Raw genomic sequence first — 72089 nt, 5'->3', positions numbered from 1 at the left:
GGATGGTCTGGTCACTAACTTATTTACCAGTAGCCTGGTATAGTCAGTTGTAATACTTATATAGTCCTGGCAGTTGAAATGCTCTCCCTACGCACTGATAATAATCAAAATATACCGATCTTTTATGAGCGTTATCTACTGCGTGTCCACACGTTACGGATAGATCGTAGTAACACACCGAAACGCTTGGTCACTGATCTCAGGGTGCTTAATCTTGCAGCAAAACTACCGTTACAGAGTTACCGTTAAAGAGACATTTCGATTTCAAAAATCGAAATGTCTCTTTTACTTAAAAAGATCTACTCCACTAGAAACTGTCGTTTTAAGTTAGAAAAACCACATTTTACCAATAACTCCAGGCCCTATTTTATTTTGACGTAATGCATCAAGATGTCTCGTCCCGCGAGTCTGTGACATAATGTACTAAGATCACGCAAGAACATGTGGACGGAATGTACGGAACTCTAGCCGTGGTATCCAACCAAACGCGTCATCCAGAGAAAATAGCTATTACTAGTACGTTGCTGCAATTGTCGTGTTCCGTCGTGTACATTTCAGAGGATAGATAAATGATACCAAATTAATGGGATATCCTAGTGGATTATTTTTATTAATCTATGACTAAGGGATCTTCTGCATTTTACAGAAAGAAATGCATAAGCAGGAAACTCAAAATTGGAAGATGAGTTATGATTAAAAATTGTCTAGGTTTTTTATGATAAAAAGAAAAGTAGTTCGCACACTTGATGACATAAAGCCATATCAATGCCTCTACCATGAGTTCACTGTGGCAGTTGCCGCTAGCGACCGCGAAAATTACTTCACAATTTTGTATGGCAAATTATATAGCGTCCTTAGAGATCACAAGAAAAAACAATTTTGTATACAAACATTTTACGCAGTCGCTAGCGATAACTGTCACTGTCGTCTCATGGTAGAGGCACTGGAAAATGATAACTTTTCAGCGGAGAAATTCTATGAACGAAATTAGTCGACAAATTTTTATATTTAAATAGGAGAGTTAGAGTGCCTTTCCACCAGGGATGTGCGAGGTAGCAAGGTGGTGCGAGGATGTGTAGCGGCGCTGTGAAACGGTGTGAGATTTTCCACCAAAGCTGTGCGAGGTAGCTAGGCGGTGTGAGAGTGTGCAGCGGCGCGGTATGAGAATGCGTTATGAACTCTTTTCGGCTAGCGCGGACGGGGTTCTGTGTAGTGGGGTGAGCGGTGGCGATGTATCAGTGTCAGTTAGTGTCATAATTTCAGTAGCTCTAGTTTCCCACACCGTTTTGCACACATTCCTTGCCCTCATCCCTCGCACAAATCTCTCGCTATTTTGCATGTACAAATACTTAACACTAACCCTTTTCCACCGGAGCTGCGTTAAGCGAGGCTAGGAAAATGATGTAATCCTATTGTGGAGTTTTTCCTCGCACACCGCCTCGCTCCGTCGCACATATCTGGTGGAAAGGCACCCTTATTAAATTATATAAATTCATCTTTTTCATACTATTATAATGACTTTCGTGTAATAAAAGCACATTTGATATTTGATCACTTGTGTTGTTGAATATACATATATAAGACGTGTTTTGTACAGAAACTTACGTTGTATTTTAATAAGCCATTTTTTTAAATATCTTAATTTTTCTCTTTTAACTTAATAGAAAGAAATAATAAAATATATTTGTGAAGGTATAACTAATTTAAATGTGACTCCTAATATTGATTTACAAAAAACTAAAACGCACAATTGAGGCTATCAGCGCAAAAGTGTCTGCACAACCAACATTTTTTTCTACAGAATTAGTTTAAATTAATACGAAAGTACATTTATATTTCATATTTGGATGCTAATTTCATATATAAAAAATAAATAAATGTGGGTTACACCACTTTTGCGCTGATAACCTCAATTATAGTCAGTTGTGCCTTTTTTGTATTATTTATGAAGTAATTTATTGTATTATGTGAATTTTAACTTTAATTAATATGAAATTTATTAACTTATAAAAAGCTTTTCTGTAAAGGAAAACATTGCGAGGAAATATGTACACATCTAAAATTCCAATACATATTGAGCCAGCGTGGGAACTAACAGCTCAAGCTCGCTCATTGTGAGAAGAGGTTTGTGCCCAAGAGTGGGACTACACATAGGCTAAAAATTATTATTATTATAGAATGTATTGTAATTGAACTACATAATAAGCACACAGTTCCGTACATTACTAAGTATAGTAGCAGTAGAGTTCCTTGTGAAAGAGTTCGTCCATCGAACTACTGCCACCTTACCTATTCCTGCCACAAAGTAGTAATGTCAGCATTAACTTTGTTCCGATTTTGAAGGGTAAGGGTGCTGGTGAAATTACAGGCACATGGAACACGTCAACTTATGTCTCAGGGTGACTGGTGCAGTGCTGTTACCCCTCAGATCTTTGCGATTTAAAGCTCTGAGTGACACTGCGACTGTTATGGACAGGCGTGTAGCTAACCATCAGGCGCACGACTTGCTCGTCCCGTCACTTAATATTATAAAAAAATATATTATAAAAAATGTCAAATATAACTTTTTATGGTTGACAATCTGATTATTGATGTCAGTTGTGCCTTGTAAGATTACTGTATATCCAATAATTTTTTGAAATAGATTACGACATTTGATGGGTCTTTTTCTTCATCTCAAATATGTACCTGACTAAACTTTGGTAGTAATGTTAGTTGTGCCTTTTTTAGTTCCGAGGGGAACGTTGAAAACGATCAGTTGTTTACAACCGATTCCTGTATTTTTTTTATCGCAAACACTCAAAGCCCTGCACTAGGACGACTCTGGTGACATGGACATACACATAGACAACCAAAATTTACACCCAAACTCACGAGAAAAACAATTGTAGGCCATACAAATATTTCTCCCGGCCCGGGAATCGAGCTCGGAACCTCTGTGTGGCAGACCAGCATGGTAAACATTCGGCTACCAAGGCAGTCAAAATATTACGCATTATAGTTCACTACGCACGCGCGTACTGCATCGACCTCTCCCCTTACGCACTTGTTTATTTAAGTAATAAAGTAAATAAAAATTAGGTGACAACTAATGCTAACAAAAATAACATACATCGGTATCGTGGGTTGTTGTGATCAACAACTAATATTGTTCACTGATAAGCAAAACTGATATGATTTAGTCTAGAATAGTAGTCTGTTGCTATCGACAACCGATAGTGACCTTGTCAAGGGCTTAATGAGTTATAGGAATATTTTCTAAGCAGTTTATTCTTTGTGGGGCTGTGTTCTATCTTCATGTCACTAATAATAATAAAGGAATGTTTACACAAGAAATATCACGGTAATAAAACATCATGATATTCAATAAATAACTATTAAAAATACAGGCCATTTTATATTTTATTTATTTAAAGACCAAAAAAAAGCCCAAAACATTACAATTTATTCAAGAAAAATACAAACAAAACTTTCTGTTTATTTCTGAAAGAAATTTCTGCCTACAAACCTAAAATACAGGACACAATAAGTAAAAGCACGGGCTTACGTGCACAACAAAACAAAAGAAAAAAAAAAAATACAATCTTTATGATAATATTAAATTATTATTATAATATTTTATAGTATAATACCTAAGATATGGGTGGAATAGTAGATAAATAATGCTCCTTAACTCTCATTTTAAAAATAACTAACGATTTACTTTCGTGAACAATAATAGGAAGTGCGTTCCAAAGCCTAAATGAGCGTTAGGTTAAAAGTCCTCATTAGTCCTCATTGATTTTTCTAACGCATTCAATGCTGTTGACCATGATATCCTTCTTGCTATTCTTATATATCTGTGAATCTCTAATCCGGAACTGGACTGGTTTTCTTCATATCTTCGAGGGCGCAAGCAAGCGGTTCGTGCTAAAGACTCCTTGTCTAATTGGTCAGACTTTGAGGCAGGTGTCCTCCAAGGTGGAATTATTTCTCCTCTATTGTTCTCCGTTTTCATCAATTTCTCCTATCCTGCACAATTCTCACCATCTGTAAAATGATCTGCAAATATATGCGCAGGTCAAGAATAACTGCCTGATGATGCGATACTAGCGCTTAATGAAGATCTGCGGCGTATCGCTGATTGGTCGAGTAAGTTTGGCATCAGTGTCAACTCAAATAAGTGCCAAGGTTTTGTCGTGGGTAGTTCTCATGATTTGACTAGGTTGGACATGAGCTCTGTTGCGCCTCTTTCTTATAATGATACACCCATTGCTTTTGCACCTCATGTCGTGAATCTGGGACTACACTTTGATAGTACTAAAAACTGGAAACCGCAGATTGACTGCATTAGTCAGAAGATCATTGGTACCTTAAGATCGTTCTACCAATTCAAACACTTTCTTCCCATCTCAACAAAAATCTTCTTAGTACAGACCACTATTTTTCCTAACCTTGATTATGCTGATGTGTATTATGCTGATTTCACCCAGGAACTTCTCAACAAATTGGATCGCTTGCTCAATAGTTGCATTCGCATTATTTATCGACTTCGAAAATTTGATCACGTGTCCGCATGTCGCAATGAGCTGAAGTGGCTTACGATTCACCAGGGTCGTGATTTGAGAATACTTTACTCTGTCATTAATGATAAATGTGCACCTGGATATTTGAAATGTAAATTTCAATATTTGGGTGCATCCCATAATCGCAATCTTCGCTCAAACAGCAAATTGACTCTTTTAATTCCTTCACACCGTACTGGTTTTCTTTCTAACTCATTTACTCTTCAGACAATACGACTCTGGAACGCTCTCCCGCCCCATATTCAAAAAGCACCAAATAAACTAGCTTTCAAGCAATTAGTCCACGATTTCATATTGGAGTCTCAATCTACATCCCATTAGTTTGACATTGTTATATGTAAATATGTATATTAAATATATATGTGTATGTATTATATATTTATGTGTATATAGGTTGCTTATATAAGTATATAGTTAGTCACATAATATTATGTGCTATATTTATATTGTGTTTAAACTATATATCATAATTATTTATAAACTTCTTCCTATCTATTTTAATTATCATGTTATGCACCACTGTTAATTATTTTAAGCCCACCTCTCCGGTTGACTAGTAGAGAATGCTTAATGGCATTAAGTCCGCCATTTGTACTATTTTGAGTGCAATTAAGTTTAAATAAATAAATAAAAGTATCTATAATGATACATTACACTCTCTTCTAATGAACCGAAGGAGGAATGGTGAAAGTGGAACTAAATTGAAAAGTTTCTGCACATTTTCTAAGACGCATCCAATAGAAAACCGACAAGGAAGTCACTTTTTTACGGTGATCGAGATTTTGAAGCTTCGACTCTATTAGAGAGTACTGCCTATAAGTATCTTTGTCCTTCGCTCCACCGAGTCCAAAGCAGCCAACTGGTATTGGGCAGATACCGAAAGCTACAAGTTCCGCAAGATAAATGCAGGGATCCCTTCAGGGCCGCTGAGTTTCCTGAAGTCAACCGTAACCGGTTTCAACAGCCGTTTTTGTCGCATAATGATCCCTATAATTTCGCAGTTACAAGGAGATAGTATTGGTGATGTCTACAACGTAGTGTCAAAAAAAAATTTGCTGTTAAAGTTGTACGTTACTTAAATAACCATCTTACTTACTACTTTGAATGAAAATTGAAACGGTGTCTACAGCAAAGACACTTACTTAAATAGCTTATAGACTTCACAAAATGTTAAAATGATAAAGTAGCTCTTATTGTATATACAATAAAGTTGAAATAGATTGTAACTAAGCTGGAGTGCGTAACGGCTATGAATCCCTATTAATTGCGTGTTCGACAAGCTTTTGGACGTTTTTTACGCATCGCTGGTCAAACAAGAGGAAGCAAGTTATTGCTTGATAGTTATTAATAATGAAGTAGCAGAAAAGCTCCTTGTTGAAGGGTTCATCCAGGGAAGTACTGCCTCACCTTACCTATTTCTGCCGCCAATAAGTAATCTGAGCATTACTGCATTGCGATTTTGAAGGATAAGGGCGCTAGTGAAATTACAGGCACATAGGACTTTTCAACTTATGTCTCAGGGAGACAGGCGCAGTGGCAGTGACATCAAATCTTTGCAATGTAAAGCTCTGACCGGCACAGCAACTGTTATGGAGAGGCGTGAGGCTTACCACCAAGCGCACGACTCAATCGTCCTATCACGTGATATCACAAATAAAATAAATATTATTAATAATAATAGAAAAGAACGTTTGTTGCCAGGAATCAACTTCGACGTACATTTTCTTATTACACCTCGCGTATTAAAAGAATCCTACTTTCTTTACTAACGGATCCTATTTTTCGGAAACCAATATTTGCAACTACTAATCGAAGCAAAAAAAATATAACCTGTACATGGATTAAAAATAATCAATTTGATGTCCAATATAATTATTAGGTATAATTCTAGTCAAGCTACATAGTAAACAAATATGTAGACAGACAGAAGTATATGAGAAAATATGTAGCACTTATACAACAAACAAGTTCTATCTACTGCCTCCGTGGCCGAACGGTCCCAGGTTGGGCCCGGGAATCGGGCCGGGAGAAATATTTGTATGGCCTAGATTTATTACTCCCGTGAGTTTGGATGTAATTTGTGTTTGTCTATGTGTGTGTCCATGGCACCCGCGACACAGGGTTTCCCTAGTGCGGGGCTATGTTGAGTGTACGTGTGCGTTATCATTATTACTTACTAAAGTTGACATAAGCAACTATTTGTTTCTCTAACTAATATCGGCGGTCGTACCCACAATCGCGTAAGGCGAAAACAGCATGGTAACATTGATAGTCGTTATTTCACAAATAAATATTAGAAACAGTAATTTAAACGACGCCACTAAATCGGAAAGACAGGCTGCCATCAGCCTATTCTATTCGTACTACGCGCTTAGCCCGTAACACGTGTGTTAGAGGTCGTCAACTCATGATGTAGAGCCGCAATATATTCACGGCGACATTCTCTCGCATGCACCCGCCAGATAACCGCTGTATATAATAAACGTCACAGGTGGTATGAGAAATTGCACGTTGTTAGACATCTTTGCGGAGACAGGTTAGCTGTTTGTTTACTCAAATCTTTGATAATGCTCTGTCGGAAGCACGAGATTGTTCCAGATCGTTTACCTTTATGTTTTTAACGCTGGCACTTAGTTTTGATCCAGAATTGGTGGCGCTTGTATTGGACTTATGATATCTAGTTCGTGTTTTCAGAAAGAAGAAATGTTTTTTTTACAAGTGGCGTGTTGAACAAGTCGTTGATAAGCGACACATCTATCCAGCAGTTGCAATTTCACCAGCACGCTTACCCTTCAAAAGCGGAACGCAGTAATGCTCCCATTACTGCTTGGTGGCAAAAACAGGTAAGGTGGCGGTACTTCCCTTGACGTACTCTTTCACAAGGAGCTTTACTGCTACTGAGTTTCGGGCCTTTTGCATTAACAGCTAACTTCAGTAATACGTTCATTTCCTATGTGTAACAATCGCGGAAACATAAGGAGTCGTTGATCGACTTCTTAGGTTTTCGTGATTGTTCCAATTTGTAGTTGTTTATTAAGTATGAAATCTTCAAATACAATCTCACTGCTAAACTCTCTTATAGGGACTTGCTTCTTATTTTTTTCATGTAGCATAAAACGACTGGAACCCAACAAAACACCATGTAGAAGTGTAACAAACAGTATTTAATATTTTAGCTAGTGGTTACTTATGATGCTGAAAAAGAATTTATTTTTTTAAATGGCGAGCCTATCTAACATAAAGCATTAATGTAAAAATTGGTATATAATATGTTGTGAATAAAAAGCTAATGTGCGCGTGATCTCTTTGAGTTTTCACGGCCTTTGACGGCCATCCATTAATGGAGTGAGCGAAATACGCGTCAATGCAACTCGTCCTCGAAAAGGGTCCGTGGGCATTTTAAAATTCTGAGAGTATAAATAGTAGATTGTACAACAAGTGCATAAAACGCGTCATTTTACCCTCGACTTAAGTCTAATTAATTAAATGGGTTTTATGAACGAGTTATACACTCTGCTTTTCACTTCGATTGCGAGGAAATTTAACAGCAATATTACAAATAAACGATTATTTAATTAAAACCGAATGTAGAATTACAACAATCACGCCAATATACTACTTTTTTTTCTACACGTGACTCAGGTCGGACTACATAATGCTCAGTTATATTTTACAAACTTTTATATTCTATGCATTTCTATTTCTTATAAACTTATTAGAATCTTATTAGAAAGTATTGGTTTTATTATTTATTTATAAATATATGTATATTTGTATTTATTTATTAATTTTTATCTGTTGATTTAGTAATTCTTCATACACCACCGTCTTTTTCCTATGAATTATATAATTACTTCCATCCAAAGGTTGTCTGGCAGAAATCGCTTAAAGCGATAAGACCGCCCATTGTACCACCGCTTATTTTTAATTTAATTGTATTGTATTTGTTTCCTTTTTTGGTGTACAATAAAGAATTTTTGTATTGTATTGTATTGTATTTGTAGAATCACTATTGCCTAATTTTTTAATTTTGTAATATAACACGGATTAAAAAATAAAAATACTTATATGCGTTAATTATATCGTCGTTACTTCCAACCAAAACAGATCACTTGAAACACTTGCAACTCGCATGTGTGGTATTCTCAAGTTTGTTTTAGCCTACAAAAATGTACGGTTTCTACATTTTAAGCATAGCGAAGTGACGGAAAAACACTGACAAATATAAATAAAACATTGTATCGAGTGAGATATGTAAATGGAAATTTCTATTCTCAGTATTAACTGATACGTTACACGAGTTCGACCTTTGATCTGGAAACCATTGGTTGATGTTATAAGATTTGATTTATTGTCAGCATTTCGTAATAGGTAAGTACTTTGGATCGAGTAAAAGATCCGACACGCGGGGATATATTTATATCTCATAATTATCAGCCCATTTATACGCCCTGCTGCTGGGTACGAATCTCCTCTCAGTTAGCCCAATGCGGGTTGGCATGAAAAGGTTGTAAACCACCAATAATAATAGATGCCTCGGTCCACATAAATTTATTGTATAAAGTAACTGTAATTATAAATATAGTATAAAAAACAGGTATAATATTAAAAAACACTCACTACTTAAATACTATGAAACGTGAGAGACAGTAAAGAACTTACCCCGAAAGGGCCGTATTTTCTACAAATATTAGTTAGGTTACTTGATTTTAAAGATATTTGATAGGTTACATGATTTAAATCGGAAACTGGTAAATGGATCAAAATTAGTGGTGACGACGAGCAGGAGCGCTCGATTCAGACATTAAGTAGAGAGTGACGACAGAATGAAACAAAGTGAGAATGTGGAGGCAAAGGTATTAAAAACCATTCGAAATTTGAAAACAAATGGCCAGGAACCAGAGAAAAGGTGATAAAAGGCGGGATGACGGTGGGGGAGGTCGCATCGTCATAGGTAACACAGTTAAACTACACACGTTTTCCGAGGGTAGTGAACTTTCTTCGACGTGCAGGTTTCCTCACGATGTTATCCTTTACCGAAAAGATCATGGTAAAATTTCGTACGTAAGTTTCGAGAAACTAAGAAGTGCGAGCCCGGTTTCGAACCCAAGGCTTCTGCTTCCGATGCGGTGAGTCAAACCGTTAGGCGACCACGGCTTATATCTGATGATATTTATATGCGAACAATGTTGATTCTCTCAGTATGTATACCACCTCATATCCTTTGTCTTCTTCTCTATTTTCTTTTTTGTTGCAGAAAGCAACTTAAAACAAAATCAAGCAGTTTCTCCCGGTGACAAAAAAAGAAAGATTTTGATGACCTCGGCGGCTCAGCTCTCACTGCGCAGAAGATGGAGAAGGTCTCCGAAGGACAAATTTAGGAAAGGCATTTTTCTAAGTTGGTTCTCATCTGCAGCACAAAAAATTCCCTATTTTCAGACTTAAAAACATTAAGTAAGTAAAAATTAAGCTCAAAAATTTAACTATTCATAAATATCGAGTTCTTAGGTTTTCGCGATTGTTACACATAGGAAATGAAACTATTTTTCCGGATTTAAATCGCGTATATTTGTTTTTTCAAAGGAACCAACGTTAAGGGCCCTTTACAGCTCCCATGGTCACGATTGAATTCCATAAATATATTTTACTAAAAGTAGTCGCTACGAGTATAATGTCACATTTTTTATGTCATTTGACCTAATAAGAATTAAGTCACGTTAATTTTCACCAGCTAAGGAAGATGTTATGACCTAACCACGATTTTTCTTCTTCTTCAGCCTTTGGTAACGCACTGCTGAGTGTAAGCCTCCTCATTTGCACGCCATTCTCTTCGGTCTTGGGCCATTTGCATCCAGGTCTTTTTGCTTACTTTGACTACATCGTCCATCCATCTAGCCTTCTGGCGACAGACGGTTCTGGTGCCGGTCCTCGGTCTCCACTCCAGCACTCTTCTCCTCTAATCGTCACTTTCTTTGCGCAGTGATACGCATCACGTCAGATAGCTTTTATTCTGTCACTCAGATAGATACCCAACAAACAAATATCAATTAAGCAGTTTTAATTATAAAAGAAAACCCTCTAAATAGTAAAGTAGGTCGCGTTGGTAAAAATTTAACGATAATTCTCGAAACGAAAACGAATTAAAACAGTCGCTTTTTCGCCAGTGGTGGTAGCGTGTTGTTTTTGCAGAAACAAATGAACTTGCTCAAGTCAACAAAAATTTCAAGCGTATTAAGAAGACGCTTATATACAGTCAGTTCTAAATTACGAACAATATTTTTAAAGTCAGTTTACTATACAAACTCGAAGACTTAGAAAAAATTCCTTCGATCCGGCTGAATTCGAAACAACGTCTTCTAGCAAACCAAGCCAGACGCTGTGCCATTTAAGCCACGGAACGAACGAATTTTTCTTTGTGCTTGTTGCACATCTTTGTTTTGGTTTTTCAACGAACTTTTTACCGTAGCGGCATCTGTGAGAATCTATTTCTTCGAAAAAATAGTTAATAATAATAATAACGCACACACTCAACATAGCCCCGCCCTAGGGAAACCCTGGGTCGCGGGTGCCATGGACACACACATAGACAACCACAAATTACACCCAAACTCACGAGATAAATAAATGTAGGCCACACAAATATTTATCCCGGCCCGGGAATTGAACCTGCGACCTCTGCGTAGTAGTCCGGCATGGTAACCGTTCGGCCACGGAGTCATTTAAATATCAAAATGGTGAAATATCCTAACATTCATTCAACTTAATTAAACTCATTTCGTTGATTTTTTTAACGAGGTCCCTTTCATTTCAAAGTTGAATTATTTATTATTGTCGTCATCCTATTTCATGGCATCCGGCACTAACGCAAATAGACCAAAGTGTGAAGAGTAGAGAAACTTTTCTTTTGTCTACCGACTATAAGCACTGGTATGTATAATGGCGTGACATGCTCGCGCCTTGTATAGATAGTCATGTAACGAATTTTTTTTATGATGCCAAATGACACATTGACACGCCTGTCCGTAACAGTTACAGTGCCACTCAGAGCTTTCAAATACAAAGACCTGAGGGGCACTGCTGCTGCGCCCATCACCTTGAGACATAAGTTGATAAGTCCCATGTGACTGTAATCAGCACCAACAATATATATAATGGAGCTAAAATAATGGAGCAAAAATCTAAAAACTAAATTGATTACATTAAGATTAAATAACAATTAAGCAAATTACAAAATAAAGTATATATCTTCAGTTTAAAAAAAAAATCTTAATGTATGATTTATAGTGTTTGCTGTTTTGATAATTACATATAAATTCTTCACTCATTTATTCATTAATGCAGGTAACAAATATTTCCAATTTCTTTTTCCATAATAGTATTTGAATTTAGACAGTATAAATATCTTTTCACGAACTATTTTTCTTAATAAAGTGTGACGAGAGTGTTCTTTGTGAAGTTATGATATTCATCTATTAAAGGTAAGGTAGCAGAACTTCCCTGGATGAACTCTTTCACAAGGAGCTCTACTGCTACAGAAAGGTCATTTGTAAGAGTAAATTGGCAGCTCGGAGAAGACACACCTTTTGTCTTTGTGCTTATGCTAAACCTGCAGGTTTCCCGCGATCGCCAACCCGCCTGACAAAAGTTCCTCTTGGTGGATTCTCGGAAAACTCACTTATCTGTTAAACGGGATCTAATGAATCCTTAAATTCTATTCAATACACTTTATTGCAACCACTAAGGGCACAGGATGTTTTGTAAAGATTTAATCAGCTAAATCAACGATACGACATTTGAATCATATGTAGTCTGTAAAATAGTAAATATTTAGTAGGAATTATTCATAATAAAAAAATTAAAATTGTTTTTTATGCATCGTTTGTACGTGAAATGCAACAATATCTCGGAATACAAAATGAGAAATAGCAAGTTGTTAGACATCAAAGAACAGACCGTAACGGCTTTTGTTTGAGAGTGACAATGGAAATGCAAGGCTTTCAAGATATTTTCGTATTCGAATATGCATTATTACAATACACAGCGAAATTAAAATTCCGTTTTTTATGAGTAAAATCAAAGGAAATCTTATAACAATTTGTCGTATTCTTATAGACTCCCGATACTTAAATACGTCTTGAAATTTAAATTCAGTGTATACAAATCAGTGCACGAGACTGTACCTACTGTTTATTCCACAGAAATATTAATACATAAATAACACATATATTTACAGAAGGGAGCCAAGTAGATAAATTCTAATATATTTCTTTGATATTCCTTACAATGTAATACATAAATTAAACTAGTTCTTACAAAGTTGAAATATCTGTTTTGAAATTGTTACTATATTTCAAAAGTAGCATCAGTAAAACTAAGTCGTTTCGTCGTAACACCTGCATATCAAATAAAACTTCTCGCGAGGGGAACAATGTCAGTCAAAATGTTGCCATTTTATAAATATAGCGATCATATCAAAACTTGGGGGACATTTTACGATATATGAAATGCTTTTTTCCAGCCCAATTTCTGAAAATTCAATGCACCCTATATTCACTCTTGGCTTCGTTTTAAAAATTTAGAATTTATTACTTTTTTAAAGTAAGTTTTTTCCTACTTATTATTGAGATAAATATTTGATTTAAATTCAAAAATATTTAAGTTAAAATCTAACACGATATCTTGATCAGTATTCTTAATTTTACTGCATCCAATTCCGTAATTTCATTCTATTCTTTCCAGATATTTGTTATTTTTCCCGAGTTGATTGCATTTCTTCCCAGGCAAAATAATTAATTAAATTTCTAGAAGAGTGGGAAGTCTAATTATATTTGTTTCGCCAAGCGCATCTCTGTTTAACTATCAAAACTCTAATAGACAGGACTTTGGCATTAGCAAAGAAGGAGTCAATATTTAGTCCCACTGGCATTCTATTAAATGATACTCACAAACAAGGATTTAAAATATATCTCCATTTTAGCTCCTTGCTCCGATATGAATGACAATATAAATAACGTGGTGGTATATCACGGTTTTATTTCATAATTTTGCGTTTTTTTATGTTGTTTTGTTTTATTCATTAGATGTACAAAACAGTCTACATTCAATGGTGGCACCCCAATCGATGTTACAATTTTTGGTTTTAATCTAGGATGTAAACACGCTGCCTCCCTGGAAGAACGGCTACCATGCTGGGCTGCCGCGCAGAGATCTCGGGTTCGATTCCCGGGCCGGGAGAAATATTTGTATGACCTACAATTATTTCTCTCGTGAGTGTAGGTGTAATTTGTGGTTGTCTATATGTGTGTCCATGGCACCCAATCTTTATTAGTGCAGGGCCATGAGTATGTGCGTTATTTATTAAAAAAAAATGTAACTAGCAGATCTATATTACTAACATCTTATCCAACAACTTTTGTTTCGTGACTCAGATTTTACTTTTTACAGAAGATGTGCAAGTAGTTTGGGAAGACCATAGCATATTTGAACTTATATTTTTTACCACCAAATACAGATCTAAAATTGGCCAAACTTAAGTTTTGATATTATTATGTCTTGTAAAAGTCACGGAACAAAAGTTGTCATTTATAATATAGTAATACCTGAGATTGTTAGTATTTTAGAAATAACCCTTTATATACTAAAAAGTAACCAGAAGTTTCTTCATAAATTTGACTTTTACGTAAATACTTAATATGACATGATCAACTAAAACAAAAGCATATTTGTGGATCGTGCAAATGATCAACGAATGTTTCATTTATTTATGGACTTTTATAGATATAATATAAGATAATTTCATCATATCCTAATTAATACCTTACACGACTGGACGGCGCTGGTAGAGAGCCGATTCAACAAATAAAAACAGTATTTTTGCCTGTTTTTGCAAGTATATAATTTTAAGCACCTACAACGCTTCGGTTAATCTGCACATTTTTTATGAATGCCGCTCTCTGTTCCCAGGATAGTATATAAATGGATATATTTACTATATAAATGGATATATATACTTGTTCTTTCTTGACGTCCGCGAATAAAGATTTTTTCTAAATTTGTTCAGCATATGGGATACATAAGCCATTTAATAAAATTATTTCATTTCCATTGTATAGCTATCATAAAAGCTTAAAAACTCTTGTACTCCAGTGTTTATTGGAGTGTGCATCATTTCAGAAAAAAAAACAATATTTTAGCAAAATAACACTTTTATGTTTCTTTACTCTCTCAAAAATAAATGGTTTCTTGATCTCACTTGTATTGTTTTAACTAATATAAAAGTATACTTACAATGTTGATTGTAATGAATATTATGATGTTTTACTACCATGACATGATCATGATATTCATTTATTTTCTGTCAAATACTCCACTAGTTTGGTATAAATAATTATATACTTTGTACTAATAATAGTACAAAGATCGAACAAAGAATAACTCCTTTCGATCTGGCAGAACTCGAATGCACGTCCGCACCTTACCAAGGCGACATTCTACCAACTGGGATACAGATCGAATCAGCAGAACTTATAAATTTTTATATGCGTTTGTTACAGATCTTTGTTTTTTATTTAAATGGATTATTTGCCGTAGCGCCATCTGTGATAAAGCTATGAAAGTTTTTCTTCACTCAACCGAAAAGTTGAATTGGTATGTGATTTTTCGTAATAATCCATGAAAATAGGTTATTTATAAAAATAAATAAAAGGAATTGTTTACGATTTTTGACAATATAAGACACCATTTAGTTAATATAATGTGAATTACAAGAAAAACATTAATTTGATATAAAATAGATAAGTCTCGTTTATGTAACAAAAAAACTGAAAATTCGTCATCTGAAAAAAAAAACAATAAGAGTTGCCAGTTCATAATCCGCAGTATTAACGAACGGATTAAAACTTTTCAATGTCCGAAGCGGTGGACTACAGAGTGCGAGATTATAGAGTTAGTACATTTTTAAAGCGCTTGAAAATGATCTATATTATTCTTTTCCTATTCTACTACTGGGTACGAGTGTCATTTCAAGGACAAGATTATAGATATGTCGTAAACCAACATGCTTGCCCATAATCTACAAAAATGTAACACACATGTGCAAATAAACATGTTGGTGTGCGATCAAATACATACATGCGCTGCTAATAGGAATATATTTGAAAGTTTTTTCGCTAAAGTTGTTTGTAAACACGAGTGCGAGAACCAACTGATCGCACCATTTCTTTACATCCACCAAACGAAATATTCTTATTTATTACTTACTCATTTTAGTAATTTCTTGTAACTTAGTAGTTCGAAAAATTCTTCCAACCTATCACATTTTAGGAAAAGAAACTATTTTTCGATCCAAGTCACGTATATTTGTTTTTTCAAACAAACCAACGTTTTGGGCCCTTTAATAGGTCCCTTTGTCACGACTGACTGAGATGGTAAAGTCATATGACTGTTAAACATAACTGGTTGATGACTTTAGTCTAGTTTCATTTCCTATATTTAACAATCACGAAAACCTAAGAACTCGCTATCACATTTTAACAAACAAACAAACATATCAGTATCTAACAATAAACGTAATAGTGCCATTATTGTCACTGAAATCGTGTCATGCCTTTATCGTTTGTCACACTCAAGTAGACAGCGTACTAATGTATTCGTAAGTGGCATACATCATGACCCAGCAGCACTCCTACGTCCCAGAACGCATTTAGGCAAAGGGTCTGAATGGAAGGACGATGAATTATGGAGGTCTCAACGAGGTACGTCTATATAATTCTTTGAAAATCTGACAGGTGCGGTGACACATACAGGTCGTACGCATATTCCACTTATAGCTTTTCAAGTTCAAGACAATTCTAAATAACAAGTTAAATAAGACGTTTATTAAATTAGAGACAAGACTAATATCAAAGGATTTTATTTAATAACGGACCTGTGCCCTTATTATTTACTTTAATTACAATGAATTAAATTAAAACAATAACAATAATTGTAATTATGAAGTTACTGAATGTAACAATGTTTTAATACCATAATATTCAATTATTCTTTTGTGAAATTACTCCACTAGTTTGTTATAATTATTAACAAAGATAAATACTTAGTAGCAGCAGAGCTCCTTGTGAAAGAGTTCGTCCAGGGAAGTACTGCCACCTTACCTATTTCTGCCGCCAAGCAGAAATGTCAGCATTACTGTGTTCCGGTTTTGAAGGATAAGGGTGCTGGTGAAATTACAGGCAATTGTCAACTTAAGTCTCAGGTGACGCGCGCAATGGCAGTGTCCCTCAAATTTTTGCGATTTAAAGCTCTTAGGGACGTTGCGACTGTTATGCATATAGGCGTGTAGCTTATCATCAGGCGCACGACTTGTTCCTCTCGTCACTTGATATTATATTAAAAAAAATCCTTCGATCCGGGTGGATTCAAACCAACGCCTTCAGTATATGGTGCCTGAGCTCTACCAACTAAGCTATGGCAAGAACCAGCGGACCTTATGAACATTTCTAAGTGATTATTCTTGTATGCTAAATATTCTAATACACTTAAGGATACCTAAACTGCGTCAAAGTACAGAGTCACAAAAATATTAATGGAATATACACACTTTTTAGATTTATATCCCAATATAACGATAAAGCAATTTCTATACTGATGTTAAAAATAATAACAGTACTGATGTATCTGAAGCTATGTATATAAAAAGCTACCAACCAAGGTCACATTTTATAATGCTTGTGATTAGTTGTTTAGTTGTGGTTGATAGCTTAATTTAGTAAAGTTAAAAATGAATTTAAGTAGAAAACCAAAGTTAGACAAATGTGAAGCAAAATTAAGAAGAAAAAGAAAGACCTCGGAGAAGATTTTTATATATCTATTATAGTAAGCAATTAATTAAACCACCAGCAATATTCATTACACTTTCAAATATCCCGAATTTTATAATTGCCAGCAATTCGAGACAAGTTATTAAAACTTGTTAACGACATTGTCCAAAAATAAATTTATACAACTTCAGTTTAGACATTACGAAAACGAAAAACTTGCAAACAAACTGGGAAAGGCATTACGCAGTGAACAAAGGAGACGTCAACTTTCTAAAGGAACGTTCTCGCAATTTGCAATTTCGGGGAAAAAACTTGAAGCTCCGTGAAGTACAGGTATAATAAGTTAAGAAATATTTACACAATTGCTGAGAAACTTTTGGGGAATCTCCGTTAAGACAACCGAATAATAAGGCCGAATAAACGAATAAAATATGCAAAGGATGTTAGCTAACAAAACGTATCAAGAAGGAGTGCCGCTACATTTCACATGGGTACCTAGCTTTAACCATCAAAGCCGCTTTAACGAACCTATAAAAGATTCAAATCCGCCTGCGAGTAGCAAAAAATTATTTTCCGATCTCGCTAAAAGCTACGTGGGGTTTACTTTTTTTATGATTTTGTCTCTTCAAACTGGCATTTTAATGAGGACTGAAGAATGTCAATGATTTATTATCACCCTTAAAATCCCTCTGATGCATTTTGGTGATTTCATGGACTCTCTTCCCCTTTGTCGCATTACAGTTTTATTTTTTTTCTTTCAAATTTATGACTTTCAATTTTAATGTTAGAAGCATGTTTAAAGGACGTGACTTTAGAAGTTTTGAATTATTATACATGTGGGAAAATCCCTATTTTATCCTTTCTTTTTGCTTCACTTTCAGAATGTTCTTTTTGTCTGTATTCTGTAGATTCTTAGTAAGTACGTTTTCCTTATTCACTTAAGCGGTTATGTACAAGCACATAATCGCTTTTACATAGAGTGGTACCCAAATTTGTTTTGGAGAGTACCTGTGACTTTTTTTGTATTATTAGTTCCACCTCTCTTCCTAATTATCTATCCTATTGTTGACGTTGCTTTAACAACTAGTAGGTCTTCAAGATGTACTCTATATTGTATGACTTAGTAACACTTAAGTTATTTATAGTTAGTACAATAAAAGTAAATAAAGTCGAAAAGAACATCGCTAATAGCTCTTATCTGTGTATTCTATTGTCACAAATTTGTTTATGTGTGAAACTAAATGTAATATATTTTATTTTGTTACATAAATATTCAATAACTCAGTTAACTTTGTTGGTCTTTTCCACGTTATTACAAGAGCATTTCTAACAACATATTCCGAGTATATTATTCGAAAATGCTCGTCTTCCTTTTTAGAATTCTCTACAACTAACACGATAAGGAAGCACGTTTGAGGTAAGTAGGATTTTAAAATACAAAAAGGTTTATGTTTCTTTCTTATGCCTTATTTCAGCTCAATCGAGTGTGTAATGTATCATATAAATATTTTTAACCTAACGCTCATTTAGTATCATTTTATTTAACATAAACATTTTCATACAACAATTCACTTAATATACGAACGTTTAATATAGAGTTACATTCCATAATTTCATTTTTGATAACAATTATTAACTCTGACACTCGTCAAAATAACAATTATACTGAATAATATACATTTGACCTAAAATATGTTAGGAAATGCATACAAATTAGGTTTTGGCACTCGCCGGTGCGGATGCCTCGTAAAAATTTAAATGATTGTTATTCAAAAAGAGCTTTATACAAAATATTCTTGTAAAATGTGAATATTATTACAAACGGGAATTATATATTATATTATATATTGTATTATTATTATATTATATAATGTTAAAGATGGGTTAAAGCAAGTCTATTTATTCCAAGTGTAAATTATATTAAATGAGTGTTTATACCTTTTAAAATTAGTTTACCCAAATGAGGCGCACCTTTATTGTTATATTATCACATAAGTATTCCCTTTTAGACCTATTTTGGGTTATTTAACTCAGAAAAATGACTTTTTGTGGGTTGCATTACTACTTTGTAGTTACATCCAAATGTCTTTAGGCAAGCACGTTTTAAGTAGTTACCATCTTTCCGACTCGGAATCGCATTAAGCCAGATGTTTGTTTTTTATTTGCGGCGTATTTTGCATTGCTCAACTCTGAAACATTATCTGTTGTGAGTTGCATTGCTATTTCGTAACTATGTCCAAATTGATTTAAATAAACACGTTTAGGTCATCAACACAATTATCGACTCAGAATTGCATTAAGCGGATTGGGAAAAGCTTTATATCATATAGTGCTTTATATCATAGAGACCCTTAACCGACAACCACATATTGATAATTTTCCAGTCTTTTAAAATATTTCAGTAAAATCCGGTAAAGAAAAACATAGAAATAGCCATGAAATGTTCAGGAATGACCACTGAAATACTTTACGTGAAACATAAAACAGGTTTGCAATTCTATCCGCATTTGGTTAGACTGATCCATAGTCCCAGTGGAATGCTATTGATTCATCCGACGCTAACAATTTTCTGCTATGTCCGACAAATACAACTGTATTTTTAGAATTCCTAGTCGTCATAGTGAATACATAATATAAATAATAAAGTTATTAGGCCGTAGCGTTGTTTCAATGATTTCGAATACTTTCGATTCATCGGCACGTTTTGGCAATAGATTTTAATAAATTCAGTATCATTTTGCAATCTGTAACTAAAAGGCGAGACCGTATCGTCTTCTTAGTAGTCCAGAATCGTTGCCTTAGACTTCGCATACGCATTTTTACATACTCTGTTTTTACTTATTTTTATTGAACCAGAACTTATAAGCAAGCAAGTGGCTTAAATATTATTATTAAAGTAATATTGCATCTGATAGAGTATATCTAGAAATACACATCGATACCTTCCACGTAAGTTGTTGTAAGCCACAACTGTAAGTAAAACGCCGCGCCGCCCGTTTCCCCGTCAATCGCCATAGGCCGCTTGTCGACGTCGGACCTGTGTCAAATTTTCTCCGTCTGTTTATTATCTTATTTTATTAACCGACTTCAAAGAATCATCGCGATAACCTTGTTTGTGAACTGATGTTGATAAATCATTTTTTTGTTGGAAAAAGGGTACCTCAGAAGTGGTCCCATTTAAATTTGAAGAAAATATTCCACCTCTAGGGGTGGCAAGCGATGGAATGAATGACTTTTGAGATCAGTTTTTTTTAGTACTCTGTATTTGTGTTATGCGTATTAATTTAGAGCGCGCGGATTGCAGAACGCCATTGGCGATCCCCCACACCTCACCTCCTAAAATGTAAGCTCGCGTTGAAACGCCTTGCCTTAACTTAAAATATCGTAGGTACATCACTGCCTTGGCGTAATAAGGCCATATCTGCAAAATTACAACTTTTATATTTTCAGAAGAGAGGCTTAAAGATTCTACGAACAAAATCAGTCGATAACTTTTTACGCTTATGTATTTAAGACTACACCCAATAGGAGACTCATAATATTTTACATAAGCATAATTTGTTTTACATCATGCTATTTTTATGACTTTGATGTAATAAAAGCACTCTTAACGTATGATAAAATATGGCATTTTTTTTTCTTTTATAATACCAAGTGACGCCTGGTAGTAAGCGATACGCCTACCTATAACAGTTGCAGTGTCACTCAGAGCTTTAAATCGCAAAGATCTTAGAGGCACTGTCACTGCGCCCGTCACCCTGAGACACAAGTTGACAAGTCCCTGTAATTTCGCCAGCCAGTTACATACCAAGGTTACGACTTTCACTTACTCACTTCATCACTGATGCCAACTTCGTTTACGAATACAAATTATTTCACCGTTTCACTTCGTAACAAACAATTGACAACCGAAGACAATAGTCAAGACAGCCGTATTGGAGTCAGAAACAACTTGACAGATTGTATCCCGTAGCAATAAATCCCCAGACTTGGTTGAACCCGAGAAATTAGCTAAGGCCGTTCCAATAAAGGCGAATGACTCGACAGTCGTAGATATCTGCCTCAATTAGAGCCGACCTTTTCTAGTGAGAAATTACAGGACTGATTGTAAGGTCTTCGATCAATAGTTTTAGTTTTGTTTTAACGTTGAACGCTTAAAGATATCTCGTGGTATATTCCAGTCTTGTTTTCAAAGGAAAGTGATTACAGAGCATGCAGAAATGATATTTTTTTAATAACTTACTGTAAGCTGCAAGAATCGGGTCAAGCGTTTTGTTTTACTTGTGTCACTAGTAAGATGTTTTCTAGGGTCTAATTGAGAACATAAAATAACCTATACGTAACGTATTTATGTAAAAATATGGTTGTTAGCAAACAAAACCCAAGTGTCTAATGTGACGTTTATTTCGAGTAAGAACAAATTTTAGCAATCTATAAGCATTTTGTAGGCAATAGTTGAAACTTTCTAATACTCAATTTTTTCATATGCATTAGGGTAAAAACCACACACTCAACGATATGCTGCCACTTGAATATTAATGTCATACCTATATAATATTGCCTGCCGTATTGTAATTTCGTATTGTTTTCGTATAACCTCGACAGTTGTGATGGGTAAGGTAGAGGACCTGCGAGATATAGGACTTGCGACAGAACACCTTTTTTTAGCAGCAGTAGAGCTCCTTTTGAAAGAGTTCATCCAGTGTAGTACTGCCACCTTATCTATTTCTGCCACCAAGCAGTAATGTTAGCATTACTGTGGTTTGAAGGGTAAGGGTGCTGGTGAAATTACAAAGCACATGGGACTTGTCAACTTATGTCTAAAGGTGACGGGCGCAGTGGTAGTGTCCCTCAGATCTTTGCGATTTAAAGTTCTGAGTGACACTGCAACTGTTATGGACAGGCGTGTTGCTTACCATCAGGACCACGACTTGTTCGTCCTGTCACTAAATATTATAAAAAAATCCTCGCCATTGGTGGGATCAAACAACTGTCCTCACTATGTCAACCGTCCTAAAACAAGGCCGAAAACAAAACGAACTGGAAACAGCTCGTACACTTTGCTACGAAAAACTATAAAGAACACGACTTAGAAGATGACCAACATGATTATGATACTAGCGTTTCATTCACGCAAAATATATAAAATGTGACATAATTTCATATGAATAAAATATGTGAACATGACGAAAAACTTGACCTACTTTGATTTAAAACTTTGTTGTCTATGTTGTGATAAAAAAAATCATGACTCATTTTCATTAAATTGTGTATTTTTGTAAATTGAATATTTTCGAGCTTAAAATTTTTTGTATTAGAAATTTTTAAAAGCTTTAATTTTCATAGCTGTTTTGGTAATAGGGATATTATCAGCGCGGAAACAATTTGTTTTATATACAACACTTTTATATTATATCAAATGAAACAGGGTTGGTCACCTATTGGTCCTGCAGAAACAGTAACGCTAGGCTAAAAAATGAAAAAAGTAATTGGCTGTTCTTGACAGTCAGGCTAAAAAGAAAGAAAAGTAATTGGCTGTCCTTGACAATCGTCTTCACAAACTCATCAATTAATTTAAGGGGTAATGTATAAGCTGCTATAATAATGTTCCGGTTGATATTTAAAATGTGCCATTCACGGTTTCAAACTACAGCGAAACAAAAACTTTATACTTAAAGATTAATACAGCTTCTGCATACTTGGAAGACAAAAAATCATGGTATTGACCCGTTTAGCTCTTTTCCGTTGTTTCAATCTATGACGTTTGAAACAAATATTGTAATGATAAATATGTACAAATAGGAAATGAAACTATTTTTCTTATTTAATTATTTTTTTTATTTTATTTTTTTTGTTTTTTCAAACAAACCGAGTTTCGGGCCCTTTACAGGTCCCATGGTCACGGTTGACTGAGGTGGTACAGTCTTCAACCAGTTATGTCTAATATTAATGCAAACCACCCTATTTTTTCACTATAGTTACAATAGTTATTAATTAAATACCTTAATTTTAAATTTACAAAGAAAACATTCTGGCCTCACTAGGGGATCAGGCAAGCAGCGAACTGCCTTCGCCTTCTCCCGGTACGTCTGCACCGAAGCGTGTGCGCGTCTGCCGTGTCCTCGCGCACCCGCTCCGCGGCCTCCTTTTGCGACATAACCTATGCGCAAAAGGAGGCCACCGCCTCCCAGGACTCCTCGCTACCGAGCATGGCGGCAACCACGCTCGGCAGCGACAGGTCCTGCCCTACAGTCCCCGTCAGAGTGCGGCGCTGCCCATCCCACCGGCTGCACACCTCTAGGGTGTGCTGCGCGGTGTCATCCGCAGCGCCGCACTCGTGGCACGACAGGGACGGTTCCCTCCTCGCCACCTTGTGCAGGTAGTGACCGAAACATCCGTGCCCAGTCAGCACCTGCACAAGGTGGTACGACAGTGGCCCGTTTACCCACTCTATGAGGACAGGGCAGATCGCCCCTATGGTACGAGCGCCATAGGATCCGCCAAGCCCTCTTTCCACCGGTCTCGCATGCGCTGTGCCGCGAGGCGGCGCTCCCGCTCGACCTCTTGGGGAGCGGGTCGCTCGCCTCGGTCCCTCATTCCCCGCCGGTAGGTGCGGACCTCCGCCAGGACCTCGGCTTCGAGGTCCCACGGCGGAGTACCGGCGAGGACGCATGCGGCAGCGCAGGCCACCGTCATGTACGCCCTGCACATTCGCAGGGCGACCACCCTCTGGGGCCTCCTCAGCAGCGACTTCGTCGCCGCTGATAAGGCCCCACTCCAAATGGCGGCCCCGTATAAGGCCATACTCCGGGTCACCCCGGCGTATAGCCTCCTGCACGGGGCTCCCGGCCTTCCGAGGTTGGGCAGGAGCCTGCCGAACTCTGATGCGGCGCCCACTATTCGGGGAGCAAGTTGCTGGAAATGCTCCCCGAAGTTCCATCGCCGGTCCAGGACAAGTCCCAGATATTTCATCTGGGACTTGACCGGGACCGATACTCCCGCGATGGAGATGTGGGCACCTGCCGGCACCGCCCATACCCCTCTCTCTCACTCTACCCCTCCCGCCGAAGACGGCCACATCCGTCTTCGGCACGGCGACCTCGAGCCCCAGCAGTTGTATTCGGCGGACCACCATGTCCGCCGCTACTGAGGCTCTTCGGGCCAACTCCTGGAAGGTGGTCCCCCGGACGGCCACCAGCTTGTCATCGGCGTACGCGATGACCGCCGTGCGGGAGAGCAGCGCTCCCCTCAGCACCCAATCGTACCCCAGGTTCCACAGTAGTGGTCCTAATACGGACCCGTGGGGTACTCCGCACCTCATTGGGCGCTCGGCGCGCCTCCCTTCCCTCGTCTGGTAGAGCACCACCCTGTCCTCCAAGTAGTGCTCTACCAGACGGCTGAGGTACCTGGGGACCTTATGGTACCTCAGCGCCTCCCTGTTAACGGCGAAGGGGAGAGTGCCAAAGGCGTTGGCTATGTCCAACGACACAGCCACCACGCCTTCCCCCTCGCCCTTACCCTCCTCCACGATGTGTCGCAGCGACTCCAGGGCGTCCAGGGTGGAGAGTCCAGCCCTAAACCCGTACTGCCGCTCCGACACATCGGGGCCTGTCCCCCTCAGGTGTTCGTTGATCCTGGAGGCGATGATTCGCTCCAGGATCAACGAACACCTGAGGGGGGACGAAGACTGTACCACCTCAGTCAACCGTGACCATGGGACCTGTAAAGGGCCCGAAACGTCGGTTTGTTTGAAAAAACAAATATACGCGATTTAAATCGTGTATATTTGAAAGAAAAATAAGGAAGAGAAAAATAATTTCATTTCCTATGTGTAACAATTGCGAAAACCTAAGAACTCGATATGTACAAATGTTTATTTACAAAAAGCAACTAGATAATGTTCAAGTTAGTTTTCTATATCGTTGCCTTGGATGAACAGGGTATCAATTCAAAAATTTGGTTTACTTTAAAATGCAGTCCTATTAAAAAAAAATCAAGATCTTTCTAAAGAACAAGGTCGTATAACCAACGGGCGCGAAATCACTCGAGAGGCAGGGTAGTATCTTGGAACTTTTTGCACGTTTTGGTCCTAAACAATGAGCAAAACAGTTGTATTCAGTATTACACACGAAGCTGTAGTCGTCAAGACGTCATCGTTCGTTGAACAGAGTATTAACACTAAAACACAGCATGTGTTAATTATAAGGTAAGTGTATCTTAAAATATTTATTTCTAACACGAAGACCATTATTTCAAGGATTACCTTAAAATAATGATATTTTTTCATTGGATTGTTATGGTAATCTATAGTATAGAGTAGTTGTTTGAGATACTACTATGTTCCCCAAAGTTTTATCGAATTCAATATTATTCCTCCTTTCATTTAAAAGTATTAAGCATGAATAATTTAGTTAAAACCCATAATCACAAATATTTTATGTTCTCTCTCTCTCTCTCTCTCTGAAAAATTTCAGGATTTTGTCAAAACTACGGAACTGAATAAGAATAAGAAGTATTCCAAAATGCTGTTAAATATGTATGCTTTAAATACATATAGGTGAAGAGAACCAAATAACAATAGCGGCTGAAATAATGCTAGAAGAAACTTTAAAGTTGCTCTCCTCTCTGTGTCTGTGTTTTTGAGATAATACCATAGTCATCCGGACCGACAAATTATCTAATTTCGGTGGCAATGTCTGTTATTTAAGTATTGCAGAGCACTACCATGAAATCTGAGATTCGAGTGCAGTAACCTGAAATATTATTTAATATTTCACGATAATTACTCGAATACTTACTTAATATTTCACGATAGTTTACTTGAATATTATACAGATTCTTGCTCATTCTTCGCAGGGGAATCTGCCTTACGAATGAGCAGAATTAGTAGAGTAAATTTAATCAATATGACGATTTGAAATGTAATTAGCTTACCTGTGAAATAATAGTTATTTGTTATGCAAGACTGCAAAGTTGCTATTTGACGCGAGTGCTTGTATTGAAACCTGAGCAAGCGAGGGAGCGTAACACCCAAATTAGAATCCTAAGCGTAGCGAGGGTTTCACGGCACGAGACGCAAAACAACTTTACTGCCGAGCGAAACACACAACTTTTTACCGTGAAGTAACGAGGAAAATTATAGATGAAAGAAAAACAGTTTAACTATAACAAATCAGTTTTATTCATTCATACATCAAAAACAATTTAATATTTAGTTTAGTTATCGGTATCAATTGAATGTCAACAATAATAAGAATAAAATATACCAACGGATTTATATTACCATGCTTTTTTTTCATCGAAAGAAAAAGTTAGGTGCACCACAGTCCATCGTCAAGTTCGAATTTTAAAAACTTTTTCCACTAGCTAGCGTGGAAAAAACGCTTTTGCGCGCAGATTTCTAATGAGAAAGAAAGTCTTTCCGAGCTAGTAAGGTAAAATATTATTCGACTTTGATTTTGGTTAAATTCACGCAAAAATTTTTGTATCAGTCACATATTCTAAATATAAGTTATTAATTCCGGTCACCATCAATATTCACATAATTATTTTATTAACGTAAAAAATCGATATTCCCTCTTAAATATTCTCTGTAGTGTCGAGTACATTTGCAAAAGCGACACATTCACTAGCGTAAATTTGCTTGTCGAACCGTGATGTAAACTGAGTTACAAATAACCGGGTGAGTAGAATAGACAATACATATTTTGCTATCTATTTTCCATCTAGTACAACAATAATAATATAATAGTAATAACTATATTCACTCACGCAAAGGCAATGGCAAATATATATATTATAATATAATATATTATAAATAAAAAACACATTTAGGAGCCTTTGCGAGAGTCTGGTGTTCGTACTAGGATTCCCTGTATGACGGACCACCAGACCCTGGAAAAATAAGAACATTGAGTCAGATACGTCAAATTAACAAAGTTACTATCGTGTCGTATCAGGAAATCAAAGTCAGCTGAACAAAGATTGTTAACGATAACGCCCGAAGAATGAAATAGTGAATCTTATCTTATGGGTTAATTAAAAAAAGAAAAATGACACCTTATTGCTAGCTGCACTGTAACTATTGAGTACAATATAGAAACAAATGTTTCTATTCTTAAACCGTTTAGAACACTGAACGTCACAGACTGTGTTATGCAACATTGAGAATATTATTAGATTTTCGTAATTTATGAATAAGGGCATTTACATTATAAATATTATATATTATATTATATATTATATTATATCTATATATATTATATATATATATTGATTTTGAGATTCATCATCATCATCAAACCATTTCAAAGTTCCACTGCTAGATACGGGTTTTTTTTGCTTTTTTTTATAATATCAAGTGACGGGACGAACAAGTCGTGTGCCTGATGGTAAGCTACACGTCTGTCCATAACAGTTGCAGTGCCACTCAGAGCTTTAAATTACGAAGATCTGAGGGGCACTTTCACTACGCCCGTCACCCTGAGACATAAGTTGACAAGTCTCATGTGCCTGTAATTTCACCAGCACCCTTACCCTCCTAAACCGGAACGCAGTAATGCTAACATTACTGCTTGGCGGCAGAAATAGGTAAAATGGCAGTACTTCCCTGGACGAACTCTTTCACAAGGAGCTTTACTGCTGTCTTTACGGAACACAATAAAAATGCACGTATCATAAAAATATGTTTTAGTAGGTTCAAGGAGTATTTAAAAAAAATTACTGTATCTTAATACTGTCCTATATAGCTACCGCATGGAAGCCGTTATGAAGTGTTACATATTTCTTGAAATTTATCACAATTTTCTTATTAAAATTTTGTTATGTAACGCTTTATTCTAAATCTTAAGATCACTACGCGACATATGAGAGCAATACTTTGATGTGCAGTTTGGCTTAGCTCGAGGTTACCCAGAAAATACATGTCGATGGTTTCAAAAACCAGAAAGATGGTTTAAAAAACCTGAGACGTTTCTGCTACGCAAAACTGACATATCATAAACCATCTCAACGTTGTCGTGTGATTGATTATATGAAAAGCTCGGTATCCCATTCGCAGTAAAATTCAGCATTTTGTGAACAAATGCCAGTAATACTAATAAGTCAAAAAATGAATGATTTTGGATTGGGTCATTATTCTTGACAAGCAGCTATATAAATTCTGCCTATGGAGATGTCTAAGCTCGAAAAAACCATTCTATGTATTTCCATGTACACATTTGAAGCAGTAATTTTGACATATTTAATAGAATAGTACACTGTTACCTGCTGATTACAATAATGATTAAGCACACAGGGTTGTGATTATAATTATCAGTGCATCAATCGATAAAATTATCAATTTTCACTGATAAGCAAAAACGATTTACGTAAATTCAATGCGCAATTTTGGAGTACCTTGTGATAAAAAGTTACATAATGAACGATGCCTACTTTACCGCAGAGTATAATAAGATAATAGAATAAATATATCCCAAACAAAACTAAATACTGTCCTAACTCAAAATTGTGGAATTGCGAGAGCACGATTTGAAAACAAAAATACTGAATGATACCAATATTACATTCTCATTTATAAATATATAATTAAATATATTTTTATGATACTAAGTGACTGGACGAACTAGTCGTGGGCCTGGTTTAGCGACACGCCTGTCCATAACAGTTGCAGTGCAACCCAGAGCTTTAAATCGCAAAGATCTGAGGGGCACTTCCACTGCGCCCGTCATCAGCCTGACGTAAGTTGATAAATCCCATATGCCTATAATTTCACAAGTATTATTTATGTATAAATAAAAATATTCACATTATTCACTATAAGAGCCATTCAGTACTTTAATTTACTTAAATTTTAATATTGTATTTTCTCAATTCCGTAATTTTGAGTTTGGTTTCATGTACGATAATAAATTATAGCGTCAGACGTTCAAACTAACTACTTAGCACATAAATAATAGATTCTTTAAGTTATGGGTACGAGAGTACTGAAATTAACTACGTAGTTACTACCCAGAAAACCCGAGTCGGATATTCTGGGTAGTGATTATAGTTTCGGTTACCAGAATCGAATTGGAGATTTCAGTATTTTGCATTCAACGTGCTTGCCAGAGGTCGTATTATAATTGTTAAAAGGCTTCCTTTCGAAGCGATATAACGTGCTTTCAAAAGCTGAATTTGCGTACACCAAGGAAATGAATGTGTCGAACTCATTTATTTGGAATTAGTTTCCCATCCACGAGGACAAAAAAGTTTTTTTTTTGGTAATAATAGAAAAACTTGTTTGAAGTTGAAGAACTTTTATTCAACTCCGAGAAATTAAGTATTCGACGTAAAGGTAAATAAATAAGTACAACAACTCCTCTTTTTAATTTTTTTTCTTTGTCTTTGCATCTACAATGCCATTACTAACAATATGATATCAATTCCTAATACCCACCCAATCAATTACCTATATCACCAATGATTGGCAAAACGATTAATCATATTTCCAAAAGGATGTTATGTCCTAGAAACGTAACAAACAAATGCTACACATAATTTTTTTGTTATGACATCTAGTGAAGGGATGAGCAAGTCATGCGTCTGGTGGTAAGCGACACACCTGTCCGTTGCAGAGATTTAACTCCCTATATCATGTAGCTACCGCACACAAGCCATTATATTGTGTAACATATTTATAGAAATTTAGAAAATTATAAAATTATTGGTTAATTATATTTTTTTGTGAAATTACTCCACTAGTTTGTTGTAATTATTAATACAAAGATCGAACACTTACAAAAAATCCTTCGATTCAACCGAAATACTTTCAAAAACTGCTTCCGTGGCCGAACGGTTACCATGCCGGACTGCCACGCAGACGTCCCAGGTTCGATTCCCGAGCCGGGAGAAATAGTTGTATGGCCTACAATTATTTCTCTCATGAGTTTGGGTGTAATTTGTGGTTGTCTATGTGTGTGTCCATGGCACCCGCGACACAGGGTTTCCCTAGTGCGGGGCTATGTTGAGTGTGTGCGTTATTTATTATTTATTTATTTATTTATTTATAGATTTCTCACAGATGGCGCTACGACTAAAAAGTCGTTGAAAACCAAATGCAAAGATTCAACAACAAGCACTTAGAAGAATTCGTGAGCTCCGCTGGTTCGTTCCACGGCTTAGTTGGCATAGCGTCTGGTAACGGTTTCCTAGAAGACGTCAGTTCGAATCCGCCCGGATCGAAGAAATTTTTCGATCTTTGTATTAATAATTTAAAAAAATTATTTTTAAAATTTTGCTATAAAATGCTTTTTTTTTAATGTTAAGATTACTACGCAACACATGAGAGTATTAAATTTACACGGATAGCCATTAAATTTTAACTTATTACTTAAGGTAAGTTATTACTTGGTGTACATTCCACATATATTAGCTTGGTGCAGCAAGCGAACAGAACAATTGTTTTTTTTATTAGTTTTTAAGTATTGTGTTTCTTGTGTTTTGTGGAGAAATAAATGTCTTTTTATTATATTTTATATATTTTTAATACTGTGACTTGTTGTTTAACTTAGATTCAGGTTATCAAAACGGTTTTGAGGTTTGAAAATACGGCCTAAATTTGCCAAGTATAATTAAAATAGATTTTACTATTCATAGATGTTGGTCTACGCAAGTGGTCAGACGAATCGTAGACGCCCTTAGCGGCCGACCTTGTTGTGTAAATATAGCCGGTGCCAGTGTCGCCATTAGTCGCGCTTACCACAATCACGTTCGAGATACTACTCGTACTAGCTTATCACTGAAAATGGCTCGACGATTACACTCTAATCGGTTACCTTATAACTGTACGATTTGCGGAGTGTTTACTAGGTGTACGACCGTATTTGACGTGGTTTAGTTACGTGAGAGTTTATTTTCGGCATGTCGTCGACGTCTACGCCGACCGGCAAGAAAAGTTAGTTTATTATTAGTTTAGTGAAGTGTGTTTGTGTGCTAATTATGGCTGCTGTCTTTAGTTTATAACTGTGTCCATGTTGAAAAAAATGTGTCGGTAAAATTGTGAACCTACAGTTTCGTAAAGTGCACTCTCGTACTAACCTTTTGAATGCATAAATACTTGAAGCTTTCAATGCATATTTTTGAATTGTTTTTTTCATCTTTCATGACAACAAGACTTTACATATCCTTAGTTATAATTAAAATAAACATTGATTTATTTTATTAAATACAATATTATTATTTTTAATCATTTTGAACGTCGCAGAGCGAATGCAACAGCTGTTTTCAAGGACTGTCATCTGCACGTTCCAAATTATATTTGTCTTTAAATGCGTACGTTTCATAATTGAGTACATTCTTCTTCGTATCTTTTACCCAAGGCAATATTTATGCTTGTATAAGTGACTAACGAAATTCCGCATAGCAAGGCCTGTTCAACAACTGCAATGGATCGATACATCCCTCGCCTGTTCCCTTGTGAAATGCCATGATATTAGTATTGCTGTTTGTACATGGAAACTAAATGTTTGTCTGTGTACAAAGTAAGCTAAACACCCGGAACTATTATGGACAATGTAGTACAGACATTAATTGGTTTGCATAGAGTGGTGATTGACTGGCATTGTAAATGTGTAGAACAAACTGTGGAGTTCAACAACTTAATTTTTGCCGCTTCTAAAGTGTTCAAGTTTGTACTTTTTTTAAAGTGAACATTCGTCCGTACATAGCGACAATTATATTTGTTACCCTTGTAATTGTCAAAAAAATATTTTTAGAGTTCTTTGTTGCGAAACTTCTTTAACAGACCTTACCCTTTCTTTAAAACTCACTACATTTTATGGCAGGAGTTGTATGACGTGTTTTGACACCTCTTATAAAACTATCACAAAACAGCAATTATATATATCTTAAACTTGAAGCTATAAAACTTTTTACGTCAGTCGAATTTAATACTTATTGAAGTTTTATTTTCTATTAAAAAGGAGTATTGAATAAAAAGCTGTATTAACACATTCCTAATGGTTACTTAAAGAATATTATTCAATGAAATTCAGTCTTACAGAACGGCAAGCGTTTTCTTTTGGAACATTTGGTTTATAGATGTTGAAATACTTTAAAAGGATTTATATTTGGAGTTATAACCGAAATTTTTTAGCTCACATGAGGAAATTCTTACGTAACTGAAACGGATAAATAATTCTTCATGACAAAAACAAAACTTAAAACAAGCAACCTACATTTTGAAATATCTAAAAATTTATTTGAAATATATAGCATTAATAAAACTATGTAGTTTTCGAATTAACATCCTATAAAATGAGAATTCTACCCAATAAAACGTCGAATAATATTTTTTGAAGTGGTACGGCGAAGGCTCAACGTTTTCTCCCATTTGTTTAGCAAGCTGTTTAAAGACACTTTTGTAACAATTTTTCTCTTTTTCCAGCAGTCCTGAACACGCTTCTGGAGACTGATCACTATGAAAGTCTCATCAAGGAGCTGACATGTACTAAATGTAAGCGATACATGAAGCCACCTATCCACCTTTGTGTGGACGGGCATAGCACCTGCGGACCATGCTTTGAGAAAAGCTATCAATGTCACGTGTGCAAGGTAAGACATGACAATATTGTTTGCTGAGATTTCGATGACAATTCAAATTTTACTTGTACTTTCACCCACGGCACCATTATACGTGGCATTTACTACTACGGCTATGAAGACAAACAGAGCAAGATGGCACAAGGATCACAGTTCACAGAAAACACCACAATCTCACGTGACGTTCGAACCGTTTGTACATGCCGACTTGAACAGCTTATCTCAGCTTCGGTCGGGTCCAGAGTTTGTGTAAGGACAAACAAATCGATCCTTAAGTTCATGTCCAAGGGAAGACTTTTCTAGCGAATCACTAATATTGTTCTGTTTCTAAGTTTATTGTTCCCTATATATATTCATATATGAACTAGGACAGGTCTATAGACGCTTATTTTAACAATAGATGTATTTATGTACCGTGAAAGGACTTTTTCAATATTCAAATCTTTCAAAATGGCTATTTGGAAACAAAAAAACTGGATTCCATTCTAGATGCTTATGTATATAGTATGTTTTTAATTCGAAAGTATTATAGAGTACTCGTAATACAGAGAAACTGTCTTAGGAACCATTAGGAGTATTTTTTGGGAAAACAAATGTGGTTCTAAATTTGATATTTTGTGTTCAGAGTTCGTAAATCTGTGCAAAAACTATTGAGTGCAATATAAGCGTTTCATATTTCAGTTTCGCCTAATACGTAACGATTAACATTCAATTCAGTAATGGAACACTTTTTAAATAATTTGTACACATTCTTCGACTTCGTCCTCGACTACGATTTCATACATTGCATCTTCTCATGGTATAAAAAATATTGTGTTAAACTAGACCTACTTCTGCTGTCCCAATTTTTTTTCCGATACAATAAAATGATCCTTATAGAAAACTAAGTAGAACAGCACTTAAAAAATAACGAGTTTTTAGATTTTCGCCATTGTTACACATAGGAAATGAAACTATTTTATCAGTTCTAAATCGCGTATAATTATTTTTTCAAACAAACCAACGTTTACGGCCCTTTACAGGTCCTACGGTCACGGCTAACTAAAAAAAATCAACATTATTATTCTTTTCAACATTACTACTCACAGTTGACCAAAAATTTCCTCTCTTACTATTACATCTCCTATGGTTTCGAATTCCCCATACTGTCCCATTTAAAAAATTAAATACTTTATTGATAGTGATCAACAAGAAAATAACGAGTGAAATAATAATAAATAAACTGTTGTATTTTATTATATTTATTCCTCTTATCATTAACAATTACATTCACATAGTTATAAATAATATAGTTTTCTTTTAATCATAATATGCAAACCCAATCTACGTGGAAATATCTATTGAATGAAATTGTTATAAACTCTAAGTTTGAATTATTCGAACTGCGAGCGTAAATTCAGGAATTCTCGTTCAGATAAGGGAATCAAAAACAAATCATGTAGATACGTTATCGAACAATTTCAATTTATATCTAGTCATTGTTATGTTTACCGTAACTTAGATAGTAGCGACATTTATATATCTATTATATCGCTGCGTCTATGTCGGTCAATGCTATTATTATATATATTGCCTTGCCGCAAATGTAGCAAAATTTTAAATAGATTTATGAGCAAGGACAAATATGTCGTCATCATCAGCTTATCGCTGTCCACTGCTGGACATAGGCCTCTCACAATGCGCGTCATTTCGCCCGTTCTTCAGCTTGCCGCATCTATCTGCTGCCAGCAGCCTTTCGCAAATCGTCGCTCCATCCGGCCAGAGGGCGTCCTACACTACGTTAGCCGAACCGTGGTCTCCACTCAAGAACTCGCTTCTCCCATTGGTTTTCGGTTCTTCGACAGATATGGCCAGCCCACTGTCACTTCAGTTTGCTTATTCTGCTAGCTATGTCGACGACCTTGGTTTGCTATCGGATAACCTCATTCCGTACCTTGTTCTTCAGAGAAACTCCGAGCATAGCCTGTTCCATACCTCACTGGGCTGTTTTTAACTTGGTGGTCTAGCCGAATCGTGAGAAAGAGACACTCACATTTCGGATCCGTAAAATGTATAGCAAATTATAGTTTATAAATATATCACAACCATATTATATGCATGTAATGTATAGATATTTATTTTGTATATAATAACATGTGTGTTTGTTATATAGGATGTTTTTATATATAGAACTTTTCTAAATTGATTGTGGTCTGAGTGTTCCTGGTGATCCGGAGTGCGATCCAATGCTCCCATAGTACAGGGCTTTCTCTAGTTTGAGACCAGACAATTGGTGTGTATTGGCGAGACGCTTGCCTAAGTGGTTTTGGGAAGAGGGAGAAGGGCGAGATAATTAAAATATTCTTTGGGATTTTTCAGAACGCATTTTTTAGCGATTTATATGACAACAACTGAATATCATTAACATAACGTTAAAAAGAATACAAATTCAAAAGGAATAAAGACAATGTATCAAAAAGTATGTGCTCGCGCACAGTGTGGTTATTTAGCACATGATTATTATTATTATATTATACTGTATCTTCTTCTTACCGTATCGATGGCATAAACTTGCGGTGAAAAAATTTGGCACGTGTGAAAGGATTCCACGTAAGGTTCTAGCTGATTGTTGCCCAGAATATGAATAGAACGTTTTACGGGGGAGGTTTCTTTCGTGTACCCCATTTTATATTTTTATGAAGTTTGTTAAGTGTATATTCAGTTCAATTTACACACCGTTCAGCTGCTTTGTGTACCATTAACTGCCTTTCACCTTGTGAGGTTGTCTAGTAGAGATCGCTGCCTAGCGATAAGGCCACCGATTGTACCTTCACTTTAGTACTTTTAGTAGTATTTAGTAGCATTAGAGCTCCTTGTGAAAGAGTTCGTTCAGGGAAGTTCTGCCACCTTGCTTACATATTTCTGCCGCCAAGCAGTAATGTGAGCATTCAGGTTTGGAAGGGTAAGAGTGCTGGTGAAATTACAGGCATATGGGGTTTCTCAACTTATGTCTCAGGGTGACGAGCGAAGTAGACGTGCCCCTAAGATCTTTACGATTTAAAGCTCTGAGTGGCACTGTAACTGTTATGGACAGGCAAATCGCTCACCTCCAGGCGCATAAAAAAACCTTATCTTTGCATTGACTATGTTTCTTTGTATGCAATAAAGGTTTCTATTAGACTATTATAGTTTTTTTATTAGTATTTTTTATTTATACATATTATTGGTGTAATTTGTTGGTTTTGCGCGCCAATATAATACACGTCAAAATTGTCTAGCGTTCAAGATTTTGTTTTTAAGTATTTGATTTCCCTATTAAAGTTAAATAAAAATTTAATAATGTTATATAAATAATAAATTTTTTAAATTATTTATTTAGCAACTTATTTTTTTAATTATGAAATTGACCAAATAAACCATTGGTGCTAAAAATATTAATTTAAAAAACCTGATTTTTTAGTAATTGACAAAAACGTGCTTGATCTCTAGATACTTGTGATGTGTGTATTATACACATCGTAATATATATTATATTACTTGTACATTACGTGATATAAACGTATATTATAATGCTGTCCACATTTTATTTCAGAAAGAGTACTCCACAATCCGTCCCACAACTTTAGAATCGCTTGCGAACAAAGTCCTATTTCCATGCACCAATTTGGGCTGTCCGAAACACGCGACCCTGCCTATACTTGAAAAGCACTCCCCACACTGCCAGTTCCGTATTATCAACTGCTTTATGGCTCGAGTTTACGGTAAGATGATTTCACAAACCTCTTGATTTTTAAGTAATATGTGCAGTTTATTGTTGCCGCCGTTTTTATTGTGTGTAATAGTAACTATTCCGAAATGTATATTATTATAGAGTTATTAGGCTTTCGCGATTACTAGAGGAGATGAAACTATTTTTTCAAATATTAAGTATATTGAATATGACGATGTTTTACTACCATGGTTAAATATTTCTGCCGCCGAGCAGTAATGTGAGCATTGCTCTTTATTCTTACTAAGGGTGCTGGTGAAATTACAGGCACATGGAACTTGTCAACTTATATCCCAGGGCGACAGGTGCAGTGGCACTACTGGCTAAGACCACCACCACCAGGCACCACGACTTGATCGTCCCGTCACTTGATATTATTAAAAAATTTAAAAAAGACTTCTGTGGGCGAGTGAAAGCCACTTACCGGTTTTCATGGTATAGCCATCTGTGTTGTCCCCAGTTCGATCCCCGGCCGGATCAAAATAGAAAATGAAATTTTCTTCTCTCGGGTCTAGGTGTTTATGGTACCGGCGTTGTTTCCGATTTCCTTAACGCTTTAGTCACTTAAATACTTTGGGATCAAAGCAACGTACGTGATGTTGTCTAATATTTATTTATTTATTTATATTCAATTATCTTTGTGAAACTACTCTACTAGTTTGTTATAATTACTAATACAAAGATCAAACATACAGAAAAAAACTTTAAATCCTGCTAGACGCGAACCAAAGACCTCGCCATATCGTTCCATCACCCACGGTATGGGGAGGTCGCTGGTCACGCCGCATAACTCGTGTATATTTCTTTTTTTGAGCATTGCACCTATAAATAACCCGAAACGTTGGTTTGTATGAAAACATAAACATACATGATTTAGGTCCGAAAAAATAGTTTGATTTCCAAGTCTTGAACTTTTATATGAGTTAAATAGTAAGATAACTAATACAGAATTACATTTCAACATGACCGTGTTACTTTTTAAGATCTTTAAGAACTTTACATGTATTTCTTGGCCGGAAAGAAGTATTTCAGGCGCAGGCAGGTATCTTAATGCTAATACGTCAAAGTCAAAATAATGATTTAATAATGATATTCTAATTGTTCAAGCATACTCAAAACAGGGCTCTTTCACCTTTGTTACTGTTATAATTTCCAGGAAATAAATACATTAAGGGGCGTGACAACAAAAACCTGGACAGACACCCGTTGAATTACGCCGAAATTATAAATAAATACTACTTCAAAAGACCTTAACTCCCTTTCCTACTTCCACCAACTGCTACCCCTCCCATCCATTCAAGACGTCCTTACATCACTAAGATGCTTGTTAGTCCCAGTTGTAATACAAATTTCTTTTTAACTCATTTTCTTCTCGTGCAGCGTAGTTGTAGAACATACTCCCTTCCTACATTCAATCTAGCCCGTCAATCGCTTCCTTCGAGAAAAGGTTGACAGCGCACTTTCTATCAGAATTCTCTTTGTAATCATCTTATTGATTTTTGTATTAGTACATTATTGCAAGGGCCGGGAAGTAAGGGATTGCTAGACGAGTATGACTTACAAGGATGAGCACCAGCGAGGCCTTGTATTAATTAATACGAGTCAAGCAATTCAAGTATTTTTCTCAAACAATGTGAGGAAATAATAAAAAACTAAAAGAAAGGAAGATGTATATTAGAAAAATTAATATTAAAAGTAATATTTGACGTGTTAGGACAATTGTCAAAAAAAAGTTATTGTTTTTCCAGGCACATTAATAGTAGTCTGCTGAACTTCTGACGATGTGTTTGAATGTGTATCTGTTACTGTATTTTCGTTATCGCTCTTCTCGCTAGCACTCATTTTCGCGACCGAAATACTAAAACGAAGAAAAAACAAACGAATACCAAAACACTTTAGTTTAAATGTTACCTCCATTTTATTTGTTTTAAGTAAGCAGGTAGGTATTTTTAATTATCGCAACTATGAACACTGGGTTGTTGGCTGTACGAGTTTTTTTTTGGCTGTTTAGATAGGTCATTACTAGTAGGCAGATTTAGAAATTTAGAAAAGTTGACAGTAACGGATTTACATACGTGTACTTTGCTGGCCTTGGCCGAGAAGAAGTCACACGATCCATAAATGACAAACTTTCCTGGTTCGTTTTTTGAAAGTAATGAAAACATTTCCGAGTATGTTTGAGAAAAATAAATATATATACTTATAGTATGAATCATAATTAGACATCGAGTATATAACCAGAAATAGAGACGAAATAAGGGCCATATATTTCTGGTAACACATTAGCGATACAGCTCTTATAAATATCAACTCCCGTTTGTACTGAAATATAGACAGGCCAACTACAGACCTGTGTGTACGTCTCCGATATTCCAAAAAATATTCTGAATTTATTGTAATAAAGATAATATCTCTAACAATGTCGTGCTGTTCTATTCGGTGGTGTGGGAAAAACACCAAAACATCTAATTACAAATCAAACGTAAACACATTTCATCGGTAATTAAATATTAAATATATAAATTAAATTTTTATTGAATTGATATTCAATTATTTTATTTTTTTGTGAAATTACTCCACTAGTTTGTTATAATTATTAATACAAAGATCGAACACTCAGAAAAAACACTCAGAAAAAATTCCTTCGATCCGGTCGGATTCGAACCGACGCCTTCTTGCGATAAATCTGTTAAAGATTTCTCATAGATGGCGCTACTACTAAAAAGTCGTTGAAAGACCAAGTACAAAGACACGACGCAAGCACATAGAAAAATTCGTGAGGTCCGTTGGTTCGTTCCGTGGCTTAGTTGGTATAGCGTCTGGCACGGTATGCAAGAAGACGTCGGTTCGAATCCGACCGGATCGAAGGAATTTTTTCTGAGTGTTTTTTCTGAGTGTTCGATCTTTGTATTAATAATTATTAAATATATAATTTTGCAATTTTCGTGGTCGATTTCAAGTGAAGCAGTTGACGACACCCATTGACGACACCCGTCCATTGTTTCGAACTCCGAAGCCAATCGGAGCGCAGTTGTCACAGTAAATATGGCATAATAGTTTTCAAAACAAATTAAATGACATTTCGTCTCTATTTTGGTTATATACTCGATGTAATTAGACGTCCAAAATGTAAAAACAAAGAGAAGTTTCCTATTTTTGACAACAATAACCATTTAGAAGTCTTTTCAAACTGTGATCTGATAAAACTTAGAACAACGCAACTAAAGATACATCTATACAACCTCAACGGCTTTGGTTGATTCCACATAACAGTGATAGTGTTGATCTATCACATTGAAAAAAATATATAGTAAAATTTAGGATATACATTTAGGATATCTATACGGTGTGAAAACACGATTCCTAAAAATTTTTCACTATGGAAAAAAAACTTCTTTTTAATTTTTTTTTTCATTATTTTACATACAACAATGATATTTCGTAAATCAATTGAACTGAAAAGTACACGTATACTATACGATATACATTTTTCAAATGGCTTTATTTCGTTTGTAAGAAAATTAATTCTGAAATAATACCAGTATCCCTGCTGCTCGACCCAAGTAAAATAAACCGTATTTAATGAATAATATTAGTACGGGAAAAATTTGAATTTGAGCTGCGGTAATATCTACTGTTGAGGTCTTAAATAATTTTATGATACTGGTAACACAATCGGGATTGTCTCTATTTTTATCGTGTTGTAGATGTCATTTGCGCTTCGTTTTTTGAACTCGAATGTTTTCTTGTTAAAGTTTTTTTTATTATTAATATTTTGTAACAGGTAATTTAAATTGTAGCAAACGAAAATGTCTTTCTTTTCAAATTCCAAACCTGGTTTCGCACACCTGCATTCACATTTCGGCAATGACATTTTTTTATTTACGTTTTAGACATATAATATAACAGATTAATATAAAATACACTGCCGGTCACGTAAGTCCAACCACCTTGCAGTTTCAATACTAAATGGCCTAAGCTTAATCAATGTTTGATTGATCGAAAACTTAAGATATTTTGAAATTGGTATACTAAACGTCATTTCCATAAGTCCTTTGTGAAAATTTTTATTTATAAAACCAGGGAAAACTGTTTTCTTCAGTGACATTTCAGACAATTTCAATTTTCAGACAATATTTTTGTGTTCTGCCATTAAAGAATAAAAATGCAAGGTGGCTATTTTACATATAAGTCATATTGATAATTATTTAATAATGAATAATTATTTGTCTATGCCTATAATACGTTATACACTTCGTGTGTTTATAATATTTATGTAGCAGTATTTTTATTTGTATCTATTAATTTTATTATATTTCTCCTTCTTTCTCTCTTGTATACTGTTGCCCGCTTATGACCTTTGTTTTCACTGCCTTGGGATGGCTGGTAGAGAGTCTTTTAGAGATAAGTCCATGTTTCCTCACCTTCTGTGTAATTTATATTTATTTATAGTTTTTTGTGCAATAAATAATACATAAAATTATATTCACAACTTGCTTTTAACATAAACGGTCTAAATTTTGACAGCCACAAAGTTGCATGTAAGTGATGATTTCACGGTGCAATTACGGCGTCAATGGATAATAACAACGCTGCCTCTGTCAGAGCCTCATTATCTTAGAGAAAGACAAATCACTCTGTGGGGTTCCGTCTACGTTCATAATTTCAGACAAGCTTATATCTTGTAGCATGTTAGTATGTAGACGGCTTTTCTCGAGGGTGAAGCAGAAAGGATTTTTATTGCGCTCTAGCTCTCTAGCTCTTTATATTCTCACATGTTCGTTGAAATATGTATGTAGATATTAAATTAAGTTTCAAAATACGGCACATATTATTTAAGTCAAATACTGTATAATAAGTTAATCTGAAATTGGCACAATCACTAATTAAATTAAATTTAATATAAAAGTAAATTTTTGGGAAATGGCCATTAAAGTTTCAGGAATTAAGTTTAAATTTGAAAAAGCGAGAGGTACGTTTAGTGATGTTGTTGCATTGCATGTCACATATTAAGTAACTGAAATAATATTCGCAGAAGTTATAATGATTTAATTTGTCGAAACCTCATAAATTCCGATATTATTGATAAATAAATCGCACGTGAAACTATATACAGTGGTAACTCAAAAATAATGAAATTAAGAAAACACGCTTTGAAAATTAAAAAAGCTGCTGAATTTTTGTGATAACTAATTATTTATTATTAAACTGCCCTGTGGCCGAATGGTTATCATGCTGCACATTTATTTCTCTAGGGAGTTTGGGTGTAATTTGTGGTTGTCTATGTGTGTGTCCATGGTACCCGCGATACAGGGTAGGGTTATTATTATGTATAAATAAAAATAATCCCATTATTCGCAATAAGATTCACTCAGGTTTTTTTATTTTCTAATCATGTTTTCTCAGTTCCATCATTTTTTAGTTACGTATATTGTTTCATGCGCGAAATGCTATGTTCTTTTTATGAACACGTCATGCACCTTTAAAGCGCAAAGATCTGAGGGGCACTGCCACTGCATCTAGAGAAATAAGTCAAGTCTCATGTGCCTTTTCATCATGTCCAAAAAACTTTACCCACCGTCATAAAATTTATTTAAACGATTGAACAGATCATTATCTTTCAGGCGATTGCAAATGGGAGGGCCGGGCTGGCGAATGGATGGACCATTGCTTCCAAGAACATAAGACTAAGGTGACAGAATTACCTTTCATTACCGTAAAAGACAAATGGGATGCTAAACGGACGGAACCGGTCCTCAATTACTTCTTGCTGAGATGCTATGAGAAGGTGTTCAATGTCTATCAAATTTACGATAAGAGGGGAGGTAAGTCCTATATAACTTCGTACATGCAGAAGTAGACATCAACGCAAAGTGCCCACGAATATTTAAAAATATACATAGTACTTACCAGTTAAGTTAATGATACGAGAAAATACTAACAAAACACTTTAACGGATTAAATTCCTCCATTGCGTACAAAGAGCTTTGTAAGTAGGGAACCGTGGGGGGAGCCTACTAAGGAAAATTTATAATAAAACTCATAATTTATGCAATTATTTTTTTTATTACTTATGAACGTACGCTTCACATCTGGGTTCTAGACAATCACAGAAACAATATGAAACTAAAATATAAAACTAAAACATGTCATGCGCACTCATTACCGCACAGTTCGGTAAATGGGAGCCGTTAAGTATCCCGTATGTCAAATGGTAGCCAATACATATAATCAGCCTGAAAAAAAAAAAAGTAATAAAATATATAAGTTAAAAACGAATGAAAATAAACAAGAAAGTGTTAAGGGTACATGGAAAATCCACATGGTGACATAGCTAGCGTAAATGCAATGCTTACCTGCATTACTTACTACGCGATTTAATGCTTACCTTGGATGATAAAATTTGGAAAATTTTATATGCGCGGAGCGAAAAACACACAAGCATATCATACGACTAAACGCGGGGTTCTACGGGGGCGCCCGCGGGAGTCGAACCTTGTCAAGCGTTAACGAAGACATAGGAGTGCCGCTTGCACAAATACGAGCATTAGAAATGTTCGATGCAATCGAACATTTTTAACGTAAGCGTTTGGCGGCACGCACCGCCGACCGCCCTGTACTTTAATGCATTACAATAAGTCGTATAGATCGGGCGCATTCATAACATTACTTAACCTTTAACATAACATAATTTTAACTATTTTGGACAATAAAGTTTATAAACTTAAACCGTGTTTCCATGGTCAACAACAACAATCGCCTCTACTTCGAATAAGGAAAGTCTAGTTTATCACCGCTCTCATTACCTGCAGGCTCCCAATACCCCACGTTCCCTTACTAGTCTGATGACTGATTTATGTACATAGATAGAAAACAGGTAGTAGGTTACAGTAGACGAATAAAACGACTGCAAATTTTGCTGCCTCTGTGGTCGAACGGTTACCATGCTGGACTGCCACTAGTCCCGGATTCGATTCCCGGGCCGTGATAAATATTTGTATGGCCCTTATTCATTGATCTTGTGAATTTGGGTGTAATTTGTGGTTATCTACCTGTGTGTGTGTCTATGGCACTCGCGATACAGTGTTTCCCTAGTGCGGGGCTATGAGTGTGTGTGTTAAAAAAATTTGACGCTTATAGAAGCACTGCACATTTCTGTGACACGGCAGCCACGCCACTATCAATTTTTGTGCAATATCTGGAAGCTGTCGTGACACGCGCGCACCATTTTTGCAGTAAAAAAATAGTGAAGTAAGCGTAACGCTCGGCTGTGTTAAGCGTCTAATTTGAAGGCGCCCCTAAACAATAATAAACAAATTGCATTTGTAACGCCTGTACTCATTTCAAACACAATAACTGCCTCTGTAGCCTGACAGTTACATGCCAAACCGCCACGCAGAGGTCCCGATTTCGATTCCCGGACCAAATGTAATGATTTGCTCTAATCGTCCAATTTTTGGTAGTTTTATTTTAGATATCTTTGCGCTCTAAGAATCTTTGTACTCTTTTCTAATTTTACATATATGAGGCATAATTTATTTCTCAAAGAACCAGTTCGCAATATGTAAGCTTATAAAAATATATTTCTCAAATTTATTGCGAGCGCCTTCATATCAAAGCATGCTGGTAAACTAGTAACATTTGTACGTGCTCTATCACTAATATTTCCCTTCCAAGCCTTTCTATTTTAGTCACAACAAATATCAAAAAGAAAATCGGTTTGCTCAGTAACCACTTGTCAAATACCTCCAATAAGAAACCGAATGGAAAATGGAAGCGAAGTGTGGCTGACTGGAATTCACAATACGTTGTGGTTTTTCTTATCAGAATTGCACTTTGTGTTGAGGTTAAACGTTGGTAGTTTAACTTGAAAATACGGCTCTGCGTCTTTAACATGGTGTAGAAATTTTTTATATATGAAACAGTCATGACGGGTGAAAAACATCACAAAGAGTATAAATCCTACCCTTGGGAGAGCTACACATAATCACATGTCATATACTTTTATCACTTTTTGTTTATGATACCAAATGACGGGACAAACAAGTCGTGCGCCTCGTGGTAAGCGACATGCCTATCCATAACAGTTACAGTGCCAGTCGCAAAAACCTGAGTGGTACTGCCACTGCGCCCATCACCCTGTGACATAAGTTGAGAAGTTTCATGTGCCTGTAATTTCACCAGAACCCTTACCCTTCAAAACCGGAATACAATGCTGACATTACTGCTTGGTAGCAGAAGAGAGAGAGAGTTATGTGGCAGTACTTCTTAAGACGAACGAAGAATTTTTAATCCTTTCTCCTGAAAATTGCCATTTGGAAGGTGTGGCCTTAATGCATCAAGGGTGTGAAATAAAAAAGCTATTTTTACTTTCAGGAAGAATGATGTGGACTGTACTAGTAAACGATGAACACGCGGAGAAGTTCTACTTCGAGGTTGATATTTTCCTACCCAATTTGCCGAGCAAAAGGATTGTGTACAGGCAAGTGTTTGCTCAGTAAATAAAACGATCAAACAAGTGCGAAACAGACATGATCATTCAAACATAACTAAATCGTCCATTTGTGTTTATAAACGAATAAAAATAAAAATCTTTTTTTTTCAGACAATATAGTCCATACAAGTTAGTAACATAACACACCTTATAACTATGTTCGTATTAGTACGATACAGTCACTTTGCAGGCTGACAAATTACATATTATTATAAGTACATCAAACAGGATGAATCCAACCCCTAGGCAGCTCACTGATTCACACGTACAACATGTAACTCAGTGAACCTCCGGAACAGTGCTGTATCCATCCTGTCCGCTATCATCTTCAGGATCTCGTTGCTGCTACCTCTCACTCTTCGTACTATTGATGTGAACATTTTACGCATGATAGCATAGAAATCATCCACAGTTATGTTACTGGTTTCTTGTAATACAAGTCAAAAATTACACCTCATTAAAAGTAATTAAAGTCCCTCGAAAAATACAAGTGATAACACAATTATGTTATGACGTGTAACACTACTATGACCCATTCTTGCAAAGTGAAACTTGTATGTTATAATTTGAACATCATTATTTTGCAAGAAATTATTTTGTTTTATTTTATTATTATGATACCAAGTGACGAGACGGACAAGTGGTGCGCCTGGTGGTAAGCGACACACCTGTTCATGGCAGTTGCAGTGCCACTCAGAGCTTTAAATTGCAAAGATCTGAGGGGCACTGTCACTGCACCCTACACTCTGAGTCATAAGTCCAATGTGCCTGTAATTTGACACTTACTCTTCCAAACTGGAACGCAGTAATGCTCACATGACTGCTTGGTGGCAGATATAGGTAAGGTGGGTGAATTTTTTCACAAGGAATTCTACTGCTAGTAGTTATTTCACACGAAGTATTTTGCATTTACGAACTTATTAATTTTCTTCATTTACAGGCGCCCATGTAAGTGCGAGAAGGATGCAGATTTCCTCGAACACACTCAAAATGTTTACATTCCCGTTGAAAATGTTTTCTCCATGTTGGATGAGACCGAGTCCGCAAATTTTACTGTTAGAATTGGTGAGTATTAAAATTTTTAAATATTATGTTCACACCCCTCGTATTTTCTTAATCTATTAATTTCTTTATCGTCCATTTTCATATTCATATAATACGTTTCATTGTAAACCCAGATATAGGAAAATGTCATAAACATACTTATAAGTTAAATTTGAATGGCAGACAAAACTTAAAAGATGCTTATAGGTATTTGCGACCCGCCTCCAGCTGAATTACCAAAAGCCGGCGGTTCAAAAGTCGTAGCTGAAGAAACTCAGCCTGAAGACATTGGAGTACCGGATTTGCCAGCTGTGGTTAAAAGACCAAAAACGGTGACCATTAGAGGCAGAGATCTATGGGGAAAGACAAAGAGCGCTGCATATGATGGCATTTACGTCTTAATGTACCCGAAAGGCAATACTAACAAACGCGCAAGTCTCCCACAGTTAACAAAAGAGGAGAAAAAACGATAAAAATTTGACACAAATACATACCTAATTTTAGAATACTAGATTTTGAACGTAGGCATTTGGTGTTGAAACGACAAATAATTTGATGAATAAAATTAGTCTAAAATGTGCCATCAATAAACCTTGTATTTTGAAATGTGGTTGTTCATTTTTAGATCTAATTTCCTTTTAAGGCCACTAGTCGCTTAAGGCTTATAATACAAACACGTATCAAGTATTCATCCGCGTGTAAGGTATAGGCCTTAGTCAAAGGCCTTTAATTTGAGATCAATATTCACCTGCCCATGGCTACAGCTACAAGCCCTTCTGGGACAGGGCTAGTGTTCAAATCAGAGGCTTGTAGAAGAGCTGCAGTGGCATGACCACAAAACAATATATACAGTAGAAGTGATTAGTTAGCGTCAGACGCATGATAACTAAGAGACCTATCTCTAATGATCTATCTGAACCATTTTCGCTTTGCATGGTATTGTTTGCATTCTCTCATGCAAATTCTCTAAAGTCCTAGAAAAATGCCTTATTGTGCTATTATGAAGCACAAGAATGATAGCCGCACCAAAAATATTGCCCGTGGTGGTATTTCTTATCATCGGAAAGACTTATTTTCATAAATTTTCAATGTTTAGTTTATCGAAATATTTTTTTTGTTACAAAAAACGAAAGTATTGCTTATACCCTTATGGTCGCTTCTTTTTTAGAGAACTAAATTAATAACTCCAATTCGACGTTCGTTCAGCAATTAACCGCTAGCTGGCCAGTACATTGATTGAAATTTAAATAATATATCAAAACGTCGTTTAACTTGCAATAACAGGTACTGATGGTATTGAAGTTTCAACGGTATGCCAACAGGGTAAAGTTTAAATTATATTAACAATCCAGAATTTGTTTTTTTTTTTCAAATTTGAAACTACCACCAACCAATATCAAGATTTTATAGAACTTAAAATTAAGAATGAGTGAGTTTTAGCGACATCGGTTCTCATAGCAATCGAGGCTTAAGGCATTTCCTTCGTTTTTTTTTCATCCATGGGCAGGACTGTGGCGAGGACACCCGCGAGTCTATAACATTTCACAATTTTTTAAATCACTAGTTGTAATTACAATAGTAGAAGTACAGTTGTACTTCTAAATGTTGTATGAAAATTAGTAGCAGCGCCACAGGGGCGCAAGTGCAGCGCTCCTATAAGCATCCAATTTGAAGCTTAATTTTTGAAGCAAATTGTACAAAACCTCAACGAGCTCACGAATTCCGTAAAAGCATGTTGATAATCCCTGACAAATGATTGATTGACGATGACCAATCATCTGTCAGATATTAAACTATGTGCATTAAGTGATCGGTTGTCATTATCACCTTTTATTGTCATATTCATTTCTGTACAGGATATAGGTACATAATACAAACATGAATATCTAGTACCTTTAGCGTTTTGATTGTGATCAATAGACATTCATTTTAGTTAGAATCCGTAATTTAACATTTGATGCCGCTGCATGGTTCCTTTCATAATTTATTAAAATTCATTTTGGGATAATTTTAACCTGAAAATCATGAATTATATTTGTTTTTTTCAATTTCAAATTTCTTACTAATTTCTTCAATTTTCTGAATATATCCCTAATACAACACAGCACTCGAAAGAGCTTGCGTGACATAAACGTCTTTTGATGTTTTTTATACAGCCAAGTCTCTTTTTAAAGTTACATAATCGCTAAGAATATTAAATTAGCTCTATAGAAATATGAATTACATGGCAACAAAATATCTTTCAGGTGAAGTAGAAAACTTGCCCATGCTGGACACACCTTCAAACAGCGAAAGTCTTATTTTACTCCACAATGAACAACTCCACAAAGAGACCGAAGAGCAACACGAATAAGGGAGTAGAAAATTTTACAGAAAAGGTCGACGTGAATTAAATACCACAATTCATATTCTCCTTATATATTTAAATGAAGATCGGTGAATATTGAGCACCTCACCGATATAAAAGCCCTTGATTGATGAATGTGCATCAATCGTTGTTAATGACAGCCCATTGTTATCTATCATTACGTCAAATATTAATAAATGTTTCGTCTTTTATTACAAATTATATAATTTTAATATCAATATCACTACGACCATTTCAGGTACGTTGAGCGGAATGTTTTCAAGTATTTATGAAACAAAGTTTCCGGTTTGAAGCATTATTCGTGAAACGAAATTTCGAATCCAGTGGAAAATTAGTAATTTTTCTTGTGAAAACTTTATTACGAATTCCCTCCGAATTCAAAGGAATAAATTAAGAAGGGTTTTGTCCTGAAGTAAATATTCTGTTTGACCTTCTTGAAATTGAAAACTTTTAGTAGCAGTAGAGTTCCTTGTGGAATAGTTCGTCCAGGGAAGTACTGCCACCTTACGTATTTTTGCCGCCAAGCAATAATGTGTGCTAGTGAAACTATAGGTACATGGATCTTGTCAACTTGTGTCTCAGGGTGCAGTGGCAGTGCCCCTCATACCTTTGTGATTAAAGCTCTGACACACAATTCTGTCACAGCAACTGTTATGGACAGGCATGTCGCATACCACCAGGCGCACGAATTGTTCGTTCCGTCACAATTGTTGGTATCATAGAAAAAAACTGAAAAACCCATTGATAAGCAGTGCAATGTTAAACTCAACCATTGTAATCAAACAGCAGGGCTAAGAAGGCCGCATTGGCAGAGTCATCATCATCTTATTTAAGAGCTAGACTCTTGTCGGAGTAGCCTTCTCCAGTCCTCACGGTTCATAGCCAGTTCTTTGACCTGTTTATAGCTGTTCACTTTGATCTTCTTTTTTATTTGTTCACTATACGCCATTCTCGGTCTTCCTCTTTTTCTTTTCCCTTCTATCCTCCCCTCAATTATCACTGTCACAAATTCGTCATTACAAATGTCCAAACATTTTCCCCCTTCTCCTCTCTATTGCATTTAAAAGACTTCTCTCCTCTCCGACCCTTTCCAAAACTTTCTTATTTGATATCTTTTCAATTCATTTTATTTTTTCCATTCTCCTCCAGCACCATTCAAATTATTCCAATCTCTCTCTGTCTTTTAATGTTATTGTCCATGTCTCGCATCCATGCAGTGCGGTGCTCCAGACATAGGTTTTGATGAATCCTTTTTTCAATTGTATAGGTATTTTAGAGGTGAAAATTTGTTTTTTTATTATGGAAAGCCTGTTTTGCTATTGCGATTCTAGTCTTTATGTCAGTGGTACATTTGGAATCTTCTGTGATAATACTTCCAAAATATTTGAAATGTATTACCTTCTCTACTGGAATGTCATTTATTTTGATGGGTGTAATTTTGAAAGGATGTTTTGCAGTTACTAATACTTTGGTCTTATTTTTGTTAATCGTCAAACTAAATTCCTTAAAAATTCGTCTATTTCACAGTGTTCTACGGAGATCTCTATAATATTAATTGTGAGTCAATGTGGCCTTTTTAGGCCCCAGTGTTTATTAAAAAGCTTTTATCAAAGTCTGTTTTTCCCAATCGATTGCACATCAGTGATGCGTAAAGCAGTATAGAGTAACAGCAGTTACGCGATTCAAAGTTTCACCGATATTCAGATCTTGTTTTCGTTCTTTTTATGCTTCAACCATAGTTGAGAGTAAACGAACTGAAAATTTTCTGTTGAAATAAAAATGTATTGATGCTGCAATCGATCTGCCGCACAAACCATTAAACTTTAAGCGGAGCGATAGAAAATATCGGAAATACCAGGGATAAAAGCGAAATATTCCTTTGAAACTATTCTTTGTGGTTCATTTGCGAGCTGTTTTCAAACTTATTTTTGAACTCGTTCCCTTTGATGACTGCCGGCATTTCGTCACAACTTGATTGCGGAACTTGTAAAACATATTTTAAAAGAAACGTTTAATTGGCACAATGAACAAAAACCGGCTTGTGTCGCCGGGAATCATACCGTAAATCATGCTACAGAATTATGAGAGCATGAAATTTATTACGCAGCGTCCGGTTGCAAATTTTCATTTCATAGAGTAATTTTCTATACAATACACTTTTATTTATGGTATTGAATCTTTTAGCTAACAAGATATTTAGTAACTAGTAGTAGTCACGAAATTCTAGGTTTCAATAATGATACTCAAACATTCCCTAATACCTAAATTTTCTTACGATTTATAAGCACTTAAACCTTATACAGATAACTTAAAAAGATAGAATCATAACAAGCATGGCGCTAGCATTAGTTAATCAATTCAACTGGATTAAACAGAATCTTAGATTACTTTTTCATCAAGGTATCTGCTGCCATGTTTAATTTGCATGACAATATAATTAAATTTCAGTGCGACTCAAATTGCACTGGCTTTAAAGTCGTAAAGGGGTCTTCAGACGTTTGACAACTCATTAAGTGAGGACGCCGGAATGCGCTTCATTATTTTCTTGGCTTCGACAAACAGCGCCTGTAGCTGCTTTTTGCAGCTGCTGAAGTGTCTAAAATTTGAATACCCTTTTGCTTTATAAAGACCCCTTGTATAGCAAATGAGCCGAGGCGATGTTACTCTAAATTGAAAATAAAATGCTGACTCCATGTTTTATACAATGGAACTGTGTTCTCTTGGAGCAATATTTTGTGGGATTTGACAATTTCGACGGAATCGAACGAATCGAATAACGAATTTCTCAATTTACGATTTGAATTGTTTTGCAATACAAATACAAAACTGATTACCGCTGATATTATTTATAAGCAAAGCCTGTGTCAATAACGAATAAGAATAACAAACGTTGTTTGAATCTGTAGCATAGACTTGCAATTGGGTCATTTTTCAGGCTAGTTTTCTGTACCTAATTTAGGTGGCAGTTTTTATTATATACGTGTTGAAGTATATTTTCGTGAAACATTAAATAATACTTCATGATAATATTCTACAATATTTAAACTATAAAAATAGTCACCGAAATTAGGCAGAAAAAACTAATCTGAAAATTACGCGATTGCGGTCGGTTTCTGAAAGCGCAAGATGTAAATACTGATCTTCACAGTATTTAATAATATAAAATTTCATTCTTATAAAAATGTACTACAATATATACCCACTTAAAGCTTCAAGCACACAAGACCACTAATGTCTAGCTCCACCCGTCCCCTAGTTCCAGCCAAATGAAAATGTAATTACTTTTAATTCTGTCTAAAACAGTGTGCCAAATAAGCCATTATGGAATTATTCTGCTTTTAATGCTCATTAGCTCTATATGGAGTAGGGACTTTCTTGCTCTACATTATATTTCCTCAACAAATTTATCCTTTACGTGGAAATTGTTAGTAGCAAACAGACGTGCCACTTATAGAGAAATCTACCGATTATATATTAAGAAAAATAATGTTTCTGTTTGTTTGTCAATAATGGCGAAACAAAGCAACGTTATCATTGATACAAGCTATCTGCAAAGGACATGTTGTACATATCGTATATTTATATAATACTAATATTATAAATGCGAAAGTAACTTTGTCTATCTTTCTTGGTGGTGGTGGGTCAATAAACCTAGAATATTTTTGAACACCATGCGTGTTACATCTTCAAAAAGATTATACAAAATTCTCGCAGCGAGCCGGTAATCGCTTACAACTTTGCCATCAGTAAGCGATACCAAGAAACTGCGATTCCTTTGACGTCGTCTCTCTACTTCATCTTCACGTATTTCTTGTCCGAGCGCCTCCACAACTAACAGTATTCACTATTTTTTTACACAAATGATGTACAAACGATACGGCTCGAGCTGCCGTTGGTTTTATGTCTGTTACATTTCACGCCTAAACTGCTGAACGATTTTGATGAATATTGGTATAGAGATAGATGGGACTTATGAGACGAATGAATGGATGCTTTTTGTCACAAAAGTAAATCTTAAGGAGGGTAAAATAGGGGATGAAAATTTATATGGATAATCAATAAATCTATGAAAATTAGTATAGTATAGCAGATATTATCAAAGTACTTATTCTACGAAGACTACGCGTCGCGGGCACCAGCTAGTAGTACATATATATAAAATTTATAGAATTTCAGTTTGACTGCTTACATGTAACTTCCACTATCTAATATAACAAAACGAATGGATTATCTCGAACAATGTAGGTAAACACTGGAGGTTTCTCGATATTGAAAACTTTGTAACATCATAGACAAGGAAATTACTCGCGAGTACCAAAATGTTCGCGTCCCCGGCCACCCTTGGATTACCCGACACCAGCAGATGGCGTGCCATCATCTTGACGTCTACTCATTCGCTCAGAACTAATTTCACCGGAATTAATTCTGAGTACACCGCCGACATTTTGTGCCAGGTTCTTATTAGCCTTGATATTTGAAGTTGTTATAAGGATTGCTAAGTACGTGTCACTGTATCATAATATATCATAGGTTACTTATATGACAGTCGTGTAAATTCTAAGGTAACATACTTCTACGACGTTAAGTTTTAATATAGACTTTTTCATTTGTTTTATTAAATATTTTTACATTTACAGCTGGAAGATTTTCCTGTAATAATTTATTATGTGGACTCATAGATATACGTGTATATTAATAAATTACCTTCAGCATGTATTAATTAACTGCCTCCGTGGCCGGACGGTTACCATGCTGGACTGCCACGCAGAGGTACCGGGTTCGAATCCCGGACCGGAAGAAATATTCGTACGGCCTACATTTATTTCTCCTGTGAGTTTTGTTGCAATTTGTGGTTGTCTACATATGTGTATGTCCATGGCACCCGCGACACGGGGTTTCCTTAGAGCAGGGTCATGAGTATGTGCGTTATTTTATTATTAACTTTTAACAGTATTGGAAAGACGTGCTAGCCATGGTAACGTAATGGTTTGATCTACCACCTATCATTTAGAAGCCGCGGGTTCGAATCTGTGCTCGCACCTCTGAGTTTCTCGGAATTTATGTGCGAAATTTAATTTGAAAGTTTCGATGAAGGAAGACATCGTGACATGGATTGGTGATGAAACATGCAGGTCGAAGAAGGTTTACAACCCTCGAAAATTGTGTGAAGTTCCCAACCCGCATTGGACCAGCATAGCGGACTATGACCCTTGAGAGGAGACCCGAGCCCAGCAGTGGTACGTATAAATGGGTAGAAGATGATGATGAAAAGAAATAAATTAATGGCCGAAACGGCCTGCCAAAATTTCAGTATAATAGGTAGGTACTTACAAAGAACAATCTGGAGGCTTTTGTTAAAAAATATTAGTTATGAGGTCAGAGCCTTGAGGCAACTTCACGAATTTCATAATTAAATTAAGCCAGTATCCCGACGGAATGATCAATCGGGTCTCCCAAGATTGTAACGAGACTTGAGAGTTGGCCAATTAATTAACCGTGGACTGAAAAATCTTGAGATTATGAATTTTGTCTTAAATGTAATAATCTCGGTACTCGTCTTCAAAGAACGACGACAACATTCCACACGAAACCAAAATTGTCGTAACTCAAAATTGTCGGATTCGATCGCGATGAATGAACGAATTCAATCACGATTTGAAAGTAAAGAAGGCTTGTTCTTCGACTAATAAATAAATGACCACTGGAATTACCTAAAGATTTAACAACCACTAATATAAAAAAATAAACTTAAAGATTTATTTGTAAACAAATTACAAAATTGTGATAACTTTGATTGTTTATAAATATATTTACTCAATCCCATTTCAGTAGGTAACAAATTTTTGAGTATTTATACGGATTACTTAAATATTACGTAATGCTTCTTCTGTCAGCAAATATTGTACATATGCATTATGTGGATACAGTTCACATTATGATGAACCATATTGGTTTAAAATGTGACTAGAAACATCGTATATTATGTTTCATATGGTAAATAAATTTAACAAAATACAACAAAACACGCTGCTACGTTTGTATGGCGTTACCATACTTATGTCATCACAACGTGACGGAATCCACATCTTGGTGAAATTTTAACATACTTTGTCCAAAAATCTAAGTATCCATTTTAAAAGTATTGATTTCATACTTAAGAAAGTATGAAATAAAACTCAAACGTTACAAAGATTTCAATAAACAAACCGTTACCCTAGATTTTCCTTCGCACTTCGCACAATCGACTAGAAATGGTAAATAAATTCTACGAACAATAAAACCTACGGCTGCAATTCACTAGCGCGTTCTATGATAAATGTATTTCAAACACATAGTAGGCAGAGCGCACTCGTACCATTGAAACTGGAACACAGAAGCAATTTGGCTGTTACATAAATGTTTCCGTGTTGACAAGGACGTAGTTTCCATTTCATATTCCAACCGAGATGTGACTGTCTAGTGCATAATATTTGAACCGTAGATGTTGAGTACCTGGTGAAATATTGTAATGCTACGTCAAACAAAACCAGATTCAAGAGACATGACAAAACTTCAACTTAGTATTGCCCAGTTTTAGTCTTCTTAATACACAGCACCACCTATTTTCAAAAATGTCTATCCCAATCCTTATTAACGTGCAATAACGACGTGAAGAACTTGTAGTTAGCGACTCGCCTGTCCATGATAGTTGCAGTGACACTCAAGACTTTAAATCGCAAATGTTTAAGGGGCACATCACTGCGCTCGTCACCCAGAGACATAAATTCACAAGTCCCATGTGACAGTAATTTCACCAGCACCTTTCCCTTCAAAACCGGAACGCTTTTAATATGCTCACATTACTGCTTAGCGGCAGAAATAGATAAAGTGGCAGTATCTCCCTGGATGTACCCTTTCACAAGAAGCTCAAATGTTACTAAGTTAAATAGGTTTTATTTTCGATAAATATACAAGGTATTTACGAAATCATATACCAAATAAGTCTACAGAAAAAATAAGATTTTTTTACCTTAACGGTAGAGAAGTTCGTCGAGTGCCGCGTCCTGGAGTGCCGCGCCCAAGGTCCTTAAACTTATTCTTAGGCGGAAGTGGCTGTCAGCTTTCTGGTCACCGGAGGCTTTAACGAAGCGAACTAAAAATACCTTTTTAGTATGTGGTAAACGACACTACTAGGTACCTTATAACTTATAACAGTTGCAATGCTATTCAGAGCTTTCAAACAGTGAGAGCTGAAGGACACTATGATAGCACTTGTCACACTGAGACATGATGTTATAAGTCCCATGTGCCTATAGTTTCACAAGCACACTTATCCTATAATACCGGAGCGTGGTAATGCTCACATTACTACTTGACAGCTGAAATAGGTATATCCTTAGGGAGGAGTATCGCCTGTGGTCACCAGGAACCCGGAATGTCCAACGCAAGTGCCATTAAAATATAATGAACATGAACGCACTAAAACTGTAATAAATATTTTAATATCTGTTAAGTCATGTCGCAGCGGTACCATATGTATTTTAATGTACGAAAATTGATAAATTTTATCTGAAGCATACAATAGCGGCACTCCAATGAACGGAACACATTACGCTGTGTGAAAATGCCTTTATTTTGTGTAAATATTGGCCGCAATTTATTCGTAGCGTTAATTTTCCCACTACCGAATGGATTTGAGAGTCGGTTTTCACATCGTGTTTTGGGTACGCGATAAATCTTTTGTTAGTGGCTATTATTCCAATTACATGGTATAAACAGTCGCGGAATTGTGTGTAATAGCGACTGTACAAATTAATTAATGGACGCTTAGAAAATAATAAGTATATCAAACTAAATTGTTTTGTAGATGATATCATGAGAAATCAAATAGGTAAGAAACTAATGTTCAAAAAGATCTGCGGCGATCGACCTCTTTGGACTCTTTTTAACAATTATGTCGATAGAAGCCGAAAAACCTCTATCGGACTGTGAGTTCCACCCTTGGTTCCACCAGTGGATCCACGAGGATTTTGATAGTACGCATGTCTCCACTAAATAACATGGGTGGAACTATTAGAATTTGTGAATCCTTTTGTCTCCACTCCGTTTGTAAAGATACCCAATATATAAGATCTGGTAACAAACGCTTAAAGAAATTCATAAGATCCGCGGAATCGATCTGTAGCTCAGTTGACAGAGCGGTGTCCCTAGTTCGGCAGACAGACGCAAGTTTGAGTCCTGTCAGATAGAAGGGATTTTCTGTTTGTTCGACCTTTGTATTAATAATTATCACACATAGGAAATGAAACTTCTGTCATTTTTCAGACATTTCTTTGTCTCGGGTGACATATCCTTGGTGATTATGGACAGTGATTTTAAAGTTATAATAGCTCTTCTATTGGTTCAACAATCTTGAACGTGAAGCGAACCCATACATTATTAAAAGAATTTGTAGTTAGGCAACGATATCTATTTACTAGCGTACTAGATGCACAGTTCCATACGTACGCTGTGTTTCGCGGGTATGCGATGAAGACACACTTCAATATCATAGATTAATAACCAACAGAGTGTTCTGAGAACACAATAACAGAGTAGGGATAATATGAATAAAAAATAAAATAGTTACTGTAACCATAGTAACTATTTTATATATAAATGTATAAATGAAAAAAGATTTTTTTATATAATATCAAGTGACGGGACGAACAAGTCGTGCGCCTCATGGTAAGCTACACGCCTGTCCATAGCACTTGCAGTGCCACTCAGAGCTTTAAATCGCAAAGATCAGAGGGGCCACTGCCACTGCGCCCGTCACCCTGAGACGTAAGTTGACAAGTCTCATGATCCTGTAATTTCACCTGCAAAAAAGATTGGTCTTTCTTCAAAGAAAAGTACATAACATAACATGAACTATTTCAACGACTAGACTGTATTTTTTTCCTTTTACTTAATTTGTTTTTCTTTTTAGTAATATAATAATTATAAATAGTAAGCGAAAGATCCCTGGGTCAATGCAAAATGAAATGTATTGTGTAACTAATAGCGATCATGCCTGGGACTTTACGTTAATTCCCCAACTATGGATAAATATCATTGGTAAACACTCAATATCCTTTCAGTTGCCACCCTGAAATTTGACACCCCGAAAATTGCCAACAAAGAAATAAAATGACGGGAAAATAATCCTCGAATCCATCCGAATTTAAAATCACGATTTAAGCTATTTTTTATTTCTAAAGGTATGGAAAACGATTTTTATTTTGCCGAGAATATTATATCATTCGCTATGAGTTATAGACTGTCACGTCTGTCCACGGTATTACGGTACTAATACTCTTTGACAAAATTCAACACTAAAACAAAACACTATCACTATTCATAGTGTTTTGCTTGGAACATGTAGTTGCTGTGAATGTTCTTGTCTATGCACTGAAGTCGTAGTAGTTCGGTTAGTTCATACTTGATTGACCAAACGCTGAAACCATAAATGTTTTATCGAGTTCTTAGGTTTCCGCGATTGTTACACATAGGAATTGAAACAATTTTTTCGGATCTGAATCGCATGTATTTCGTTATTCAAACAAACTAACTTTTCGGGCTCCTTACAGGTGTCATGACTGGCTGTTTCAGTACCTTAGATCCAACAAAAATAGTTTCATTTCCTGTGTGTAACAATCACAAAAACCTAAGAACTCAATAACTGTTACATATTTCTTTGAAAAATATTCAAATTTATGTCAGTTGTCTTTATAATATTTTATATTTTATGTGGAGCTAAATAATTGCTTCATTTATGCCATTTGCTCGCATAAACTCCGACGTGATTGATTTAAACTAGTAACCTATGGCGAACGGCTATGGAGTGGAATTCCCTACCTGCAGACTTGTTCCCTGAGTTTTATAACTTAGACCTTTTCAAGGCGAGAGTGAAAAAGCATTATTTAGGTGTGCATGCTCCATCGTCGACTTCATCCCCAAGCAGCACACCCATATCTAACTATATACTATAAGACATCTAATAGAATTTAATTCGATTGAATATTTTAAGAGTTCAAATTCCCTCAAGATATCTCAAAAAAGGTTTCTAGATAATAAAGTAAAAGTGGGCACAACTTTATTAGTAGTGTTAAGAGTCATTCTTATCTTTTTTCTGAAGTAACCCTTCTAGAATGCTACAAGATCATTTGTAGAATGTAGACAGTTTTTATTTAGTCTTGTAGATAGTTTTTAGATAATTTATAGTCTATGATAGTTTTCTTAGTAATGCTATTTTAAAACCAAAATACTAAAGCGTTACAAACATAGGACGCAATCCTCTTAATACTAATAGATTTCATGTTTAATGGCTTACAAAATATAAACTATATACATTGCAACATGGCGAAATTAGATATAATATTTCTGACTTTTTCGCGCAATGTTTAGTCGGTTGGAAAGCGCAAATTGACGTGCGACTTTAAATACATTGTGAAAAGTGATGTAAAACCTGTCATAAAAGTAATGCGCTCGCTAAATTTTGAATATTTAAGTATAAAATATAAACTTAATAAAAATAAAGTTATCGATTTTCGGTTTTAAATATTTGTAGAAAGCTTAAATATACAAAATAACTCACAAAACAAACCATTTCCAAGAAGTTCTAGCCTTTTTCAACTTAGATTTACTTTTTAAAAACAAAAGGAATTTTTCTCGGCTACTTCATAGTCATTCTTTGAAAATAAAAATGGCGATAAAAATTTAAAGCTTTTTTCAAAACACAGTTGGGAGCATTTTGTCTATAGCTTTATCTATAGAAAAACTTTAGACTACGAAAAGATTATTTTTACTTGCTTTAGTGTAGTTGAACTTGTCGAAGAATATTCCTCCTATGAGATTTTTATGATTGTCTACAAAACGCGATGTTTCTAAGTGATTGTTTCTTTTGACAGTATTACAAAACCCTTATAAGCTTTTACCAAATAATGACCGCTTTATGTATTAAAACACTTTTCAAAACACTAGGTCAAAAAAACAATTGGAAAAAATCCAATTTGTCGCAAAAAAATGTTATTCTGCATAATTGTATGGAATGTGTTATAATATGACTAGAAAGGTGGATAAATTTACTATCATTTAAATATAAGGAATATTTTAATGACATACCTAACTTATGATAAAATTTTTATTACAACATTGAGGTTACTTTTTCACGCCAACCACATTTTACACAATGATTTCACTGTATTATTTTGATAAACGGCACAATACACATACACAACATTGAAGTACAGTAGTTTACGCGCTCATTTCAATTGTTTTTATCATTTCACAACACGGAATTACTTCACAATGTTTATTTATTTGTCAACAAACAAATGCCGGCCATGACCGGCCCTAGCGCGAATTACGACTATTGTATCCAGCGTTGCCAATTTGTAGGGAATTCCCATTGACTTACAAATAAATGGACGACGGGTCTAATACAAAAACCACGAAACAAACGTTTCAAGTCAACCTATTTAAACGTAGTGACATGTAAAGGAATATGAAAAAGCTAAAACATTGAATTTAAATTGTAATGTCATCGCAGTACTGTCTAATTTTGCCTGTCTAACGCCATATTCAGCTTCTACTGGAAACTAACCAAAATGCACCATATGTAAATAGCTTCTAGTGAAAAGTACTTGAACACAGGTATAATGGAGTAGCCTTTATTATTTATAAATAAATTTTATATGTAAATGTTGAATTTTATACAATGCCATTCATTACGAGCTAGGGGTGTCTGATTTTTTTTCTTGAGTTTCGAGAATTCTTGTACCCGATTTCTCGAGTTATTCGAGAATTTTTTTTAAAACCGTAAAAAATCAGCTGAACCAACTATAAAACTAAATGTGAACTTTTCGAAAGTTGTTTTGACCTGGGTGTTTTGAGTTGTGCCCCGAAATAAATTCCATCGTTCTTGGTCCCAGGTTCGATTCCCGGTAGAACCAATTTGGGAAATGAACTTTTGTAAATTGGTTCTGCTCTGGGATTCTGTTGTTCTGATACTCATTGGGAGTATGTACAGAGAGTTCCCTAGTTTCAGACCAGGTGATTGTCTTACAATAGAATACCAACACCAGAACAATTTAGAAAAGTTAATTTGTTAAATTGATCCTACGGGTATCGAACCCGGGAACTTCTCATCCAGTGCCCACAGTGCAAACCGTTAGGCTATCAAGGTTGTACTATTTGTATTATTATGCATTGTTTGCATGTGAAAGCTACAAATTGCTTAAACTTTATAAAAAAATCCTATTTAATTTGCAGTGTCAGTCTGATTCAATTACCTTCTTTGTTTCTTAAGTTGGTATATTTTGTCATTTATCCAACTTTTGATTTTTAATGCATTTTGGCGGTGTAAGATGTTCTCTGATAATACTTGTCACTTTCTCTTTAAGTTCAAGCTATGTTTACTGGATAAATTCCTGTATTCTCTCCTTTCAATGCAATGTTCACTCATTGTTGTAATACCAAAGCTTTAATATAAATTTAATAAAATTTGATATAATGCCTAGGCACCAAAAACCTGATCTTACTAGCAATGTTGGCAAAGCTGTTTTTTTTAATTTTCTTAAGCCTTTGCTGGTTATGTACATATCCGATTGTCTGAAATGAGCCGACCAAACAAATTTGTATATTTTCAGGATAAAATGTTCTTCTCGTCGCGATTCAGCTATTATATTTCTCCATAGTGAGCAAAGTATAGATGAATATATCTCGAGGAAAACTGAAACAAATACATTTATTATGCCATGCCATAAGAAATGTACCGATGTTTCGATTTTTTTAAATTCAAATTTAACGTAAAGCCAAACTTTCATAATCCTGAAAACCGATTCATAATAAAACCGTTATGCTTGAGGGAGTTTTGGATGCTTATTACAAAGAAAAGACTAAGTTAGCTTAGGTTTGTTTTGTAATATTCTAAAAAAAATCTAAAAAAATACTTTCGGGATTATGGAAATTCATGCTTACGTTATTTCGGGCAAATGTATTTTCGATCTTCTGATTCGTAACCCCAAGCCGTAGAAAGAGTACAACAATATTTGAAAGTATTACTAACATGTATTAAAAAATATTTTAATAATAACATTAGCATCAAAGCGACTCTATGAAATTTTTGTTCTAAATATTTTAAACGCTTGTGTTTGAAACAATTGAAATTGACGTGTTGGGTCTCATTCAGTCTTTTACGCTAGCTATGAGTCGGAAAGAGACAGTTAGCTATTTGATTATTTTGATTGTATAAAAGTAATCAAAATACTATGTATATACTAGTACTATATATACTAGTATATATATAAATATTATATATACTAGTGTGTAAAATAACACTTTTAAATGATAACTATGATAACACAATGTAGTACTCACTGAAAATATTTTTACTGCCTCTGTGGCCGAACGGTTACCATGCCGGACTGCCATGCAGAGGTCCCAGGTTCAATTCCCGGGTCGGGAGAAATATTTGTATGGCCTACATTTATTTCTCTCGTGAGTTTGGATGTAATTTGTGGTTGTCTACGTGGGTGTCCATGGCACCCGCGACACAAGGTTTCCCTAGTGCGGGGCTATGTTGAGTATGTACGTTATTATTATTATAGTGATATGATTTTTGGGGATTTGGAACAATTGGCATTGGCAACGCTGATTGTATCGAATGATGTGATTTAATATCCAAGGTTTACTACCTCCGCCAGATCTTTTAGTATTCTTTACTTTATCCATTTTGCATAAACTCTTACAACGTCCAATAGAGTAAAAACTCTAATTGTAGTATGTTTTTAAATAAAATCTACTGAAGACGCGCTATAACGTGTTTGTCAATAAGTACAAACACTACAGAATGTCTATAAATTAAATATATCTAGAATAAATAAAGAATAAATTTAAGAACACTAGTTTTTAGAGTATTAATACTTGATGTGTATAGAACAATTTTACTAAAAATAATCAGTTGTTCTACAGATGAACTTAAAATAAGGACTATAAGAGTAAATCTTAAGAGAGATTACACTTAATTAAGTTGTTTGGTATTGAGAAGGTTTTAAAATTTGGACTTGAGTGAAATAAGTCTATAAGAACAACTTCTTTTTTCTAAAACCATTTATAGAGAACTATTATCTAAATCTATACCATATTAAGACTGTTTATAGATATAACAGTTTTAAGGCGTTTAAAGTGTGCTCCTAAGGTCGTCACTTTCCATCAAGTGAGATGGAAGTCAAATGCGCACTTATTTTTTTAATAAAAAAATTTTGAAAAGAATTGACTTTTCAAAAAAAAAAAGTCAAAATGAGACCTAGAAGACCGGTCGCTTTGTGATTGCCTTCAAAAAAAAATACCGATAATATTTCAAGTACTTATTCCTTAAGATATATCAATCTTAATCCAGTCTTTGTAAAACCATTTATGAATTCCTTTATCAATCATCTGTTAGTGACGTGACAAATTTACCTCTCTCACAAGCAGGGTTGATCTGATGTATGTAGGGCAGCCGTCACTGATACGCCAATGTCACGCTGCCTCTGGCATGTAACAAGGGTTTGTATCCGATGACTAATGATAACAGTTGTTTGTTTATACGCGCCTAGTACTCGGGTATATGGAGAGAGGTGAATTGATGGATAATTAAGTAGGATCTAAGTAATGGCTATCTTTAGATATCAGCTCACTGGTATTAGGGTAATCTTGAATGATTGCAGGTAGATAATCACTGAAGATTTATGTGTCATCGACTTTACAACCATGTTACTAGTTCTATTAAAGTTATTTAGCAATTTGATTCTAAAATGCTCCCAAAAAAACAATTTAACTTAAACAATGCAACGAAACACCTCGAAACTCTTCAAGTCACTTCACAGTCGCGCCTGATGTTGAAAAGCTAAGTACTTTGTAGGTTTGCTTGTGTATATATAGTCCTGCATATGTATGTGTTATAATGTGTAATATTTTTTTACCATTTTTTAACGGATGTTATTCACATCCAGTTAAACATACTAACTAGCAATGCATACAAAGCTTTAAAGCCAAGAAATATACAGCAAACAAAATTGCAGCTTCACCAGGCACAGGGATGTATCTTATGAATAATTCGTACGCAATACACTGAATGCAGTTGCACGACTCACATTTTGCATTGTAAACTGCGCCGCAACAAGTATCCCTTGTTGTTTCTCTGCGATGAGACAGAGAAACAACAAGGTATGAAACAGGGAATGAATTCCTTTTAACTCTAATATTATGATTCTCGGGTAACATTCCTTGTTAATCTCGATTAATACGCAACACGTAAAGGTACTCACTTTACTTAAGCTAAATACATTCGCAGGTAAGAGCATGCTTCTAAGTACAACGCCTTCTTTGAAATACTTAACATAATTCGCACGTTGAAAGCAATACTTTAACTAAACGAAAATCGCGCTTTTTAAAATTGAAACTTATTTTGAATTCTTTGTTTATACTTCGTTTCAATCTATTTTGAACAAAAAGTAAACAAACAAGTCCCCCGACCCGACCATAGACGGTTTAGTGGTGGCCAATTGTAACGCCAACTACAAATCGATTAATTAATTGAATGAATCGATTTGTTCAATTGAGTCACACTAGCGGTTTTCCTTACATAACCTATACTATAAACATATTAAAAATTTCAATTTAAATCCTCCTTCAAATCCTTACACTTAGATACTCGTTCGATGCGATTGAAATGTTGGGCTTAATAATCTATTGTTAAACTCTAATTGATTGAACCGAATGTTTTTTTTCGAACAGCACTATGCATCCATAGGCAAGTCATTGAAGTATAGATGAATTAACCGCACTTTTGGACTAACATTTTTCAAATACGATTTTACAATGCTATTCAAATGAATATTGTTGGAAAAAGTGGCGATATATCAACTTGTGTTACTTATTCGATTTATTGAGTGATTGCTTTAGAATTTTAACCAAACAGGTTTATTACTTTTTGTTCAAAATGGATTGGAACAGACTTTAGTATCTATTGCTGTATCCAAATGCTTTGATTTTTTTGTTACCAAGTGACGTGAAAAATAAGTGCGCCTGGTGGTAAGTGACACATTCAAAGCTTTAAATCACAGAGATCTGAGGGGCACTGCCACTGCTCCCGTAAGCCTGAGACGTAAGTTGACAAGCCCCACGTGCCTGTAGTTTCACCAGCACCCTTCCAAACTGACTTTACGTGGGAATTTACAAAATATAAACGGTAGCAAAAGAGCTTTTAGTGGAAGAGTTCATCCAGAGAAGTACTGCCACCTTACCTATTTCTGCCACCAAGCAATAATGTGAGCATTACTGCATTCCAGTTTAGAAAAGTAATGGTACTGGTGAAATTACAGGCCCATGGGACTTGTCAACCTATGTCGCAGGGTGACGGGCGCAGTGGTAATGCCCATAAGATCTTTGCAATTTAAAGCTCTAAAGGGCACTGCAACTGTTATGGATGGGCGTGTCGTTTACCACCAGGTGCACGGCTTGCTCGTCCCGCCACTTGGTATCATGAAAAAAAAATTGCAAAAATTTCCTAGGCTAACTCTTTCACAAGGAACTCTCCTGCCACTGATATTTTTTTATTACGTAAACAATTATAATATATTTCACGTAAAGTAAAATGCCTATTAGACATATTTAATTTAATGGTCATTGAGAAGTTTGGAGATCCAAACAATCCATCGTCAGCTCTCAGGCAAAAACTTGGCAAGCAAAAATAAAAAAAAAATAAATAAAAGTCAATTCCTAGGACTACCATTAAGCTGTATTGTTAATTTGCAAAAACTTAAGCAAATTATGAATAAAGTTACAAGCACTCGTTGCGAAGTGAATTGCACTTGCAATTTAGAGTGCGCCAAGAAACTTAAAACATTGCTTCTCGAGAGATATCGTGGAAACTGGTGAATAATTAAGCAACTTTATTGAACATTTGAAACTTAAAATAAAACTTATATTTTGAAACAATTTAAATGTGCAACAACTTTATTGATTACGCTAAAAACATTTCACACCAGCAATGAAAAAGTGACACAACTCACATTTACAAAAATTTACAGAAAACATGTTAAAAGTTTTATGATTCGTGAACTGTTCTTAGATGATATACTATAAAAAACAATGATTGCTCAATGGAAGAATAAAGAAATACATGATGTGTCCCTGTTTTTGTGTATATATTTTATTGTTAAGTCACTTTCGTATGTTTCTGATATTTCGGAGCTTAATTAGAAAAGTCATACCTTTGAAAGTACCTTGTATAACTAATAAAACAGAAATACATTGTATATAAGTCTGTTTTACGATTACGTCGAAAATCAAATTTTACTGTTTTATTATTTCTTCAAAATGTATTTCTAAAACCTTAGGAATTTTCTTTCGGAATTAAAACAAACTATTTTATCACTTTGAATTTTTACATTATTGACAATAAGTAAAAACATAAGAAATTGAAATTTAAAAAATATATTTTTTGAAATGTGTAAAAAAATCATATGCTTACACCAAATAAACATGATATCAAACTGCATGACATTATCTTTCATTCCAAAAAACAATGAAACATATTTATTCAAATGTTTTGCGAAATAACTCCATTAATTTTGTTATGTAGTTTTGTTATAGCGGCGACAAATGCCGAATGTTAGAATCAAGATCCATAACAAAAACACATAGGATATCCGAAGACTCGGTAACTGGACCCGTGGGTCAGATAGTTGAAGCAATGCTCCGGTGCAGCGTGATCGTGGTTTCAGGTTCACCGGGTTGACGAAATTGTCTTCTATGTGTTTGATCTTTGCAGTCAGAATTATAACAATGAAACATATTTAATCATTTTCAACAAAGTCCATGAACATGAATTTTCAGTTACGAGATTCCCGTTTCGTCCCTCGTTTTACTCGTTTGGAGTGTTGTGCCACAGTATGTTTTTTACGTCTCTTATTTCAGTATTTTCGAATTTCTGTCCAACAGACTTTAAGTTTTTTTCCCCTTTTAGGAAATGGGAAGGGATGTGGAAAAACCCTTGCTTATTCCGCGCTTACATCATAAAAGGAACCTATAGGCAATATTTCACATTTTTTTGCTTCAGCATTTTCGGCTGTGCGTTGATATTTATTTATTTATTCACAATATTAGTTTACAGCGGAAGCCAAAACCTTATATGCTAGTTAATATACATATAGTCACTTTTAATTAAATTACATAGGTACTCTGCATTGAATTTTTAAAAATTCATTGAGGAACAAAACACCATGTTTCAAGAATTCGTTTGAACTGTCATGGAATATGTCGGCACGTGACTGTTGTGTGAGCAAATGGTTAAGCAAAAAAGTCGTCCGAACAGTGAAGAGAACAAGGAACGCACGCGCCTCTGTAGGGCAGCACACCCGAGATACCACTTTCAAGTTGTCAACCCCACCATTCAAAACAGCATGATAAGGCATTATGAGCATGCATTAGTTTATGCCGCAGTAATAGGTTGTAGAAATTGCTCAGCTGAAGTGGCAGTGGGCGGAGCACGTAGCTAGGAGAACCGATGTCCGTTGGGGCGGAAAGGTTCTTCAATGGCGATGGTTCAGTGGGTAGGCCCCCCTCCGGGTGGATCGACGACCTGGTACAGGTCGCGGGAAGCCGATGGATGCGGGCAGCGCAGGACCGATCGTCGTGGAGATCGTTGGGGGAGGCCTATGCCCTGCATTGGGCGTCGTATGGCTGAATGATGATGATGAATAGGCTGTCCAATCCAATCACTCCGTACATAAACAAAGAAAGGAAAAGATGCGGGTATACATTGTACATCTGTTTATAGGCAAATCTTGCAAACCTTGCGCCTTTTCTATCATGTTACTATGTGGTTTCGCGAGGGTCCCACACTGCCGCTCCAAATTCCAATACGCTACGAACATAAGGTTGCAAAGCATCAATGCCACCTAGGAGTCGGAGAAGGGATACATAATTTAGGACTCCGTTTTAGTCCCTTATGCAAAAAGAGGAGTTTATAAGTTTGCCTGAAGCCTTTGTCAATATACCTACGTCTGTATTTTTGTATGTCTGCCTGTAGCATCGTAGCTCCCAAACGGGTGGACTAACCGCAACGCGGAATTTGTATTTGAAAGCTAATTTCTTAGCTATGTTTGATGAATATCTATTCAGCCGTTTATAGATCATCAACTCTTTTCCCAATTAGTGTATTTATGTTATTTCCACTCGTCCAATCGACTTGAAAGTTGGAATACTATAGACATCCGTTTATATGCAGCAGTAGAGCTCCTTGTGGAAGCTTTCGTCTAGGGAAGTACTGCCACCTTACCTATTTCTGCCGCCAAGGAGTAATGCTCGCATTACTACGTTCCGGTTTTAAAAGGTGCTGGTGAAATTACAGGCATTTGGAACTTTTCAACTTATGTCTCACGGTGACAGGCGCAGTAGCAATGCCCCTCAGATCTTTGCATGTTAAAGCTCTGAGTGGCACTTCATTATTTACTTGTGCACTAGTGTAGTCACTAGACCGACACACAACGTCGTGCGATACTTGATGACGATTACATTTGCTGATGACTGAATCATACACTGGTCTTTAACCAGCTAAGATTGTCATCAAACATACTTAAGAACCATCCCAATTAAATTTATCTTCAAATAATAACAAAACAACCGCTTTGAGATCAATTATGACTGTCTGGGAGCTACGATGCCACAGACAGATAGAGACACAAACAAAGGCTTCAAACTTGTAAATCCCTTTTGCGTAACTTTTTTATTAAATAATTATAACTTTTTTAAGAAAAAAAATCGACCTTAAAAGTTCATGGAATTATATATATTTGCCAAAGTTATTTGAAATCGGCCACCGGAAAGTGTGCGAAACCGGATCCATCCCCTACTTTGCCTCCCTTAGAGGTGGAATATTTTCTTCAAATTTAAATGGGACTAATAATGAGATACACTCTTTCCAACAAAAAATACACACATTAAAAAATCCTCCTGCTTTTCCGAAGTCGCTAAAAAACCGACCTCAAAAGCTCGCTCCACTTGCTCTGCTCTGTATTCGTTACCGTGGTCTCCTCAACAATAACTCAAACACATAATATGGAAGTCCTCGTCAAAACGAATAACATAAACCCAAACACAAGGTATCTGCTGTACACTGATGAGGTTATTCTCATCTTTTTGCCATTTTCAGTATCAAATCAGCTCTATGTCACAAGAACATTTTACTTTCATTCGAATTACATCGATGTGCCAAGCTTCATTAAAATCGATTACTGAAAAGTTTGTGAATTTCAATACTAGATTCATCTTCTAATGTGCCATCCTTGAAGGTAGGCAGGGGACTACTTTTGGATACCCTCTTTTCAATAAAAAAGGAATCATCGAAATCATAAACGTCAAAAAAATACAGTCGAATTGAAAACCTCCTCCTTTTTTCAAGTCGGTTAATAACTATTCAACTAAAGCAACCGGTAACATATGATTAATGTAAATCACGGTGGCATATATCTAGCATGAACAATAATATGCATGTAAGAATTTTTTGAGGATTTTTTTATCCAAGCTCAAATGAAGCATGCTCATTTCATATGCCTTGTAGTTCCCTTCTCACGCCAGTCACGTTTGTCAAAGATGAGACATGCGAATCTCTAACGAATGTTTGCTTTGACTTCGCAGTTTCGTATCCGGACTCGTTTCTGTGAATATTTTAGTACTCATTTTCTGTATGCGCCATTTTTTTAAAAAGTTCATTTAAAATATTGGCGCGAATTTCATTTAAACGTGGAAAGCACAGAAGTCTAAATGCCTATTTATTTAGATTTTGGTGGTGGACAGTGTTTAAAGCCGTTGTTGTAGGCTTAATGGTTTGACCTATCGCCTGTCTCTCGAATCTGGGCTCTGAGTTTCTCGGAATTTACATACGAAATTTACTGTGATATTTACTATGAGCTTTATGGTGAAAGACAACATCGCAATGAAACCTGCACATCGAAGAAGGTTCACAACCCTCGCAAAACGTATGATATCCCCAACGCGCATTGGGCCAGTATGAGGCACTATGGCCTGAACCCACATCTGGGACCCGTGTCCAGCAGTGAGGCGTATAAATGGGTTGCTGGTGACGATGATGAGGAGGATGAGACTAATCAGATTTTAAACAGGTATCCACGTAGTCAGCGTTTAGTTACATTCATATAAAATTTCGTATATTAACTCCAATTCTTAAAATTCTAAAATGTACATTATATTGTACTAGGCAAGCATAGGAAAAGAAAATACCTATATTTTCTTTGAGGAATGAACAAAAATAAACAAAAATCTGAGAAGCTTACTACAAAGCAACTGAAATTTGAATAATAGTTGTTTTAACAAAGAAATTTCATCTTAAAATTGTGGGAAACTACGGCTGGTATTAAGAACGAACAACGGTACGTAATTGAGATTTAAATTAAACTCTATGCCGCTTACTACAAAGTAGTTATTAGCTTAAAGTGTAAAAAAGTCGTGTACTAACTGTCCGCAAACATTGAAGTCGGAAGTCAATAGTAAAGCTATCCATTGCGGGTCCAAGTATCTCGTGATCTTACCAGTATACATAAGTACCAGTGAATATTTATACATTAATCAAAAGTAATATTATCATCAGACGCCTACGTCAGTTGAAGTACCTGTAAAGGTACTGGCTGCGGTAAAGAAGATTCTAAAATCTCTTATTAAATGTCACTAGCGGCGTAGAATGCAGATACCCAGTACAAAGATCTTTAACAAAAAACACAAGAGAATTTCGACTTGATCCGTAGCTCCGTTGGTAAGAGCAATACTGCAGTGCGGTATGGTCGTTGGTTCAAGTCACATCGGGTCTAAAAAGTTTTCTATGTGTTCGATCTTTATATTAATAATCATAATAAATAATATTTTAAATACAAAAGTAACTCTGTCTGTTACGTTTCCATGCCTAAACGTCTGAACGAGTATTGATGAATTTTGGCATAGATATATGACCTAGGACAAGCACATAGGCTGCTTTTTGTCATTTAGATGAAAGTTATAGAGTACCAATAAAACTATGAAAATTTTGTACAGTAGGCTACTCGAAGTACTTATTCTAAGCATAACATGAAGTCGCGGGCACCAGCTAGTGTATCATAACGAGTTCTTAGATTTTCGCGAATGTTTCACATAGGAAATGAAACTATGTTTTCAGATGTTAATCACGTGTATTTGTATTCTTTTTTCAAACAACTTTCTTTTGGTTTTTGTCTCTCTGTGATTTAGGTCCGAAAAACTAGTTTCATTTCGAAGTGTACCATAAAATCATATCAATCATTTGCTCTCAATCTGGGAAATACCATTTACTATACATTTCAGAGTAACAAAGTTGACTCCGATGGCTCTAACTTTAACCAATAATAATTTTTATTAACTTTAAAGTGTTATATTGTCTATTGTTATTTCAAAAATAATACTATAGTGCGCATTTTATATATATATAAAATGCTCACTAAAGTATTATTTATATTTTAATATATTATATTTTAATAGGCGGGAAAATTTAAGTCTACATACAATTAATGAAAAACGCCCAGAACTGGTGAATCGTAAAGGTGTCGTATTTCATCATGATAATGCCAAACCATGCACACATCTTTACGAAACCGTCAAAACGATTGCACTTAGATTGGGATGTGTGTGCTTATCCGCCGTATTCGCCCGACGTAGACCCTTCAAATTTTCACATGTTTCGCTCTTTACAAATTCTTTGAATGTACACGAGTTTGGTAACGAAGAGAGAAGGAAGAAGACCAGCGAAGAGATCCGACACTTATTTATACATATATGTATAAGATGTACGATAGCTGTATTTTATAGGCATACATTATATATATATATATATATATATATATATATATATATTTAAAAGGACACGAATTTTTACGAAAAGGGTATTCTAAAATTACCCGTAAAATGACAAAATAGTTTCACTTCCAACTCTACCATAACATCATATTATAATCCCTTTACTGTAAATTTCAGAGTAACAAAGAACTCCGATGGATCTATGCTGAATATCCAAAACACTAGAACCACTTAAGAAAGGTTCGCTTTCGAAATTGGTCCTATGGCGAATCGAACTTCCTTACCATGCGTCCATAGGTAAATACTAAACCGAGCCATTGAAGCTGTCAAAAAAAACGAAGTTACGAAGCAAACCCAGGAAGAACACGACGCATCGCCCATTCAATAACGTGCTTGTCAGTCTATATTAATTATTTAATGAAGTATCAACGTGTCATACCTAACTTATGTAACATATCGTATACTTATTGTCTTACATGAAAATCAATAATTCTGTACCATAGAAGAAATTGTACATGCTGTAACCTAAATTTACCTACAGAACTTAGCTTGTTCAGAGATCCAAAATATATCAATCTCTTCAAGAAGGTTACGTCATTTTCTTCGG

General features: G+C 35.6%; 1 protein-coding gene across 1 annotated transcript; it reads left to right on the top strand.

The window, feature by feature from the left end:
* Positions 1-31098: 31098 nt before the first annotated feature.
* LOC113227994 (cysteine and histidine-rich protein 1-like) lies at positions 31099-48779 on the top strand. Its single transcript, XM_026461109.1, has 7 exons — positions 31099-31316; positions 32808-32974; positions 36534-36702; positions 42335-42535; positions 45087-45192; positions 46145-46269; positions 48495-48779. The coding sequence occupies exons 1-7, from the start codon at positions 31283-31285 to the stop codon at positions 48599-48601; spliced, it is 909 nt and encodes a 302-aa protein (XP_026316894.1). The 5' UTR covers positions 31099-31282; the 3' UTR covers positions 48602-48779.
* The last annotated feature ends 23310 nt before the right edge of the window (positions 48780-72089 follow it).

This window comes from Hyposmocoma kahamanoa, unplaced genomic scaffold (genome assembly GCF_003589595.1).
Source record: "Hyposmocoma kahamanoa isolate Upper Pololo Valley unplaced genomic scaffold, ASM358959v1 220, whole genome shotgun sequence".
Classification (NCBI taxonomy): Eukaryota; Metazoa; Arthropoda; class Insecta; order Lepidoptera; family Cosmopterigidae; genus Hyposmocoma; species Hyposmocoma kahamanoa.
The sequence above is the reverse complement of the archived record's forward strand: the minus strand, read 5'-3'. Positions and strand labels throughout refer to the sequence as shown.

Coding starts and splice junctions, on each gene's coding strand:
- LOC113227994 (XM_026461109.1), top strand. CDS start 31,283: ATGTCGTCGACGTCTACGCCGACCGGCAAGAAAA. Junction 32,975..36,533: donor ATCAATGTCACGTGTGCAAG/GTAAGACATGAC, acceptor ATTTTATTTCAG/AAAGAGTACTCCACAATCCG. Junction 46,270..48,494: donor AAATTTTACTGTTAGAATTG/GTGAGTATTAAA, acceptor AATATCTTTCAG/GTGAAGTAGAAAACTTGCCC.